Here is a 72,089-nt window from a genome sequence, read left to right on the forward strand (position 1 = left end):
ACATACAGTGTGTTTTACATACAGTGTGTTTTACATATGGTGTGTTTTACATGTAGTGTGTTTTACATACGGTTTGTTTTACATACGGTGTGTTTTACATACGGTGTGTTTTACATATAGTGTGTTTTACATACGGTGTGTTTTACATACGGTGTGTTTTACATACGGTGTGTTTTACATACGGTCTATTTTACATATAGTGTGTTTTACAGCTGCTGTGTTTTACATACAGTGTGTTTTACATACGGTGTGTTTTACATACGGTGTGTTTTCCATACAGTGTGTTTTACATACGGTGTGTTTTCCATACGGTGTGTTTTACAGCTGCTGTGTTTTACATATGGTGTGTTTTCCATACGGTGTGTTTTATAGCTGCTGTGTTTCACATAGTTTGTTTTACATATGGTGTGTTTTACATGTAGTGTGTTTTACATATGGTGTGTTTTACATGTAGTGTGTTTTACATACGGTTTGTTTTACATATGGTGTGTTTTACATACAGTGTGTTTTACATACGGTGTGCTTGACATACGGTGTGTTTTACAGCTGTCGTGTTTTACATATAGTGTGTTTCACATACGGTGTGTTTTACAGCTGCTGTGTTTCACATACAGTGTGTTTTACATGTGGTGTGTTTTACATATAGTGTGTTTTACATATGGTGTGCTTTACATACGGTGTGTTTTACAGCTGCTGTCTTTTACATATAGTGTGTTTTACATACAGTGTGTTTTACATATAGTGTGTTTTACATATGGTGTGTTTTACATACGGTGTGTTTTATAGCTGCTGTGTTTCACATAGTTTGTTTTACATATGGTGTGTTTTACATGTAGTGTGTTTTACATACGGTTTGTTTTACATATGGTGTGTTTTACATACGGTGTGCTTGACATACGGTGTGTTTTACAGCTGCCGTGTTTTACATATGGTGTGTTTCACATACGGTGTGTTTTACAGCTGCTGTGTTTCACATACAGTGTGTTTTACATGTGGTGTGTTTTACATATAGTGTGTTTTACATATGGTGTGCTTTACATACGGTGTGTTTTACAGCTGCTGTCTTTTACATATAGTGTGTTTTACATACAGTGTGTTTTACATATAGTGTGTTTTACATATGGTGTGTTTTACATACGGTGTGTTTTACATATGGTGTGTTTTACATATGGTGTGTTTTACATACGGTGTGTTTTACATACGGTGTGTTTTCCATACAGTGTGTTTTACATACGGTTTGTTTTCCATACGGTGTGTTTTACAGCTGCTGTGTTTTACATACTGTGTGTTTTCCATACGGTGTGTTTTACATACGGTGTGTTTTACATACAGTGTGTTTTCCATACGGTGTGTTTTTCATACGGTGTGTTTTCCATACAGTGTGTTTCACATACAGTGTGTTTTACATACAGTGTGTTTTCCATACAGTGTGTTTTCCATACAGTGTGTTTTACATACGGTGTGTTTTACAGCTGCTGTGTTTCACATACAGTGTGTTTTACATACGGTGTGTTTTCCATACGGTGTGTTTTCCATACAGTGTGTTTTACATACGGTGTGTCTTACATATGGTTTGTTTTCCATACAGTGTGTTTTACATACGGTGTGTTTTACATACACTGTTTTTTACATACGGTGTGTTTTCCATACAGTGTGTTTTACATACAGTGTGTTTTACATACGGTGTGTTTTACATACCGTATGTAAAACATACGGTATGGAAACACTGTGTGTTTTCCATACAGTGTGTTTTACATACGGTGTGTTTTACAGCTGCTGTGTTTTACATACAGTGTGTTTTACATATAGTGTGTTTTACATACGGTGTGTTTTACATACGGTGTGTTTTCCATACAGTGTGTTTTACATACGGTGTGTTTTACAGCTGCTGTGTTTTACATACAGTGTGTTTTACATATAGTGTGTTTTACATACGGTGTGTTTTACATACGGTGTGTTTTCCATACAGTGTGTTTTACATACGGTGTGTTTTACATACGGTGTGTTTTACATACGGTGTGTTTTACAGCTGCTGTGTTTTACATATGGTGTGTTTTTCATACGGTGTGTTTTACAGCTGTTGTGTTTCACATACAGTGTGTTTTACATACGGTGTGTTTTCCATACAGTGTGCTTTACATACGCTGTGTTTTACAGCTGCTGTGTTTTACATATGGTGTGTTTTACAGCTACTGTGTTTTACATATGGTGTGTTTTCCATACGGTGTGTTTTACATACAGTGTGTTTTACATATGGTGTGTTTTACATGTAGTGTGTTTTACATACGGTTTGTTTTACATACGGTGTGTTTTACATACGGTGTGTTTTACATATAGTGTGTTTTACATACGGTGTGTTTTACATACGGTGTGTTTTACATACGGTCTATTTTACATATAGTGTGTTTTACAGCTGCTGTGTTTTACATACAGTGTGTTTTACATACGGTGTGTTTTACATACGGTGTGTTTTCCATACAGTGTGTTTTACATACGGTGTGTTTTCCATACGGTGTGTTTTACAGCTGCTGTGTTTTACATATGGTGTGTTTTCCATACGGTGTGTTTTATAGCTGCTGTGTTTCACATAGTTTGTTTTACATATGGTGTGTTTTACATGTAGTGTGTTTTACATACGGTTTGTTTTACATATGGTGTGTTTTACATACAGTGTGTTTTACATACGGTGTGCTTGACATACGGTGTGTTTTACAGCTGCCGTGTTTTACATATGGTGTGTTTTACATACGGTGTGTTTTACAGCTGCTGTGTTTCACATACAGTGTGTTTTACATGTGGTGTGTTTTACATATAGTGTGTTTTACATATGGTGTGCTTTACATACGGTGTGTTTTACAGCTGCTGTCTTTTACATATAGTGTGTTTTACATACAGTGTGTTTTACATACAGTGTGTTTTACATATGGTGTGTTTTACATGTAGTGTGTTTTACATACGGTTTGTTTTACATACGGTGTGTTTTACATACGGTGTGTTTTACATATAGTGTGTTTTACATACGGTGTGTTTTACATACGGTGTGTTTTACATACGGTCTATTTTACATATAGTGTGTTTTACAGCTGCTGTGTTTTACATACAGTGTGTTTTACATACGGTGTGTTTTCCATACAGTGTGTTTTACATACGGTGTGTTTTCCATACGGTGTGTTTTACAGCTGCTGTGTTTTACATATGGTGTGTTTTCCATACGGTGTGTTTTATAGCTGCTGTGTTTCACATACAGTGTGTTTTACATGTGGTGTGTTTTACATATAGTGTGTTTTACATATGGTGTGCTTTACATACGGTGTGTTTTACAGCTGCTGTCTTTTACATATAGTGTGTTTTACATACAGTGTGTTTTACATATAGTGTGTTTTACATATGGTGTGTTTTACATACGGTGTGTTTTACATATGGTGTGTTTTACATATGGTGTGTTTTACATATGGTGTGTTTTACATACGGTGTGTTTTACAGCTGCTGTGTTTTACATCTGGTGTGTTTTACATATAGTGTGTTTTACATATAGTGTGTTTTACATATGGTGTGTTTTACAGCTGCTGTGTTTTACATCTGGTGTGTTTTACATACTGTGTGTTTTACATACAGTGTGTTTTACATATAGTGTGTTTTACATATGGTGTGTTTTACAGCTGCTGTGTTTTACATCTGGTGTGTTTTACATATAGTGTGTTTTACATATAGTGTGTTTTACATATGGTGTGTTTTACAGCTGCTGTGTTTTACATCTGGTGTGTTTTACATACTGTGTGTTTTTCATACTGTGTGTTTTACATACGATTTGTTTCACACCCGATGTGTTTACACTGTGAGGAGGCGAAGTGTAAAACTCCTTGCGAGATGGTCATTTCATGCAGAATTTCTTTTTAAAGTATTACTGTGTTGCAGATGTTTGGTGTCAGGCTGGACAGATGATGGAAAATTCATCCAAACCGACATTCAGAACCAATAAGCGATATAATCTTGCTTGTGTTGGTTATTTGACATGTTGAACATTTTTCTTAAATGAATGGAAAAATATTAAAAATAGATTTTTTAAAATTCTGTTTAATTTCAACTATTTCACAAATTTCTGTTTTTCCACTTTACAAACATTTGGAACAAAAGTTTCATGAAGCTATGAGGCGAAAAATTTAAAAAAAAATTGAAATAATTGCTGATTAATCGTAGTCGAGGAAACCTGTTCAGTTAATCTTGATATTGGTTTTAGGTCATATCGTCCAGCTGTAGGTCGGCCTTGGCTGAAGCTGGATTAATGCACATGGTGTTACACCAAAACCTGTGACCGCAGGAGGCCATGGCCACTTGGCTTTTCCACACCAAGTTACAGACAAAACCTGCTTATGTCTGTAACCAGTCAGCAAAACAAAGAAAACTGATTTGAAGAACTTTTAGGTTTAAATGTAAAACTTTAAACACATTACCGTTAAAGAAACCCAACAGAACTTTTCCCATTTTCCCGTCAGCGCCCCTCTCCGTGGCTGTCCCAGCCTCCATCCTGCATCCTGCCTGACCTGTTAGCTCTCTCCAGCCAGCAGAAGACAATCCTACCATGACTCTTGTTTTGTCTCTTTTTTGTATTTTAATCCTCTTGTTTCTTTGCTGAATCAGCAACATTGCATGTTCAGAACATCTAGTTCCTTTTTATTACGTGAAGCGAAGCGTTTACGTGTTGCGTCCCGAATGTTAAAGTCGTATAGTGTCAGGTTCTCAGCCTCGGGACGCTGCTGGGCAGCAGTGGCTCTAGAAATACACATGATAGATGTCACTGTATCATCGAACACGTCCGAACGCAGAGCTTTAAGGTTAAAACAGTTACATACTGCACCTTTAAAGTATGAGGAACTCTTTTCTTTATTACTAATAATTATTTTTTTCACCTTTATTATTAATAAACTTCTGATGAGAATTTATTTTCACCAGCAAAACAAAACTCAAGACTTTTCCTGACATCTTTAAATCTTCAGAGCAGCCAGCCTCAATTAAATAGCCAGGTTGTATTTTTTACATTTAATCTTATTTTTTTTACTTTTTTTCTCAGATGCCCAAAATATATGATTCCAAGCACAAAAGAGGGATTTCTTTCTTTCTTTCTTTTTTTTATTTTTTTAAATGACCCCTTTAAATCCAGCCAGAGTTGAATGGAAACCCGGTGTGACATTGATCCGTGACGGTATTACATGCAGTAAAACGCTGACCAGCTGCACGACCTTCCTGAGAAGTCTTTAAATGCCATTTAACTGTAGAAACTCGGCCTCGGCGTGAAATCAATGACTTCATGAGTCATGTCTTCTGATCTCAGTCATACTTAAAAGTTTAATGTTTTTAGTTTTAAATCTGTGGTTTAGTCACATAAATTACATGTAAAAAAAAGTCTTTCTTTTAAAAATCACGTTCTGCAACACTAAACTTGATTTATTATGGCATTTCTGCTGCTTCTGTGTTTATTTACAAACCAAAGTGCTGCTCAGCAGATAAAACATGACAACTATAAACCATGAAAATAGTGAGAAATGAAAATGATCAGTTTAAATCTGGTCCTCTTCAGGTGGAACTGCGTCAGTCGCCTGGATTTATGATGAAGTTTCGATATTGATCAGTTTAATATGAAACCATCCAGTGCAAATGCTGGTTGAGACACCGAGAGGCTTCGTCCCATGAACGTCACACATCTCCTCCGTTAGATGTCCAGTGAGATCACGTCCAGTTAACCAAGCCAATGAACAAATAGATAGTGAAAAATAAATATCAGTTCATTCTCCATCTTGCAGATACTTGGTCTGAAGGAATTTATTAACATTTCCATTGGCTTCCTGATGATGGAGTTCATGTTCCAGACCGCCTGCTGACCCTGAACGATGGGATCAGACCAGATACCTGGTAGCGTCAGCAGCAAATCAAGTTTCTCTCAGTGGAAATGTGATGAAGTTTTTGGATATGTGACAGATTCAACCTTCACCGTGTTGGAAATGCAGAGACGATAATGAAAAGTTACAGACTTTATTTTCCTTCATGGTGTCAATAAACAGCCATAAAATATCAATCTTTCCTCACTGTAACGTTAACTTCTAATAAAACACAACGACGTCCCTCATTTCTACATCACGTTAAGGTTTTCTACGTCTGAACTTTTCAGTTTTCAGTTCTGCTCCTGTTAAACTCACATAGACTGTATATAAAAAGATGGGCGGAGCCTCTGTGACGTCACCTGTAGGTTTCTGAAGAGTTGAATTGAAGTTCGGTGGGCGGTTCCTACCATCACCATCTTGGCAGGGGCATGCGTGTCGTCTCGCCCAGAAAATACAAAGAGGTGGAGCTGAAAGGGGGGCTGTGAGCGTCATAGTGGACGATTGACATCGAGCGAACTCCAACAGAGGTAAGGGGGCTAAAGCTAAGTCACGTTGTTAACCGGCTAAAAGCCGCGGTTGTTCTACATTCTTCTGACTTGAAGCGGGAGATCGGGTACTTGTCAATCAAAAGGACACGCCCCTCAATATGCCGAACTTCAAGATTAAATTACTTTTAAACGGGTGAGTTAGAAAAAAATTCACTCCCCCCACAGTTGTCATGAAGGTAAAGCTGACCTATTAAACCTAAAATGTTTTTGTACCAGGCTGTAAACATGTTTATTTCTGCTGTAAACATGTTTATTTCTGCTGTAAACGTGTTTATTTCTGCTGTAAACATGTTTATTTCTGCTGTAAACATGTTTATTCCTGCTGTAAACATGTTTAATGCTGCTGTGAAGTTGTTGTTTTTTTAACATGGGGGTCTATGGGGATTAACTGGAGCCCCTAGTGGATGAAGGGGGAACTGCAGTTTTTGGTTTTAGTTTTAACCGCTGCAGGTTGAAAACTCCCCAGCTAATTGTAAATGTGCGGGGAAGCTCGACCTGCTTTAAAAGGCAGGATTTTTAGAAAATCATGCAGGTGTTGAGCATCAATAAGAACTTTTTTTTTTTTTTTAATAAAAACCTGTTTGTCTGACCTGAACACATCAGAGCTGAACTGGTTTGGAAAGTGTGAAGTTTGCTGGGACCATGATGATAAACATTTAACATCAAAATAAGCTAGCTTTTAGCCTCCCAACATGGCGGCGTAACAAAGTGACATCACTGAAATGGTCTGTGTTGTTTCTAGATAATAAGAATAGAATTAATTGTCTCTTTATGCATTTGGCGCCTAAACATGCACTCTGCAATATTTAAGGTTGCGTTTCTAAGGCTTTCTTTTCACAAAGTGAAATCAGAATGATTTGTGATTGGCGATGCCAAACAATCCATCTTAAACACTCGTCCAGCTTCCAGCACTTTGGATTGTGCAGTTTTTCTGCAGCACATTGATTTTGAAAGAACAATGGCTCTGAGGTTAAAGCACCACAGACAGAAAAGATCATTATTCCTGCTCAGGTCACGGAAAACGCGTCATGCAAAAGCCAGAGACTCACCGAGCGTCCACAAAGACTGGATTTATCTTCCTGCTTCTGACAAACCTCAGTGTTAGTTACCTGTTTAATATGAAAGTATGCAGGATGAACTGTGTGTGTGTTTTTATTTAAACCTGACTCATTGCATCATCCACACCAGCCTAAACGGAGCTTTTCTGCAAACGGGATGGGACCGCGACTGAAAGATGTGCAGCTAAACGAGTGTGTGTTGGCCGGAGAACATTACTACGGGAAAATCCATCTGCTGCAAATGTCTTCAACAATATGCCCTAAATGCTCCTTGTACTCAAGACAAACCTCGTAACTCTGCCACACAGCTAACTGTGGAAAATATCATGGCGCTTTCATGCCTCGCAAGTGAACAAATGATAATTACAGTGCATGCATTCCTCCCAGCACCTGTAATTTTGCAAACATGCGAACAGCTGCAAGCCGTCAGTCACACTCGCCCACATCCAACCGAGGAAGGATGCATTCAAGATGAAGTAAAAACAAACCAGAAGAGTCTCCACAGCCTCACACTCATCAGTAAAATGGATTCAGTTCACACATATCTGATCAATCAACACAAAACCTCTGTGTTCATTAAACATCCCATCAGTTTAAGTGTTGATCCATAATGTAACTTATCAACTTGCATTGATCCTCTGTGTTGCAGCTGCAGCTCTTCATCAGGTGTGCCGGTCAGGTAACGCCATGAGGCGTCTCGCGTGTGAGAAGTTATTATAAATATACATCTTAAACAATAAACCCTTTACAGAATCTGACTGGTTGGATAACTGGTTTCATGCAGGTCAGCTGGGTTTTTTTCCAGTTCTGCATACAGTTGTGTTCATATTTATTCATACCTTTTCATTAAAGAAGGGAAAAAAACAGCTGCCTGTAAAATAAGCTGAAATTAAATAAAGTAATAATAAATTTTTTTTTTTATGAAAATCATGACATTTTCTAATTCTGGTTCAATAGAAATATTTATTTAAAAAGCAAACAAATAAGATAATTTACATATTCCATCAGTCATAAAGTAATATTTAGTTGAACAATGCTTTAATGTTTCCGCTCCAGTCAGGTGTTTTCTGTTCCTCTCAGTCAGACTTCTGCACCTGTTGGCAGGTATTTTGTCCCACTGTTCAACAGAAAAGTCTCTAATATGTCCAGGACACATTTGTTTGTGTGTTTGTTTGTTTGTTTCTTCAACTCAATTAAATGAAAAAACAGTGTCTTATATTACTAAATTATATTTGTGCAAATTTTTAGTTATTGTTCCTTTTTTAAGTCTCCAGTTATTTGAGTGACTGTTGTAAATTCAGCTTTTCTTTAATGAAAGGTATGAAGACATATGAGCACAACTGCATCTCTGGTGACTCCTGGTCTGGAGTCTCAGTTTAATGTGTGACTAAAAGCAGTGCTGTGAATATTGGTGTATTATCACAGAAAATATCGCGATATATCAGGATATTGATATTTATTAAACCCCTAATTTACATGCAAACAAAAGCTGCCTGACAGTGACTGAAAAACTGGAATTATTTGGTTTTTATTCTTTTTTTTTTGTTTGATGCTCTCATGTCAACCTGTTTATGTGACGTTAGTTTGTCAATAAGCTGATGATGTTTGTTTGACTGTTGCTAAGGTGTTTTTATCGATATTTGACTGTAAATATCACTGTAAATTCAAAAACTGAAGGTGTGTTTGGATCCGTTGGTCTAACAGTGTTTACAGAGTGTTTCAGCAGCGTCCCGTTAAAAAAGGACTGAAATAAGACTAAATAAACAAAAATAAATCTACAAATAAAAAATAAATGAAAATTGTGAATTCAGCAGAAATATTAAAAAAGTCACGATGGGACCTGAAAACTGATATTTAGCTGAAGGTTTGATGCGTTCACTGCCATGAGCTGTTTTCTGTAACTCAGACTTCTGCACCTGTCGGCAGGTGTTCTGCCTCATCGGCAGTTTTCTGGTTCTTAGATTATTCTTTTCAACCCCAGAAGAAAAGCCGCGTCTCTTCACGACGTTTATAATTCAGCTCGTATTAAAATATTTTACTTTGGTCAGTTTCTGGTTCTGTGAGTCGCTGTTGTAAATTCGAGCTCGACCCTTTCCAGTCACATCGGCCATCAAAGCGCTTTAAAACTACGCGTGACTTCACCCGCTGGGGTTCAGCGGCCCAACAACACTTCAGCGTGTAGTCTGGGAATCGAACCGCCGACCTTCTGGTTGGTAAACAACGGCTCTTCCTCCTTTATTTCCGTCATTATTTTATTTTCTGGAAGGAAATATTGAAGCTGTTTTTTTTAAAGCGGCTCTATGATGCTATGTCTAGTTTTCTGAGATGTCTACAGCGTTATAGTGATGAATCCTCATCAGACATGACCGGCGCCGGTTTTTATCACCTAAACGCACATTTGAGTTTTCCAGCACTCTCTACGTTCGGTTTCCATGGCGACGGAAACGATTGGTTTTAGAGAGTTTTTCTACTTGGACATTTTCGTGACGTCCCGGGGAGGGACTCAGTGATTGGTCGTCTTCTCCAGGTTGTGCACGTTCACGAGGAGAAAGCCACGCCCACCTTCACTGCTCAGTATAAGTACTCCTAGCAGGTGACCAATCAGACGCAGCCTTACAGGCAGAGGGCGGAGCTTCCTCTGTTGGCGTGTTTCTGATCTGAGAGGATCAATACAACATGAACGAAGGGGTTTGTGGAAAATGATTGATTATTTCTGGCCCTTCTGGACTTGCATATTAAAATAAATTAGACTGAAATGCGCATCATGGAGACACTTTAATGAACTTTTTCAGTGAAAAACAAAGAAATAGAAATATTGTCAGATGATAACTTAGCAGGAAGCTGCATCATCCTTCCGGATCGTTCCCAGATAGACGCCAGGCTGCCGCCGCAGCTTTAACAACGCATGAAAAGATCTCTTCTGAAATGTTTTTATTAGTCTTATTTGGTATATTTTCTATATTTTCTCCTGACTGAGAGGTTCAGGAGATCCTTTGGAAACCTTCCAACATCCTCACAGCGTTTAACTGCTACTCCTACATCACTTCAATCTTTACTGATAATCTATTCATTTTCAGCCCCATCTTCCTGTCACAGTGTGTAAATATGTAAAGTTTGTATCTGTGGGACATATCCGCCTGTGTTTAGTTGTGATGCCGTCGTGCAGCTCTGTCTGCAGATTGTAGGAAAAAAAGCTTGAATACAGGAAATACCGAAGGCTTCTGATTGGATAAATTACTGATTCAAGGCAAAAGAAATGATTGATGGAAGCTTCTGCAGAAAGAGACTCATGTTTGTCACACAGTCTTAGCGTTTCGCCACGAACGGCGCCGTCCAACGCTGCTTCGTCAATATGTCCACCCTGAAGTAAAAAGCAACAAATTCCCTCCTAATGGAGCTCCTGCATCGGCAACGCGGCGTAAAATCAATCAGCACAAGAGCTGCGGCGGTCATGATGGATTCTGTTGTGCGTTGGTGGGATTTGGTGGAGCTGTGTGTGAAACCGGAGTGGAGTCGGGGCGTTTCAGGTGATGCAGGATGAGGCGCTGCGAGCCTCGTTGGAGCAGACTGACTCACCTGCTTGTGGTGGTGGTCGTAGGAGTTGATGTGGTTTTCGTACTGCTGCTGCCTCACGTACTGCTTATCGCACAGCTCGCAGTAAAACCTGGAGTCGCCTTCCTCCTGCAGAGGGATGAAGGACAGAAGAGGAGTCAGCATCTGACTAAAAGTTGCTTTAGGTCGTCGTCCCGGCAACCGAACTGAAATCTGGAAGCAGAAAACTTCAGATTTCATGTTCGCAGTATTTCAGGGTGCTGGACTGTGATTCTCCGTGTTTTACATCCATTGCTTAGAATTACTCACATTTTTGCATCTGAAATGTAGAAGAAATAAAATTTACTGCTGTATTTTACAGTATCTGGACCACTTTTAACATTTTTACAGACATTTTATTTCTACAGACGTAAAGGAATTTTTTAATATCATATTTAACTTTTTTGTTTTAGCTGCTGCACAAAAATATAATATATATTTCTATACTATAAATGTTTTATAATACAGCTGTATCATTTTCCTTTATCACTGAGGCAAACTTGATGATGAAAATGAATTTTTATATACAAATATATTTATTCATTCAGCTGCAGTGTTTTGAAAACTGATGACATTTTTAATATTCACATATTCTCTGCTTTTATGTTTATCTGTATTAAAAACAAAGCAGTTCGCAGGTTTAACTCCTTAATTAATTTATTATTATATAAAAACAAAGTGGACACAGAAAAATCAAGAAGTAATTAGAAAAAAAGACAAGATTAAAGTAACATGTAATTACATTTTAGATAAATTCATAGTAATTAATAAAGAGGGATAACTAATAAATAATATGAACTTAGGGTTGAAAGAAAGCAAATTATTTCAAAGCTCAAAACATTTTATCAGTAAATTTGCAGAATTTCTGAGCAGAATTTTCCAACCAGTACAAAACGGCTTCTCATAGCTGGTTCTGCTGGTAAAGGACCGACACGAGTTCCCGCTGGTTTCAGAACCCGCTGGTTTCAGGACCTGCAGGCGGGACCGGCTTGGAATGCAGCATCGGTTCTGGTCTGTTTCCAAACAAACATCGTTTTTAATCCTGATTAAATCGTTTCAGTTGCGAAACTTAACAAGGAAATTTTGTCTCAATTTAACTGAAAAGTTGAAACAGTGATGAGATTTCACATCCAGGACCTCAGGACCCGTCGCCACGTATCGCCCAGGATGGCGGACCGGGTCCAAGTCAGGATTCCATGCAATCCGTTGCTTTTCCTTGACTCGGGTATTGATTATGGATTGGCTGGAATGGATGACGTTGTGAAGTAGCGTTGGTTTAGTTTGTAAGCTAGCTGTGTGGTGAAGCCTCCAAAGGGAGATGATGTCTTCAAATACATGTCACCTGTCTGTCTCAAAGTCACACCGGTCCACCCGGATCCGTCCCAACCAGACACCGTCCCAACCAGACACCGTCCAACCCAGACACCGTCCCAACCAGACACCGTCCAACCCAGACACCGTCCCAACCAGACACCGTCCCAACCAGACACCGTCCCAACCAGACACCGTCCCAACCAGACATCGTCCAACCCAGACACCGTCCCAACCAGACACCGTCCAACCCAGACACCGTCCCAACCAGACACCGTCCCAACCAGACACCGTCCCAACCAGACACCGTCCAACCCAGACACCGTCCAACCCAGACACCGTCCCAACCAGACACCGTCCAACCCAGACACCGTCCAACCCAGACACCGTCCCAACCAGACACCGTCCAACCCAGACACCGTCCCAACCAGACACCGTCCAACCCAGACACCGTCCCAACCAGACACCGTCCCACCCAGACACCGTCCCACCCAGACACCGTCCAACCCAGACACCGTCCCAACCAGACACCGTCCAACCCAGACACCGTCCCAACCAGACACCGTCCAACCCAGACACCGTCCAACCAGACACCGTCCCAACCAGACACCGTCCAACCAGACACCATCCCAACCAGACACCGTCCCAACCAGACACCGTCCAACCAGACACCGTCCCAACCAGACACCGTCCCAACCAGACACCATCCCAACCAGACACCATCCCACCCAGACACCGTCCCAACCAGACACCGTCCCAACCAGACACCGTCCCAACCAGACACCATCCCAACCAGACACCAGTCCAACCAGACACCGTCCCAACCAGACACCGTCCAACCCAGACACCGTCCCAACCAGACACCGTCCCAACCAGACACCGTCCCAACCAGACACCGTCCCACCCAGACACCGTCCCAACCAGACACCGTCCCACCCAGACACCGTCCAACCCAGACACCGTCCCAACCAGACACCGTCCCAACCAGACACCGTCCCACCCAGACACCGTCCCACCCAGACACCGTCCCAACCCAGACACCGTCCCAACCAGACACCGTCCCAACCAGACACCGTCCAACCCAGACACCGTCCCAACCAGACACCGTCCCAACCAGACACCGTCCCAACCAGACACCGTCCCAACCAGACACCGTCCCACCCAGACACCGTCCCACCCAGACACCGTCCCAACCCAGACACCGTCCCAACCAGACACCGTCCCAACCAGACACCGTCCAACCCAGACACCATCCCAACCAGACACCGTCCAACCAGACACCGTCCCAACCAGACACCGTCCAACCCAGACACCGTCCAACCCAGACACCGTCCCACCCAGACACCGTCCCACCCAGACACCGTCCCAACCAGACACCGTCCCACCCAGACACCGTCCCAACCAGACACCGTCCCACCCAGACACCGTCCCACCCAGACACCGTCCAACCCAGACACCGTCCCAACCAGACACCGTCCAACCCAGACACCATCCCAACCAGACACCGTCCCAACCAGACACCGTCCAACCCAGACACCGTCCCACCCAGACACCGTCCCAACCAGACACCGTCCCAACCAGACACCGTCCAACCCAGACACCGTCCCAACCAGACACCGTCCCAACCAGACACCATCCAACCCAGACACCGTCCCAACCAGACACCGTCCCAACCAGACACCGTCCAAACCAGACACCGTCCCAACCAGACACCAGTTCACACAGGTCATGTGGACTTGTGTTCTTTCTTTCCATTCATACGCTCCATGATGTCGCTGAAGCACTAAGAACTCGTGTGCTGTAAAACTGCGGTAACGGTCCGTGGGTCATGCGGTACCGGTCCGTGGGTACCGCATGCTCTTTTCATTTGTTTTCAAGGCATATTTTATTTTGAAGGCATGTTTTAATGTCACCATAGCAACCGGAGACTGTTGAGGCGGAGATGATGTCGATGTCCGTCGTTGTCGCGATGTTACGATACTCAAAGTTGCATGTTTGCAACGAGGATCAGTGTTTATGTGTAGAAAATCACAGTTTTTATTTTATTTGTGTGTGTGTGTGTGTGTGTGTGTGTGTGTGTGTGTGTGTGTGTGATGAAACTGTGTCCCGCCACCCTTCATTCAGGAAGGCAACATTAAACCTGCCGTTGGATATTGGAACATTAATCTGAGGCGAGACGTGATCGTCAGGAGCTTCCTGGTGAACGATGCTGATGACAAACAGCCTTGTGGGTAAACAATTACGTCACGCTTAACGCGTCATGTCACGCTTAACGCGTCATGTCACGCTTAACGCGTCACGTCACGCTTAACGTCACGCTTAATGTGTCACGTCACGCTTAACGTCACGCTTAATGTGTCACGTCACGCTTAACGTGTCACGTCACGCTTAACGTCACGCTTAACGTGTCACGTCACGCTTAACGTCACGCTTAATGTGTCACGTCACGCTTAACGTCACGCTTAATGTGTCACGTCACGCTTAACGTGTCACGTCACGCTTAACGTCACGCTTAATGTCACGCTTAATGTGTCACGTCACGCTTAACGTGTCACGTCACGCTTAACGTCACGCTTAACGTGTCACGTCACGCTTAACGTCACGCTTAACGTGTCACGTCACGCTTAACGTCACGCTTAATGTGTCACGTCACGCTTAATGTCACGCTTAATGTGTCACGTCACGCTTAACGTGTCACGTCACGCTTAACGTCACGCTTAATGTCACGCTTAATGTGTCACGTCACGCTTAATGTGTCACGTCACGCTTAACGTGTCACATCACGCTTAATGTGTCACGTGTCACGTCACGTATGATGAGCAGCAGGACAGATGGACAAAATATCCTGTACTACCTCCAGATATGACCTCCTGTTTCCTCTGGAAGCCGGCAGTGGAGACTAAATAAATAATCACGCAGGCATTACAGGTAATGGAAGGTGACGTATGACTTAACAAATAAAGAGCGAAAAGCTCCTCTCATATCTTGTTTGCATAATTATAAATCATGACTTTATCTGGGAGTCGGGCCTGAAAGCGAAATGAAAACTAAACTGCGCAGGTGGGAGCGCTGAAACGCATCCAGAGCCGAACGTGCAGGAAAATGCATTTATGGGGATCTATATTCATCTTACTCAGGTTTTTAATTTGTTGGCTGTCATGCAGAGTGTGTGTCCACGTGCGTATGTGTGTGTGTGTGTCCACGTGTGTGTGTGCGCGCTCGGGCTTATGAAGTGGAGTGATGCTGTCTATTGCTTCCGATGGGTCCTTCAATCACAACTATTGTGTGTCGCACACAGATTTCTGCACAGCTTTCGCTGTGGACGTGTGTTGACGCCACGCAGGGCTGCTTTCTGCTAACGGAAGATCGTCGTGTTCAGTTTGGAGCCTGCAGGGAAGATGCTTCCAAAGACCAGCTGGTTCCCCCGGCGGCCGTTACGTCAGGATGTCCGCCTTCCGTCTGCATTAGCTGCTCAGACAACTGATTACTGCAGATGCCGTAATTTCATTATGTGACAAATTTATGTTGCATTATTCTATTAGAGAACGAAGCTTTACATTTGCATTATTTAATCCCAGACGGAAGTGGTTGCATGATGTCGTTAAAGACGTAGCCGGGCTGCATTATCCTGCTGGAGGGCTTTTCTCAGCAAACATCTTTGTTTCTGTACTTTGTTCCCTTCTGGCTGACGGAGAGATTTATGGAGGAGTTGGGGAAATCGCTTGACCCGTTGTGGGAATGAATTTATCAAAACTCAGAAGACCGACAGCCCGATTCCCTGCTGCGAGGAGGAGAACTGACCTCCTGGAGCCAGACTGCGAGTTGCCAGCTGAGGTTTAGTGTGAGAAACGGCCTCCTGCAGCCGCTCAGCTGTGGGTTCACTCATGTCGGCTTTTTTTAAAGACATTCACCACAAAATGACTAAAATTCCTCAGACGGATGCAGAAATGAAGCTTCGTCAACAGGATTGTTCAATCACAGCATTTAAAAGTGGTTAAAATGAACTTTTTCCACTTTAAACCTCATATTTTGACGAACATGATTTTAGAAAAGATTTTTGTCTAAATGGAGATTTTGACGGTTAGACTAAAAGTTTGTGGAACAGTTTGTTCATCAGAAACATTTTAATATCTGTAAAGTATTAAAAATGACTCGCTTTGTGATGCGGAGGAACACCCTGCTCACATTGTTATTTCATACACGCTCATTTCCAGCTGTGGTTGATGTGAAGTCTGAGATGAGGACAGATGCTGCTTTTCAGTCCCAAATCTAATCACATTTATTGATGAAGCACTTTTCATACGTCAGTAGCACGATGCTTTGCATAACGTAAAGAAATAAAACAATTAAATGTGGTGAAATGAAAACACAGCATCAGATGGTCCAAAACAAACTCCTCATGTCACATTTTGGGACCGATGATGTCAGCAGGGACCGATGATGTCAGCAGGGACCGATGATGTCAGCAGGGACCGATGATGTCAGCAGGGACCGATGATGTCAGCAGGGACCGATGATGTCAGCAGGGACCGATGACGTCAGCAGATGATTGAAGGGAGGTGTGGCTCACGACTCAGTTTGCACGATGCAACGGTTTCACGTTTCGCTTCTTTAATAAAAGACGCCGGTAAGCGACGGCTGCATTCCATTTCTGTGCCTGCTCAGTGTTGAACATGTGCAAAGCTGGAATGCAGCCCTCAGCATTGGCTACGGTTACGTCGTGTTTTAATCCAGAATGAACAAAGTTTATATAAATAGAAATTCTGAAAACACGTTTATTCACCTTTAATTATTCCACTTCAGATCGGCGAGTTGGGGAGGGTTCTGATTGGGCGGGGGGCACGGCGGCGGCGGACGTGACGTATTTAGGTCTGCCAGAGCTAAACTTCCTTCCTGCTTCTCATCTTTACAAACGTAACACGGAAAAACAGACCATAAACACAGGTTTTGCTTTGATTTTTGTTCTGGTTTTAAAGCAGCAGGAGGAAGAGGAGGAGGAGGAAGAATATGTGCACGGGATGAGGTAGCGAGCGTTTACATGATGGAGGAATGACTCCATGGAAAACGAGAAGAAACCAGCCTCTTCCTTTGGTTTAAGTTTAATTCTAAACTGTGGGAATGAGGTGTTTACATGTCGTTTTCCATCCGTTTGAAGCGGATTTAACTTTATTTGGAGTTAAAACTCGTACTTTCTGTGTGTCGCTTGATGAAGCTGCAACAACAGTCAGCTTTCCTGCTACAAACAGCAGAAGAAGAAGCTTCCGTTTCTTCTTCACTGCCTGAAATCGATGCATTTGCTCTGCAGCGTTTCTGTCCTCGTCCACGCCCAGACATCCGTCATGAAACGCGCCGCTCCTTTATTAGACCTGCAGATTTGGGTTTTTACGGCTTGATTGCCACCGCCCAATTACACATTGATCCTTTTTATTTCTTTCTTTTTGTATTTAAACTCTGCTGAAAGAAAAATATGATCTAAGTGGAGGAAAAAAAGCATCAAATAATCTAAATTTCAGGATGTCTCGCTGGGCTCAATATCTTGAAATGTATTACTTTTGCTGAAACAAAGCTGGCGGCTGTAACTAATGTGATTTTGGGTGTCTTGTAACGGGTTTGATAAGTCTGAAATGTGAAGTGAAGCTCCTCTGCAACCTTTTCCCCGAGCTGCTGCTGTAAATGACTTTCTTACTGACAGACCTCTCTTTGTCTGCCTCCTGTTGGGGAAAATTGTTATGAGTTTGGTTTGAATTAAGTATTAGACATATATGCATTGATTTGCTGTGATCCTGCTGTGTTTTGTGTCTATGCACAAAGCTTTCTTTAAGTCATATGATCCTTGTCTGGAATGTGCAGACAAAGTCTGAGACAGGAAGAGTTTCCTGCAGGGCATCGGTTTTTGTCAACTGCTTGGTTGACCAGTTGTCTAAAGGTTAGAGGTTAAAGGTAATAAAGTAATATAGTGAGTGATTGATGCTTAGTGAGTTCAGTTTAGTCTTAAATAAGAGATAATGATTGTTTCATATGGTGTGCTCAGCAACTAGGAGGAGTTAAGCATGGTTTATAATCGGGTGTTACTTCAGCATCTGGAGAGAGAGTTCTCTCTCCAAGCTCCAGCGTGTGCTTGTATTAGTTTATAATAAAATGTTCATTGTAAGAAGACAGTTGACTCATAAATGTATTACAACTTCTCAAGACCAGAGTATTTTCCACCACAGTTTTTGGGGGCTCGTCCGGGATCCTGCGTCAGTCCGCCCAGGTTGGGGATAGACGGGTTGGCCACCTGAATCCACAGATTCATCCTAAGAACCTCAATTAGAGAATTTCAGAGGACAGGACGTCTTTCTCCCACCCGTGGTCGACTACGCCAGGACTCCTTCTGAACCAGTGTGAAAAGACAATGGTGAGAAGTGTTATTCTAAATTTACATTAATTTTCAGACTCAAACTGGAGTCAAACATTACTAGAAATTTATCACAAATTAATAATCAATATTTTAATTAATAATCACAATATTTTTCTGTTTTGTGGTCAATTGTCTTCATTATTCTCATTGTGACAGGGATTCTCCTCCTCACCTCCTCATCGAAAGAATAACTCAAGGGATAAGAGAATAACTTAAGATGAGATCAGGTTGACGTCATAAATAAAATCCTGTGAGTTTAAGTTAAGTTTAAGTTAAAGTTTAAGTTAAAAATCGTGAGTAACAAGACCAAGTCGTAAGTGCTGTGAGCTAGACGTAGCAAGACCAGACCAGTAAATCTTGTGAGTTACAAGACCGAGACCAGTAAATTAGTCAGTAAGTCCTGTGAGCTCGAGAAGCAAGACCAGGCCAACCTTGAGTTAGAAGACGGAGAGGAAAGCCATCTTGAGTGAGGAGGAACAGAGAAGAAACTGTGTGGGCTGGTTTCTGGAGACATTGAGAATTTTGCCTGATAATTCTACAAAGGTGTGGGATTGACCCTCTGTGTACATCCGCTGCAAACAGAACTAGTTCCTTTGCAGTAGGAGGTTGATGTACAGCACCATTAAGAAGTTGAAATCTCTGTCTTCATGTGAGGGGAAACTGGGGTGGTTGTGTAAAATTTCCTGTGTTAAACTTGATTGGACTGATTGTGTGGAGAATTAAAACCACGTCTTGTGAAGCCACACCGGACTCTCGCAGGAGAGCCTAGAAGCTTGTGTGGGGGTAGACAAACGTGGGGGCACGACCCATTCACATGCATTCATCCAACTGTTGAAGTGAATTGTTTGTGTAAAATCTAATTTACTGCAGTAAGAAAAAAAAAAAGAAAAAAGAAAAAAAACAAACAACAAAAAATGTATGAGAGAAGGAAGTGAGGAAAAGAGTGTGTTCATTAAATGCCTTCTGCTCACTGAAGGAGATGATGTCATAGCATGTTAGGCAGAAACAAACATATAAATCCTGTGTAAAATAGCTGCTTGTGCTTTTCTTCCTAAAGCTTTTATAAGAGCATAAAAGCCACTCCCTGTATGAATGTGGAAACCTTTTCCTAAGGAAAAGCAATTCTTTATTATCACCTGAGAACATTTTAAAGAGCAACAACATATTAAGAATGAAAAATCAGAAATGTGAGAGATGTGATTTATAGTATTAGGAACTTATTCTGTTAAATTACTATACATTGTGTAGGCAATAAGCTTAGGTTTCTGTCTGTTCCCTTTCAGACATTCATAAGGTGATTTTTATTCCTTTACTACTGCTATTATAAATTTATGCCTAGCATGTCTAAATAAATTTAGATAAACTGGAAATAAATAATGCAGCTAAAGGATGCTGAAACTAAGCATAATGTTAGGAAAAAGAGAAAATTCTTGACCTTAAAATAGGAATGGTGAACCAACGTGCTAGAGTAAATTTCCCTTGCAATAAGTTCACTTTAGCTAAATGTGAGCTAACGACAAGAAGAGAAGTTCTCAGAACAAGTGTATCTTCTTAGCAAGATCATGTTCAGCTTTCCCAGGAGAGAACTGAGTTATGAATCCACTGATAATATAGTCTCACACACACAATTACAATGTAATGTTCAAGTTACATGATGTTCACAGCACAGAACATGGTCCACATAATATGTTTGCCACAGGATTCAGAAGAAAACTATTATAATTATGAGGCTATGATCTTTATTTTCCCCTTACTGGAGAAGAAAATACACCACATGCCCAAATGGTTCAGTCTCAAAAGCTCGTCTGCTGTATGGTGTTGGACACATTGCAGCGTTCCCTTCTAAACCCTTGTCAGCATGCAGCTTGGTCCACAGGGACCTCAAATGTCTATCCTGCCTGAGGGGATTCAGAGGAGGGGCTGGGGGAGAGTGAGTTCTTGATCCGGGTCACCGTAGAGTTCTGGGTGTCACACGTGGTCAGTCAGGAGACTGGAGCAGAAACGGTCCCTACAACCTAAAGCATCATTCCACCTCCCTTCTGTGTCAGCTCTGAGTCCTGGAGCAGAACCTGATATGCAGATGTGGCTGCATGGACCCGGCCGCTGCTGATGGGGCCCGGGGATCCCAGAACCAGAGGGTCTGGCAGAGCCCTGTTGGTTGTGACTGTGAACAGTGTGGATATGGCTCCTATGGTGGACATGTGAGCTGGATTTTCACCTTTGACCTCTGGAGGTGATGGATCCTCCTTGTCCTCAGACTGTGTTTCAGTTGTGGAATTTTCTGGAAGTAAAAGACTAACGGATGTGGCCGGCAGGCAGCACAAATCCCACCCCGACTACAGAATCAGATGATGTTTTCTGGAATAAGCTGCACCCTGATTCTGTCAGAAAGACTGTTCGGTTCACTCAGTTCTCTGTGGAAAACCTGGATCTCCTTCCTTGAACTTTTGCCTACTTTCTGATCCTTTACATGTTACTCTTAATTAATTACACATATGAATCTGATTTATCTACCAGGAAGCTTTGATGAACATGTGTCGGGCACTTCCTGGCATGAATTTCTGATTGTATGCTGATTGGAGGAGAGCATGGTGGCTGTGGCGCGTCTGACTCCTGAGCAGATCGAGTGATACGAGCTGAATGATTATCCACAAGACCAGGCCAAGGAATGAGGCCCTACAACCAAACATTTACTCACTGTTTCTGCTTAGCTTTATACCACATTTATGAGCATGCATAAAATTTTGCACTCCTGCAGACTTCTGCAAGTGAACAATGACACAGACATCTCTGCTCTGCTGCAGGGAAGCTGAACAGTTTATACAGACAAGTCAACTTCTGGCACGCTGTGCCTTATAAAAAAAAAAAAAAAAGTGATGAATACTAAGTTTTTAATGTTTGAGACAGAATAGATGTCAAAAGAGAAAAAATAAGCCGCTATATGACATTAAATAAGAAGGTAGTTTTGTAATTTCCCGACTTCAGTGAATGCAACACAAGTACAACAATCTCCGTGTTTTATTTGCTGACAGCTGGTGTTTTATCCCTAATCTGAATTCATTATTTTGAATTAAAGCAGATATGCTCAGTGGTTAAAATACACATCAGATGATTTTTGTTTAAAGAGTAGAACCAACTCTTGCGATGGCTGCCAGTAAACAGACCAGTCTCTTAGTTAACACGCTTAATAAGTAAACAAACAAGTCATTTAAGCCCTGTATGTCCTCAAAATTAACATGAATATGAGGCAGATTATTTGAACAGTATTGATACTTCCAAAGTTAAGCTAACTATGCTAAACCGTTAGCCTTGGCCTTTTCTGTTACACACGTTTGCATTAAAATCATTAAGGAAGAAATGCTGCTGTGGGTGTGTGCATGTGCATGTGTGTGTCGTGTTGTTGTGGATGTGGACAGTTTTGCCATCAGTATTAGAAGTTTGTTTCTAAATGCTGCTTAAGTTCAAATGTAGATAGAAAACAAACAGCTTTATTATGACCTGAAGGTCTCTGGCTGTTCAGTACCTGAAGTCCAGCTGTTAAAGATGGGTTTACATCTTGTTGCTTTATGCTTATGCTTATGTTTACAATATATTTGGAATAGAAAGCCAGTCTTATTATGATCTCAGTTTTGTGTGTGTTGCTCCTGAATGGGTCTGTTGGAGTCTGAGAGAGATTAAATCAACAGTTCTGAATGAGCTTTATTTAATATATGCAGAGATTCTTCAGTGTGGTTCTGCTTCTGTCATTTAGCAGACATGACATAAACAACACGAGCAGTAAATCAGAAAGGAAATTCCAGCATGGATAAGTGTTGGTCAGACTGCTGGGAGTCCAGTTTGACACATGTCCTGCTATGCAGTACTAGAGGATTTTTTCTGGTTGTTGGTTAAGATGAGACGACCTGATAGGAACTTTGCAATAAGTAATTAAATGAATTTGGTTACTTTGAATGATTACCTACCAGATAAATGAGTGGCCCTAACTGTTGCTTTGTATTGTTCATGATTTACTCCATGACTGTTTAGCTGAAACTGACTATCCTCTGCACCCCCCAGGCCTGGCCCCTGACCGACCTCTAGTTGACCCTGACTTGATTTTCCTTTTGATGCTGTTTGCTCTGACTGTGACGCGGTGGAGGCTGCAGCTCTCCCGTCTCAGTTCTCGTTACTTGAGCTTACTCTTTAGCTGAAAACAAGTCCATGTTTTGGCGCTCTCTTATGAATGACTTTCTGGATGCCATTTTCCTGAATGTTTTCCTCCCACAGGTTGCAGACGGGGAAATTTCCTTCTGGCTCTCTTTTCAGGTCTTCCTTGGACCAAAAGTACTTTTTCTGGTTCTGATGTACATGCGCATGCGTAACATGGAAACATGGGCTTTTTTGTGATTCTTTTTGCAGGACCCTCACCCAAGTGGGCATGGTTCCTTCCAAGACTGCCTGTTCAGACACAGCTCTGTGTGAAAGTAATGTTTTAACATATTGTCCTAACCTCATAAGAACCCTTTTCAGGCATTTGCACACAGGTGAAAGCTGCCCTTCATGAATCAGCATCTACGCAGCTCTATTCACTTCAGCCTGGAGATTTTGTCCTGATAAGAAGCTTTAAACATCAGCGCTGGAACCAACATCGATGGTTTAGGCCATTTCAGGTTTTCCTGACGACCCAGACAGCGGTAAAGGTCGCAGAGTGAGCTGCTTGGCACTACAGATTGCTTGAACCTCCTGAAGCTCTTCAGTCTGAAATTACAGAAGAATAACGCACCACCCAACAAAGGGCAGAATAATCCCTGTGGTTGCGTGGGTAAGTGAGATAGTCTACTCTCACACCTGAAGACCAGCCTTCGCTCTCAAGCAAGATCAGTGTGAAGCTGAAGTGAATGGCTCCTCACTATTGTAATTTCTGAAAGATTCTTTTAAAACCCGACAGGCATGAGGCTCCTGATGTTTTGAGAATGTTGTCTTCTGTATGTACTTTTGCGTTCTGATAACAATTTCTCTTCTTATTGTTGGTCCTGTAGGACCAAGAGGAGGGAGTGTGTTGGGGAAAATTGTTATGAGTTTGGTTTGAATTAAGTATTAGACATATATGCATTGATTTGCTGTGATCCTGCTGTGTTTTGTGTCTATGCACAAAGCTTTCTTTAAGTCATATGATCCTTGTCTGGAATGTGCAGACAAAGTCTGAGACAGGAAGAGTTTCCTGCAGGGCATCGGTTTTTGTCAACTGCTTGGTTGACCAGTTGTCTAAAGGTTAGAGGTTAAAGGTAATAAAGTAATATAGTGAGTGATTGATGCTTAGTGAGTTCAGTTTAGTCTTAAATAAGAGATAATGATTGTTTCATATGGTGTGCTCAGCAACTAGGAGGAGTTAAGCATGGTTTATAATCGGGTGTTACTTCAGCATCTGGAGAGAGAGTTCTCTCTCCAAGCTCCAGCGTGTGCTTGTATTAGTTTATAATAAAATGTTCATTGTAAGAAGACAGTTGACTCATAAATGTATTACAACTTCTCAAGACCAGAGTATTTTCCACCACACTCCCTCAGGGTTTTCTTCCTCTCCAAGCTTGTACTTTCTTAACACTAATGACGAACCGCAGCTGGCATGAAGACAGACATTTCTACCGAGCTGGAGGGAGAAAAGGAGCAAATGGACACGGCCTTTATGTTGATCGCTTCGTGCTGCTGCTGGTGTGACAAACTCGTCGCGCCGCTGCCCTAAAATTAAAGGACAAGGTCACAGCCCGTCTCTGAAGCTGAACTGTGGGACATTGCGTGCGTGTGTGTGTGTGTGTGTGTTATGAAACTGATTATCGTCATGGCAGTGCCGTGTGAGCTACGTGAGAATGTGGAAAGGAAAGATGATGCTGCTGCGCTGGTCAGCTCCGTCGGGGCCGCTGGATTCCCCTTTTGGGGATGAAAATGTACTTTTATTGCGATTTAACTGCTTTATTTGCAGACAAAACTGCAGCTTTTATCAGCACAAAATGGCACAATTTTCACTGACGATCAATTTTTTATAGCGTATGTGGAGGCGAGATTGTGCATCTTCCTCTTTATATCACACACACATTCTATGTTCTGTTTTATTCTGCTGCTTTAATCAGTTTTAATGTTGGATGTTTTTATCACAAAATCCTTAAAGAAGCAATTCAGGGGACGGGGGGGGGGGGGGGCCTCCCTTCTGGGAAGATAAAAGTTTGAATTTAAAAGGAAATAAAGCACACACACACACACACATACACGTGCATAGATATGTTGTGTGTTTTAGTGCAACCTTCCTGCAATACAGTAATAAAAATAAGTGCATTCTTCCGACTTGAAAGAACCAAAAGGACTGAAATAAAAGGCACTTATATTATATTATATTATATTATATTATATTATATTATATTATATTATATTATGTTCTTCTAGAGGAAAATAGGACCTTATTCATTGGATGTGAGGACATCCAGGCCTCCAGAAGCAACATGATTGTATTCTGCTTTTATTTTAACTCCAAAAAAAGAAAAAGACGAAGTTTCATTTCCTTTAATTCCCTCCATGAGACCTGAACTGATGAGTCCTTTGCAAGGTCTGTTAGCGGAGCAAATATTATACATTTACTGGAAATTGGATATGGGTGAAGAACAGAATGACCCGTCCTCCTCTCTGTGGATTTATCTGGAAAGTGAAGTGGACGGCCCTTGAATATAACGGTGCAAGTTGATGACATGAAAGTGTTTTTAGGGTAAAAAGGCAACCTCTGCACGTGCACGCTGGCCTCCAGAAGGATCCACTTCCAAGGAGGGGGCTTCTCTGAATTTAAACACCAGCGGAACAAAGTAAACAGATTGTGCATATAATTTATTTAAGGAAAACATGCAATTCATCAATAATAAACCCACTCTGAGAAGTTGATGCGGCAGCAGAATGACCAGACGCATCATGTCAGCAGGAAGGCAGATACAACATGCTTCATTTTCCCTCTAATAATAGTTTGACACATGTTCAGACTCCTGCAGTTCAGAAGTTTAATCACTTTTTTCCTTTGACGTGTCGGATATTAAAAATCAGGCACCTCTTTGAACAACTACATCAAAGTAATCAGGATCAAACGTGCAACAAAAACAGGACCTTTCCTGCTTTTCTCCTCTTTTTTCAGTAATCTGAGAGGATAATAATCCTGTCTTTATGAGGATGGGGAAGATGTTTCACCTCCTCCTACTGATGTGTTCAGTGTCAGGAGAGCAACATGAAAATGTTTGGCTGCTTGTCAAGGCTCTGCCTCCGGAGAGTTCGCTTCTGCTGCAGTTGTTGCATCGCGTTTAGCCAAAACAACTTCCCGTTCTGTGCAGGCGAACTGGGAAGCCTTGGGATAACTCCATGTTTTATGGCTTGTTGTCAGAGTCCTGCTGGTGCAGCCAGAGTCTGAAGTCTGAAAGGAACAAGGAGAAGCTGCTGCTACTGCAAAGCTAAATGAAAAAAGAAAACACACATTTAGCTTCTTAGGTTTTAGATATTTATAAGTATTTAACAAATCTTCTCGTCTTTACGAGAATTTGTAATTGGTGCGAGTCCTTTTGGATTGACAGGTATCCTAAATCCAGCAGCAGGAAGGCAAAATGTGGAACAACTGAGTTTTTTAGCAATCTAACAGCACGAGTTAGCTTTAGCTTGCCTTTCTCTGTTAGCTGGTTAGCTCCCGTTAGCTCTGGGTTAGTTCCAGTTAGCTCTGGGTTAGCTCAGTTAGCTCTAGGTTAGCTCCAGGTTAACTCTGGGTTAGTTCCAGTTAGCTCTAGGTTAGCTCCCACTAGCTTTGGGTTAGCTCAGTTAGCTCTGGGTTAGCTCTGGAATAGCTAAGTTAGCTCTGGGTTAGCTCAGTTAGCTCTGGGTTAGCTCAGTTAGCTCCAGGTTAACTCTGGGTTAGTCCCAGTTAGCTCTAGGTTAGCTCCCACTAGCTTTGGGTTAGCTCAGTTAGCTCTGGGTTAGCTCTGGAATAGCTAAGTTAGCTCTGGGTTAGCTCTGGAATAGCTCCCCTTAGCTGCGGGTTAGTTCGGTTAGCTCTAAACTGCAGGCAGGTCAGAGTTTGACAGGTGTCAATCACACCTGCTCTTCAGAAACCTGTGTGTGACATCACGGAGGCTTTTCGACACAGTCTGGGATAAAATCTTAAAGTAATGACACATCTTAAAGCTTCTACAGCTTGTAGAAACTTTGTTTTTCCAACTTGTGTTTGCAGCATCGGTTGTGCACAGCTCCCCCACCGTCCCACCGCAGCATTCAGTCCGGTGGAGGTCTGGACTGGTCTGGATCTTTTCTTTTTCAGCCATGCTGTCGGACGTCGGCTGCTTAGTTTCAGCCAAGCTTCAGCTCATCACATCTGGTTTAGATCAGCGGTTCCCAAGTCTGGTCCCTGAGATCTGCTGCCCTGCAGCTTTGTGATGCATCTCTTCTCCAACACGCCTGTTTTCAGAGTTACTGTTCACACACTGCGTCTGCTTTTTGCCTCATCTTAGTTAAACGCAACAGTTTAATATATTATACGTTAATCTGGGGTTTATTCACCTAAAAGAAGCGGTCAGGTTCTTTCTGTCCAAGTGACTGTAAAAGTACTGGAAGCTCCACAACATCTGATGCATCCTGGTGTCAGCCATCACTAGGAGGCTTTTACTGGTCTTTTTTATGATGTTAGAGTGTCTCACACCAGTGGATTAACATTTACCTCAGGGCAAACTCCTGAAATCTGTGTGCAGATGACTGCAAGACTTTTTTATTAGCAGTAAATAAATATCTAAACTATTTCTGTAAGATGACAGCACCGCTGAAGATTAGTGCGCTGATTTACTGGAGGAGAAAACTGGGTCAAACTGTGTTTTTGAAGTGAAGGTTACATTAATCCCCAACAATTTTTTCCTTTTTTCTGAAATGCTTCAGATGTCTTTTGACTTGCAGATCAACGAAACCACAAGCATGAGTGCATGTTTGTGCATGGCCAGGACTGTGAGAGGATATTAGTTGCTGTTTATTAAGAACGCTGAGGTGGTTATTAGCTCCTGTTGGAGGCAGCACAGATGTGGCACGTACATAATTAGCATGATTGCATGACAACAAGGTAAGATACTTTATAAACCTGCACAGCTGGTGCCTGAAAATGCTAAAAATGACAAGTAATGAAATCTTTCTATGAAGCGGAATTTGTCCCTAAATCAGCCGGAGTCATCAGAGGTGCAAAATAAGCGACTTCTTCACAAACACTCAAAGCAGATGACGGTCTGCGTGTAAAGATGAGAAGATGTTGCCTACCATAGACCAACCATAGACCGTATATGAAAGATGGACGGAGCCTCTGGCAGTTAAAAGTGAAGCCTATGCAAAATGCATAAAACTGCAGTTCCACCTTCATCCACTAGGGGCTGCAGAACAGAGCAAATCCCCATAGACTGTTCAGCTCTTCAGAAACCTACGAGTGATGTCACGGAGGTTCTGTCGACAGTTTTATATTTAGTTGATGGTTTCTCCATGTCTGTGATTGGTCAGAGGCTACAAACTCCGCCCCTTTGATGTGAGCGCGCTCTGATTGTAAAACCTGAGTTGAACTACTGAGTTAATAACTTCAGCAGCTTCACTGTTCTGTTTATCAGGATCCTAAATGTCTGGGTGAGTTAACCAGGTAGCGGATCGATGTCCAGGCATGCTAACCTCGCTTCGTCGTACAAACCTCTGGTAAAATGGTCGTTTTATGGATTATTCTCTTTCTCCAACAGTGTGTTCCTGTAAGGAACATGGTTTGTGTCAGCTCATCTCTTTACAAGGCAGTTATAATCCTGACTGACAGAATCCAAACTTTCCATGTGTGTTTCTGTAACGGCAGACGGAGCTGCTGAATGCTGCCAGAGAAGCAGCGACATCCTCCGTCTCTGTCTTTAGAAAGATAAAAAAGACTTCATGTTTAAAGCCAGAATGTTATTCCTCATTAGAAGTTGCTGGAAGTTTCTCTGTCCTCTGCTTCACTCACTGCGCCTCGTCCCTGTGGTGTCTGGTTAATTAGAGTTAATCTGATCATCCTGATGGGACATTACCTTGTTTAGATCTGATCTCTGCCAGGAACCAGGTCATTCCTGCAACATCAACAGCTCTCTGACATAATCTGTGGGAGCCAATAATGGGCAGCAACAAGCATTCATTCAGTCATTAAGTCATACCGTTTCCTAAATTATAACCTGGATAATTAAATCTCATTCATGTGGATGTCTGATGACTTTCTAACCAGTTTAGTTTGACCTGAACGACCACATCTTCGATCTGATGGATTTTAGCAGAGATGATGCTGTAATTAATCTTTTTAGAATGTTTTTATGTCTTCAACCCGAAACATTTACCGTGCTGAAGTCGCATACGCAGTAGGAGTTACCGCTTTGTTCTGAACATGTTTTACCTCCATCATTTCACACATCAGTGTCTTATTGGCTTGTGAACCTGTTGGTTCCTGATGTCTCGTCTGCAGGACGTCATTTCACCAATAAAAACACCAGTTTCTAAACATCTTTATACACCACTGGGATTTCTGGGATTTGGATGATGGTGACCATTTCAGACAAGAAGCTGTACATTCAGTAAATATTTACCTCAGACTGGTGACAAATGCTGAAGTTAATGCAAACGAACCTTCACAGCACAAAAACCGTCCTGCTGAAAAAAGTCTTTTATGCATAAAAAAAAACCTGTTTTAGATTAAAACGCAGGATTTTAAGAGGTTGACATGTTTATGGGGATTATAGAGGCCAAACCAATTCACTCATCGATTCAACACATGAAACATTCGATGATTCAGTTATGAATCCTTTATGTTCAAAACTGATTTTTTTTCATGTTATATAAATAAGTTCCTACCATCACCATCTTGGCAGGGGCGTGTCGTGTCACCCGGAAAATACAAATAAGGACAAAGAGGTGGAGCTGAGAGGGGGGCTGTGAGCGTCATGGTGGATGATTGACATCGAGTGAACTCCGAGCTTTCTGTAGCTAAGAGCTAACCGAGCTAACCCGGAGATAACAGAAGCTAACCAGCTAATGGAGGTAAGCGGGCTAAAGCTAAGTCACGTTGTTAACCGGCTACGTTCTACATTCTTCTAACTTGAAGCAGAAGATCTGGTACCTGTCAATCAAAAGGACACGCCCCTAAATATGCCGAACTTCAAGGTTTAATTATTTTTAAACGGGCGAGTTAGAAAAAAAATTCACTCCCCCCACAGTTGTCAAGAAGGTAAAGCTGACCTATTAAACCTAAAATGGATTTTTGTACCAGGCTGTAAACATGTTTATTCCTGCTGTAAACATGTTTATTTCTGCTGTAAACATGTTTATTTCTGCTGTAAACATGTTTATTTCTGTTGTAAACATGTTTATTCCTGCTGTAAACATGTTTATTCCTGCTGTGAACATGTTTATTTCTGCTGTAAACATGTTTATTCCTGCTGTAAACATGTTTATTCCTGCTGTGAACATGTTTATTTCTGCTATAAACATGTTTATTCCTGCTGTAAACGTGTTTATTCCTGCTGTAAACATGTTTATTTCTGCTGTAAACATGTTTATTCCTGCTGTAAACATGTTTATTCCTGCTGTAAACATGTTTATTTCTGCTGTAAACATGTTTATTCCTGCTGTAAACGTGTTTATTCCTGCTGTAAACATGTTTATTTCTGCTGTAAACATGTTTATTCCTGCTGTAAACATGTTTATTCCTGCTGTGAACATGTTTATTTCTGCTATAAACATGTTTATTCCTGCTGTAAACGTGTTTATTCCTGCTGTAAACATGTTTATTTCTGCTGTAAACATGTTTATTCCTGCTGTAAACATGTTTATTCCTGCTGTAAACATGTTTATTCCTGCTGTAAACATGTTTATTTCTGCTGTAAACATGTTTATTCCTGCTGTAAACGTGTTTATTCCTGCTGTAAACATGTTTATTCCTGCTGTAAACATGTTTATTCCTGCTGTGAACATGTTTATTTCTGCTATAAACATGTTTATTCCTGCTGTAAACGTGTTTATTCCTGCTGTAAACATGTTTATTTCTGCTGTAAACATGTTTATTCCTGCTGTAAACATGTTTATTTCTGCTGTAAACATGTTTATTCCTGCTGTAAACGTGTTTATTCCTGCTGTAAACATGTTTATTTCTGCTGTAAACATGTTTATTTCTGCTGTGAAGTTGGTCTTTTTAACATGGGAGTCTATGGGGATTTGCTCTGTTTTGCAGCCTCTAGTGGACGAAGGGGGAACTGCAGTTTTATGCATTTCCGCATCGGCTTCACTTTTAACCGCTGTAGGCTCCGTCCATCTTTCATATACGGTCTATGGTGGCAAACAGTAAACAGCAGAGCTAGCAGGAAGCTAGCTGCTAGCCTTGCAGCTACTGTTACGGAGCAGGAGATTTCCTCGTCGGGTCTGAAGGCGCCGTTTGGAAACATTTTGGTTTTTATGGACATGAGAACAGACGAGACTTCCTACATATGGAAGCATGTTTAAAGCCAACTTAAAATCTCATAGTAAAACTACGTTACAACCCAGTTAGAGGAGCTGGTTGTTCCCAACTGTTGCTGACACAGTTTTCCTGCAGATTCAGTGGAGCTGAATATGAAGGAAAAGGTTTGATATGTGTTGGATTTATTTTTGGTTCCACATAAATAAAAGATGGAGATAAATTTGTTTGGTTACCTGAGTGAATAGATACCATGTGGAGTATGAAGTTGTATGAAGGAGCCACAGAGTGAGAAAAACCTCAAAGGGGAAATGAGATGATTGTTATTTAATAATCAAATCATAGCACCATTAATCATAATCGAACTGTGATTTGCACCAAAAATCAATCCAACAGTTGCTGGTATTAAACCTCCAGCAGCCACATCAGCTAACGAAAGTCGGGATGTTCTTCATCTCAGCAGATAAATTAAATAAGCAGCAGCATAAAAAATAAACATGAGTAAATGATAACATCTGCCTACAGCTGGATTTCTGGACTTGTAAGTGCAGCTCTCCATACAACTTCTGCCTGTTTCCAGCTGTAATCAACAATCCTCCAGCAAACAAGCCGCACGTCTCAGAATGCTGCGATGCTTTTAGATGGACAGGAGCTGCTCTGGCCGCCTCATGTCGGGCCTTCCTGGCATGTTCCTGGTTATACACCGTAAGACCAACAAGCAACAGCAGCGAGAACACTTTAACTACACCGTGATCTTTGTGTTTGATGCAACGTGTGATCTCTTCTGTCGTAACAGATATTTTATGTCTAGTTTCGAGCTCCACATGTTCATGGATGCTATCTGTTGTTTTTAGCGGGGATCTCTTTGTTGTTCAGCGTATCATAAATTCTTACGGTGACGGCTGAGCAGCTTGGAGGATTGCAGCCTGAATCCCAGAAATCTCTGCTCATCTTTTTTTGCTACAATCTTCTTCTCATTAGTCTGTACGCAACAAAAAAGCTGTTTTTTCACTCCATCCTCAAAACAACACGAAGTTTTCATCATGATGATTAATCTGTTGTCTTAAAACTGGTTCATCCTGGTAATTCCAGCAGACGACACTTTAAACATTTTAATTCTCTCCTTTCATTTAATCTTTGGCTGCATTTGTCCTCCAACCAAAGAATTCCTTCCAGATGTCTGGAGAAGATCAGCATCAAACAGACACGAGGATCTCCTGCAGGACCCGGAGTGTCGCCTGGAGCGTCAGTCACGTGGCGTCGTCGTTGGCTTGTGAACCTGTTGGTTCCTGATGTCTCGTCTGCAGGACGTCATTTCACCAATAAAAACACCAGTTTCTAAACATCTTTATACACCACTGGGATTTCTGTGATTTGGATGATGGTGACCATTTCAGACAAGAAGCTGTACATTCAGTAAATATTTACTTCAGACTGGTGACAAATGCTGAAGTTAATGCAAACGAACCTTCACATCACAAAAACCGTCCTGCTGAAAAAAGTCTTTTATGCATAAAAAAAAACCTGTTTTAGATTAAAACGCAGGATTTTAAGAGGTTGACATGTTTATGGGGATTATAGAGGCCAAACCAATTCACTCATCGATTCAACACATGAAACATTCGATGATTCAGTCGGTCGCGTGGCGTCGTTGGTCACAGGGTTGCATCGGTCTTCGCTCGCTGCATTCGCTGGACGTGCAAAGCGAACGCGGTGATTCCACACAGCTGCTTGCTGTCCAACATGTCTGATCTGAGCTAGCAGCTTCGCTTTGCTGCTACAATCACAACACGATGATGTTTATTTGCAACTCAGGATGAGGAAAGCTGAGAGGTAAAATGTTACTTTGGGTTTTCCAGACAAGATATCTGATGATTCAGAAACTCGTACAGTTTATTTTTTATGAGTCGGTATTTTCTATCATCTCTGCATGAACTCGAGTCGAGTTCAGGTATCGCTCCCGTTTATGGAAAATAAAAAGTATCTGCATGTTTTCATGGTTGTGCTTGAATGAGAGAGATTGTGATGCTTCCGGCAGACGCCCGCGATGCAACGTCTCTCCTCAGCCAATCAGCTGTTCAGCAGCCGTAAATACACTTTTTTTTTCTGATTCCTTTTCAGCCGAATAAGTTCTGGGATCCTAGAAGTTGGTGGACTACCTTCCAGAACCACCAGTAGACCTGGCAGACCCCAAGCCAGAGGCAAAATGTGCACGTGCATGCGCACAGCCGCCCCACACACACACCTCACACACACCGACACTGTCTTTGTGTCCTGATGGCGAATATTTCATGGCTCATTTGTCTGAGTGCCTGAACAACAGAAAGCGAGAGAGACTGAAAGATAAAAACTAATGATAGAGACATGAAGAAGGAGGATGAATAATAGAAAGAAAGATGAGAGGGAGAGCGAATAATAAAGAGAAGATGAGACGGTGGAGGGAAAATGGGCGTTGAAGTAATGATGCAGGAATAACAACCTTCTTATTGTCTCTGTGTCTCTGTCTCCTATCTATGTCTTGTTCTTCTGTCTCCTCTCTCTGGTCGCTCGTCTTTCAAGTCATTTCATCATCATCACCACGAAGCAGACAAGGCCGAGTCAAATTCACTCTGAGACTGTTTTTTCCACTTGAACCAAGACTGCAGAGGACTTCTTTGTGGTTCACATCAAGGGAGGACAGAGGAGGCCTCCTGCAGATGATCAGCGAACGTAACCCAAAACAGCCACAGTGATGCAAAAACAAGACAAACACGAAAACAAGTCTGACCAAAGAGAGGCTAAATGTCTGCAGCGAGACACAAAACATCACAACTCAGAAGTTTATGAGACAAAACTGGCAACAAAAAGGCACAAAACTGACATTAAAGATTCACCGGGCCAAAAGAAACTCTGCGTGTGAACCCAAAGACACATAAAGCAACTTCAAAATACACAAAATACCAGCGAAGATGCTGGAGTGAAACACAAACAAGAGAAAAAAGACTCGAGGTGACTCCAAAGTGATGTGCAGTGGACATGATGTGTGGAAAAACCCACTACAAAGGCAAAACCAGCCATGAAGGGGCACAAAAGCGCAACAAAAAGTTTGAAAATAACCTAAATAACCCTCCTAAAGAGATGCAAAATATCCAAAAAGAATCGAAAACTGACTCCAGACACAAACTGCTGGTAAACAGAGTGACAGTGACCTGATGGAGGTGCAAGGAACGTCTTCACAAGATGCAAAAGAACTGAAAAAAAAGATAAATATTATTATGAAGACCATAAAAGGTCTGATAATGACAAAATACTAAAAAACAATGCCACAACAAAAGTATAAAAGCTGCTAATAAAGGGACAGACGGGCATAACGAGACGTCAGATTGATGCAGAGAAGTAAAATCACCAGAAGATGAAAACCTGAAACTAAATTCATGCAAAAAATGACTGAACTGCAAACAAAGTCTGAAAATGACTGCAAAAAAGTGCTAAAAGAAAGCCATGAAACTACATCAAACATTTTAAAAAAATCAGCGACCTGCCAAACTACCACGAAATGCCATTTGTGGAATGGTTCTGGAATGATGCAGAGTAAACCGAAAATGGTTGTAAAGTGGCATCAAAGCGGCTATAAAGAGACACAAAAGAGCCACAAAGAGCTGGAGCAGCTTTCTGTCTCTTCAGTTTAGTCATTTTAATCCAGTCCTGGAAAAACTCCTTTTCCTCCTGTTTCCATGACTCTCTCCAGCCAGCATGTCCACGCGGTCCACAGCGGCTCTTTCTGCTCGCTTACGCACGTAAACACGGTCATCGGTTTCAAACATGGCCATACATCTCCGTCCTCACACTTCCACGCGTCTTTTATGCTGTTATGGATGTTAGGTCAGTTCATCCACTAATGGGCAGAGCCAAATTCAGACTTCTCGTACATGCTTAGGTCTAGGGGTTAGGGTTAGGTTACCGGTTAGGTTACCGGTCGGTAGCTGTAACACACCGCTATATAGTTGTTTACAACTGTTCAAAAACGCCAATAGAATAAAAAAAAAGTTTTTTTTTCTTTTGTTTGCTGTTCTCAACTTTTTCTTCTCTTGTTTGTTCCTTTCTGTGGTTGCGTATCAGTGATACCGCACAACACTGCCTCCCGGTGGTTTCTGGTGGTATTGCTACATTTTCCTTCAAAAACGGACCAAATTACGGACGTAACCAACGCAGTAGACAGACGAAACTGTCCACCCATCTGAGTATCCGTCTTCTGCATCCAGTATAAATGGACCTTAAGGGTTCAACACAACTTGGGGCCCATTTAGCCAGCCCACCTGGGCCCCCCATGCCAATTTAGCCCACCCACATCCCTTATGGCGGCCTAAATAACTGGAATCACATCAGACATGCAAAGTTTTCCCATCGGAAACCCACGCCCACTCAGGACCCTCATGGCCCATAGTGAACCCTTATGGGCCCCATCAAGGCCTGAAATTCATTTTTCCATTATTTGCTTCTCATTTGGGGGGATTTTCAGACGTCGTCTCTTTTTCCTTTCTTAGTCGTCACGTCAGGCGGCTCCCTGTCTTATCTTCACGCTCTACCTGCTCACATATCAGTCTTTGTTGTTTTGGTATAAAAACTATATTCCCTGCAGTAATTTGTGGACTCTGAGCTGCGTCAGTGTAACAAGGTGGCTCTTCTGTCCATGGTCTATTCGGTCTTCTGCCTCCTCTACTTCATCTCTATCCCTTTGATAAGAGTTCTGTTGAAATGCGGCTGGGTTTGGGGGGCAAAGCTCTGAAATTGTTCTTTTAGCCCTCGTTTGCATGCTGAATCCAAGTTCACATAATTTCAGAGTTTTTAACAGTTTGGTTTTGATCTGGTTTTCATCTATGTATCTGAATGAGTTAGTCGCTGCGACTTATGATGGAATCATCCATTATTTATGAAATCAGGACTGTCAGCAGGTTCGTTAATATCTCTCACAAGTCTACCTGTAACTGCTCGGTGGGTTTCCTGCAGACCTTTTCCATTCATGTGGCTGCCACAGAAAAATTTCATGAATTTAACCAGATTAGCAGAATTCACATGAGCCCATTCTTTCAGTGCTAAAATCGTTTGGTTTCAATAGAAAACAATAGGACTCGGGGCCCTGCATCCTTATAGACATAGATTACTGATGCATCAACAATCCAGTAAACCCAGTTCTAGAATCCCACCATTAAAATACAGTCACATAAAAGTAGAACTGCCCAGACAGATGAGCTAAACTAGCATTTGGCCACAACCTAACGATGCTGCTCCACGTGTCCTAATCTGTTGCCAGGTCTTAATAATGTGGGACAACGGATAACGTCTTTTGTTCTGTCAACATCAGACGGTTAGCTGGCTTTGTGCTTCAAAGCTATAAAGTTTAATAAAGCCTGATGACGACACAACGATTCTGTACTGGCAGAAGAACATCAGAGAGGACAGAACGAGCTAAATGTGTAGCAGAAGTCTGCGTCTTTTTAGATTCATGGCTCCGATACGAACCTGCCCTGCATATTGTTACCCACCGCTGTAATTGTCTGCTGGAATATCCTGAATTCTAAGAGCCCTACGTGGACAGGCTGGATGGGATACGGCCCCTACGTGGACATGGAGGATGGGATACGGTCCCTGTGTGGACATGGAGGATGGGATATGGTCCCTACGTGGACATGGAGGAGGGGATATGGTCCCTACGTGGACATGGAGGAGGGGATACGGTCCCTACGTGGACATGGAGGAGGGGATATGGTCCCTACGTGGACATGGAGGAGGGGATACGGTCCCTGTGTGGACATGGAGGATGGGATATGGTCCCTACGTGGACATGGAGGAGGGGATATGGTCCCTACGTGGACATGGAGGAGGGGATACGGTCCCTGTGTGGACATGGAGGATGGGATACGGTCCCTGTGTGGACATGGAGGATGGGATACGGTCCCTACGTGGACATGGAGGAGGGGATACGGTCCCTACGTGGACATGGAGGATGGGATACGGTCCCTGTGTGGACATGGAGGATGGGATACGGTCCCTGTGTGGACATGGAGGATGGGATACGGTCCCTGTGTGGACATGGAGGATGGGATATGGTCCCTGTGTGGACATGGAGGATGGGATACGGTCCCTGTGTGGACATGGAGGATGGGATACGGTCCCTGTGTGGACATGGAGGATGGGATACGGTCCCTGTGTGGACATGGAGGATGGGATATGGTCCCTGTGTGGACATGGAGGATGGGATACGGTCCCTACGTGGACATGGAGGAGGGGATACGGTCCCTACGTGGACATGGAGGAGGGGATACGGTCCCTACGTGGACATGGAGGAGGGGATACGGTCCCTACGTGGACATGGAGGAGGGGATATGGTCCCTACGTGGACATGGAGGAGGGGATATGGTCCCTACGTGGACATGGAGGAGGGGATATGGTCCCTACGTGGACATGGAGGAGGGGATATGGTCCCTACGTGGACATGGAGGAGGGGATATGGTCCCTACGTGGACATGGAGGAGGGGATACGGTCCCTACGTGGACATGGAGGACGGGATACGGTCCCTACGTGGACATGGAGGAGGGGATACGGTCCCTACGTGGACATGGAGGAGGGGATACGGTCCCTACGTGGACATGGAGGAGGGGATACGGTCCCTACGTGGACATGGAGGAGGGGATATGGTCCCTACGTGGACATGGAGGAGGGGATATGGTCCCTACGTGGACATGGAGGAGGGGATATGGTCCCTACGTGGACATGGAGGAGGGGATATGGTCCCTACGTGGACATGGAGGATGGGATATGGTCCCTGTGTGGACATGGAGGATGGGATATGGTCCCTACGTGGACATGGAGGAGGGGATATGGTCCCTACGTGGACATGGAGGAGGGGATATGGTCCCTGCGTGGACATGGAGGAGGGGATATGGTCCCTACGTGGACATGGAGGATGGGATATGGTCCCTACGTGGACATGGAGGAGGGGATATGGTCCCTACGTGGACATGGAGGAGGGGATATGGTCCCTACGTGGACATGGAGGATGGGATATGGTCCCCGTGTGGACATGGAGGAGGGGATATGGTCCCTGTGTGGACATGGAGGAGGGGATATGGTCCCTGTGTGGACATGGAGGAGGGGATATGGTCCCTACGTGGACATGGAGGAGGGGATATGGTCCCTACGTGGACATGGAGGATGGGATACGGTCCCTACGTGGACATGGAGGAGGGGATATGGTCCCTACGTGGACATGGAGGAGGGGATATGGTCCCTACGTGGACATGGAGGATGGGATATGGTCCCTACGTGGACATGGAGGAGGGGATATGGTCCCTGTGTGGACATGGAGGAGGGGATATGGTCCCTGTGTGGACATGGAGGAGGGGATATGGTCCCTACGTGGACATGGAGGAGGGGATATGGTCCCAATGTGGACATGGAGGAGGGGATATGGTCCCTACGTGGACATGGAGGAGGGGATATGGTCCCTACGTGGACATGGAGGATGGGATACGGTCCCTGTGTGGACATGGAGGATGGGATACGGTCCCTGTGTGGACATGGAGGATGGGATACGGTCCCTACGTGGACATGGAGGATGGGATATGGTCCCTACGTGGACATGGAGGATGGGACATGGTCCCTACGTGGACATGGAGGATGGGATACGGTCCCTGTGTGGACATGGAGGATGGGATACGGTCCCTACGTGGACATGGAGGATGGGATACGGTCCCTACGTGGACATGGAGGACACGTGCAGCTCATTTCCAGGTGGATCCCAGATGGGATTTGTTTCTTCTTTTATTTGCAGCTTCTATTTAATAAAGATTTTCAATTTCATCACAGGAAGAGACTAACATAGGTGTGCCCCCTCCCTTCCACTAGCTCTCCTCCCTTTAGACACCTTCTTCTTACAGCTAATTTAAAATGACTGAACTCGTGTATAAAGCATTGACTCGCCGTCTCGGGGGAGGTCCTTAGTCTGCGCGTTACTTTACTCCAACTTTAATGTTAGTCTTAATTAACACTCCACTGGCATCATCCGTCTCTGTGCATTAGAGCACTTCTATTGAGACACCAAATGTCTGAATTTCATAATTCTGTATTTTATAATTCTCTTCCATGAAGTTTGAATTATTTAATTAAAAAAAGGGAACAAAAGATGAAGAATATCTGGTGTTACAGCCAAGTTCAGTGGAAGGGAAATGAGTTGCGTGCCTGAAGAGCGAGTTCCTTTGATAGCGATGGAACATCCCCGAATCATGACTCCTTTTTTTTTGTCTCCGACCCTCCCTCCTTTCCTCCTCCTTGTTCTCCGCCTCCTCCTCTTCCTCGCCTATACTCCCCTCATTACACGCTGCTTTAATTAGCCTGTCTGATATGGCAACTGGACTTCAGAGAGACAGCAAGACGGGAAGATAGAGAGATAGAGACAGGACGGAGGAAGGAATGAGTAAAGAGGCTTTTTGAAGTCGACAGTGTACTTTGTGGGTTAATTACGAAGACTTTCTCCTCTAAATCTTCATCATGATATCAGAAACTACATGCAGACGTCGGACCAAAGCTGTCAGTGAGTTAATGGACGTGTCTGTAAAACAAATTAATTTACCAGAAAAACAGATATTTGTTGATAATTTCTTCTTTAATGACAACAACTGGTGTTTTTCATCAGTGGAAAAGCTGACTCGTCACTTTTACAATGAGGTATGAAGATGGCGCAACACAGCTAAACGCGTTGGTAGCTAAACGCATATCGATACTCTGGAGTCGATACTTTGACATCAGCCAGTCAAAATATCGGAATTGATCCTTTTTGAGTATGAAGATACCACTCTGCTGATACAAAACATGGTGCCGCTTAACTCCATTAGCTAGTTAGCTCCTGTTATCTCGGGGTTAGCTCGGTTAGCTCGTAGCTACAGAAAGCTCGTAGTTCACTCAATGTCAATCATCCACCATGACGCTCACAGCCCATTGACGTCGAGCGAACTCTAAGCTTTCTGTAGCTAAGAGCTAACCGAGCTAACCTGGAGATAACAGGAGCTAACCAGCTAACGGAGGTAAGCGGGCTAAAGCTAAATCACGTTTTTAACCGGCTTTTCTTGTTTTGTTTTTTTACCTGTCCTGTCAAGCATCTCGGCATACAGAACAGCAATCTGCGTGCCACATTTTTGCCAGACAGATTTGCTCCATCAAGGGAGACATCTCATGTATATGGCTGCCCTTGATAATCTGAATATTCTTATTCTTATTAAAGACGCAGGAATTAAAACCGCGGTTGTTCTGCATTCTTTTTACTTGAAACGAGAAATCGAGTACCTGTCAATCAAAAGGACACGCCCCTAAATATGCAGAATTTCAAGATTAAATTACTTTTAAACAGGCAAGTTAGAAAAACATTCACTCCCCCCACAGTTGGCATAAAGGTAAACCTGACCTATTAAACCTAAAATGTTTTAATGTTTCAGGCTGTAAACTTGTTTATTTCTGCTGTAAACATGTTTATTTCTGCTGTAAACATGTTTATTCCTGCTGTAAACATGTTTATTTCTGCTGTGAAGTTGGTCTTTTTAACATGGGAGTCTATGGGGATTTGCTCTGTTTTGCAACCCCTAGTGGACGAAGGGGGAACTGCAGTTTTATGCACTTCCGCATCGGCTTCACTTTTTTTTTTTTTTTTTTTTTTTTTTTTTTTTTTTTTTTAAATTGGCTTCACTTTTAACCTCCGGAGGCTCCGTCCATCTTTTATATACTGTCTGTGCATCGAACACATCCGAGCTTTAAGTTAAAGAAGTTATGCGTCTTAAATCCAGGTCATTTCTACAACTCAGGTGTTTGTATCGGCTCCAGTTCAGGTCATCAAAACACGTCTGATGTGCATTTTTTACATAGAAAAATCAAATTTGCATAGAAATGTTTATTTTACACTAAAATGTTTTCTGAAGGTGCTGACTGATTGCCTCCTCTCCATGTTCTGCAGGGTTTATTCAGATGTGACGCGACGTCATGCATTACACGATGACACAGTCTGCTTGTGCTGCATCCATACCTGCAACTTTTCACCAAACTTCTGTCCTTAAAAGTCTCATCAGTTTGATTTTAAGTGTCAAATTTACATGAATTTGCATTAAATTAGCGAGTCTCACCAAATTTGCAACTGCGAGATGAAAATCAGGCGGGCATATTGACATTAATATTGCATCACTTTCCAGAGTGTTTGCCATGTTGTCTCACGAACGCGACCCACATTCTAGCCAAACAGTCTAATCCTATGAATAAACATGGTTCAAATTAAGCGAGACACACACTCGCGCTCAGCATTGTCCAGAGCGGTTAGAGAGAAGCCCTCATCACCACGGCTTCGGCGTCGGACTCATCTCACACAATCGCAGCAGTATTTCATATTACAGGCTGTAGACTTTATTACTCAGCGGATTAAAGAAAGAGACAATTGTGCTGCGTTTTAATGGAGAGGCTGAGCATCACCTTTCCATCTCTAAATAAATGAGAAGTGAGGCTGCTGCAAAATGAGCCGGTGGGCCTGCTGCACGCCCTCCACCTCCACTCTGCAATCAATATTAGAGGCTTTCATGCAGGCGAGTGCAGAAATATGAAGCAGAGTACCAAATTTGATTTAAGATGTAGATTAAAATGCATTTGAGTGGCAGCTTTGATGAGATTTATTGTCCGTATTGTCTTGACAGCGTTTCAAGTGCAGCGAATGAGAGTGTTGGCGAGCTGCAGAAACACGAGTGCATGCGAGGAAACGAGATTGTGTGTCTGAGGTATCTGCAGCCAGAGGGCCAGATGGAGACAAATGGATGATCTTTCTAGACAACAGCTCTCCAATTAACGCATACACACACTCACAAATCTCGCTGGCGTAAGCTGCATCTACACACTCACGGAGAGTCCTGCATGTGAGCTGCAGCGCGTCTGCGATGGGTTCTGACACATCTTTTCTAAGTTGGCTGGTGCAGAGCGTCGGCGTGCGTCAGGCGCTAACATGCCGACGTTTTCATGGCCGACTTTGCTGCAAAAACACAGAAAGTCCATAAAAACTGGCGTTCGTCTCCAAAGGGAGTTCAGCGGGATTTAACTACGAGTCCGATTGTAATCATGTTGTCGTCGATCGGTTTGCAAGTTGAGTCAATCACAGAAGAACCGGAGCAGTGACGGGTTAGTTCTGGTTCTGGTTGTCATGGTTACAGTAACAACAGAGTTTATCATTAAATATGCAGCAATAAGGATCAATGGATTTCAGGCTTGACTGGTTCTGAACGTCGATCGGGTCGTTTTGTGGATTTTCTTTCTCCAGTCAGTAAACGCAGCATTGATGCAGACAGGGTTTGTTAACATAGGATTACCTCTCTCCTTGCTACCTGGTTAACTGCTGGTTAACAGTTGGTTAACTGCTGGTTAGCTGCTGGTTAACTGTTGGTTAGCTGCTCATTAACTGTTGGTTATAGGCTAGTTGGCTGCTTGTTAACTGATGGTTATCTGTTAGTTAACTGCGGGTTATCTGCTGGTTAACTGCTGGTTAGCTGCTGGTCAACTACTGGTTATCTGCTGTTAACTGTTGGTTAGCTGCTCATTAACTGTTGGTTATATGCTAGTTGGCTGCTTGTTAACTGATGGTTGTCTGCTGGTTAACTGATGGTTACCTGCTGGTGAACAGTTGCTTAGCTGCTGGTTAACTGTTGGTTAACTGCTGGTTAGCTTAACTGTTACAAAACTTTATTTCAAGTTGTTGGTTGATTTTATTTCTTTTGCAGTGGTTAAACGGATCCATGATTGAATCAGAGATGTTATCCTTCTCTACAATGGACCTTTATCGTTTGAGAAAAGAGAGAAAAATGCTAAACTTTATGAAAACATATCTGGTGTATAAAATTAGATATTAATTAGGTTGTTTTTCTGTTTTTTAGATGCAAATGCATCTGTAGAAACCTGGAGTCTGGTGCAGTTATGAGACATTTTTTTGTGGTTAAATGTAGTTTTTACAGCAAACTGTGTAATTAAACTTGTCCATCTCCGACCACCTCAGTTTGCTTGTTTGCAGCTAAAACTTTAAAATTAGTTGGACCAACCCATCTCAGTTGGTTTAATTACATTTAAAAGTTTAGCCCTGTATGTATCATATTTCTTATGTCCAGTTTCTGAGACCTTTTGCATCACTTTGTGTAAAAAACTTAGCTTTAAAACCACCATTAACAAGCTGGTGCTTGTTTCTCCTTTTTGCACTGCAATGATTTGGTTCTAAAATCTACATAAATGCAAACTTTATTTTAAGCATTTTAATAAAGAAATTTCTTGGCCCAGGCTTAAACAGCTGAGGGAGAGTTGACATTTTCTGTTTACATTTTTATGTTTATAATTTTTTACTTTCTATGTGCACACAGCTGTACAGTTTGCAAATAAACAGTTTCAGGGAAATTATTAATTTAATAACTTAATAGAGAGGTGGGTAAATGATAAGGAAGGTACGGTTGCCCTGAAGTTCAAACCACAACTACAAATAATAAAAAAAAAATCTAAATTACAGCAACAGATTAAAAAAGAAAAACTTTATTAAACTGTCGGAAGAGACTGGATGCAACGTTTTTGGATTTGTCACATTTATTTCATTTCTATTTTATTTTTCATTGGGGTTTTTTTCTATAAATTATTGTAATTTTCAATTTGTTGTGTTTCTTAGTTTTAGTTTTTGATTATTTATCATTGTGCTTTTTACTTTTTTTCTGTTATTTAATTGTTTGTTTTTCATGTTTTCATTTATTTTTCATTGTGTTTTTTCTTTTTGTACTTTTGGTTTGAACTTCAGGGCCACCGTGAGAAGAAGCTCCAGTCTTGTTGAATCAAGGAGTTTCCTTTTGTTGCACAAACTAAAGCAGGTGCATCATTAATAAATGCTTGTATTATATATTAAATATTGATCCTCCATCTGTTTTAATCTAAAGGGAATTTAATTCACTCATCGCTGAAATTCACACACAACCTGCTCTGATAAAAAAAAAAAACGGCCTGGTTAACGTACAGAATAGTAAATATGATTCACATTCAGCACCTTGATGCTGCGACATCTGTGTCTTCCTGCAGTAATCTGAGGAACAGATCGCTGATGAACTGCCCGACATGTCTGGAATCTGCCGTTCCATTATGGATTCCTGCGAATCTGCAGCGTGGCTGAGAATAACGATTTTTTTGGACATTGGCTTCAGGCGTGTGTGTGTGTGTGTGTGTGTGTGTGATCTGAAAGGGTTAGTGTGGCTTGTAGTTACACGGCCCTGCCTTTAACCTCCAGCCATCCCCGCTCCCCCGTCCGCCTCACCTCCTCGCCGCTTCCCTAGCGACTGTTTCCATCTCCTCCGGCTGGCTGAGCAGACGTCGGCCTCGAGTGGAGGAGCAAAGATGGCGTGACCAGGAGGAGGCTTAGTTTCACTTACTACCCCTGCCCTTTCCCCGCACATTTAATAAAGTGACTTTTTGTTGAACCTGAACTTTCCCTCGCTGGGTTTACCTCCAGGAGGCTGCAACACAAACACACACACACACACACACACACACACACTGCAGATATCCACTCACATCCACACAAAGATGCTCTCTTCATGCGCGCACACACACACACACACACACACACTGCAGATATCCACTCACATCCACACAAACAGATGCTCTCTTCATGCGCACACACACACACACACACACACACACACACACACACACACACACACACACACACTGTTTCTCATTACCATGCATAGTGGTCGTGGTTGCATTGATTTCCACTCTGTCTTTAACTTAGCCCACACAGAGTGTGTGTGTGTGTGTGTGTGTGTGTGTGTGTGTGTGTGTGTGTGTGTGTGTGTGCGCGTGTGTGTGTGTGTGTGTGTGTGTGTGTGCGTGCGTGTGTGTGTGTGTGTGGTCAGCTTGGCAGAGCTTCTCCAGGCTGAGTGAAGATTATGGCTCAGAGATTTTTCACTTGCCTCCCTCCCTCCCTGTTCTTTCACTCTTCCTCTCTATTATCCACACTCTCTCCCTTTCTCCCATTCTGTCTCTTTATTGCTGTTCACTCCATCAATCTCTGTCTTTCCTCTTGGAGAGAGAAAAAAAGTGCCGTTAAGGAATTTGTAAGAGGCAACAAGAGGGAGCAGGAGGAGGAGATAGAAATGAAACGATGGAAGGAGATGGAGATGAATAGATATGGAGGCCAGGGAGGAGCATTAAGTAGAAAACAGATCAGGAGGGGGATGGAGGAGGACAGCGGAGTGAAAGACAGGTGAATAACCGACCGGATGAAGGAAAGAGGGAGAGACACAGGAGATTTTAGCTCAGACTGGAAGTTGTTTTAAAAGAAGCTTGATGTATAAAACCGCTGTGTCTGGTTCAGAATCCCACGTCCAGCTTGTCGGACGTCACACACTGCAGCCGGAAGCCGGAGTGGCTCTGAGGATGTTCAGCTGAGATCTCTCAGGCATTATAGCTTTATTACAGGACGTCTTAAGCGCTGGCGCGCCTCCATTCTAATTAACTACCTCGCAGCGTATATCTGGCTCCTCAGACATTTAGTTAATGGTTTGCAGCAAGGCATGAGCAATCCAATACTGCAATTAGAAAGGTTTACTAACTTCCGAGCAGGAGATACCTGCAACATGATTACTTAAAGCTTAGAACCACAACAGCGAGACCCTTTTTCCCCCTCCCATATTTAGGTAATGAATTTCAGAGTGGAATCAGTGCAGTTAATCCAATAAATCACTGTCAGCTAAGCCGACGTGTGATTTACGCACTTGTGTAGCAAGTGATGAATACATTACAGACGATGTAGAGAATCTTTCTCTTTTACAGTCACACTGGAATTACTGGAAGAGCTACTGGACGAGTTACTGGAAGAGCTACTGGAAGAGTAACTGGAAGAGCTACTGGAAGAGTAACTGGAAGAGTTACTGGAAGAGTAACTGGAAGAGTAACTGGAAGAGTTACTGGAAGAGCTACTGGACGAGTTACTGGAAGAGCTACTGGAAGAGCAACTGGAAGAGCTACTGGAAGAGTAACTGGAAGAGCTACTGGAAGAGTAACTGGAAGAGTAACTGGAAGAGTTACTGGAAGAGCTACTGGACGAGTTACTGGAAGAGCTACTGGAAGAGCAACTGGAAGAGCTACTGGAAGAGTTACTGGAAGAGTTACTGGAAGAGTTACTGAAAGAGTAACTGGAAGAGTAACTGGAAGAGTAACTGGAAGAGCTACTGGAAGAGTAACTGGAAGAGCTACTGGAAGAGCTACTGGAAGAGTAACTGGAAGAGCTACTGGAAGAGTTACTGGAAGAGCTACTGGAAGAGTAACTGGAAGAGCTACTGGAAGAGTAACTGGAAGAGTTACTGGAAGAGTAACTGGAAGAGTTACTGGAAGAGTTACTGGAAGAGTAACTGGAAGAGTTACTGGAAGAGCTACTGGAAGAGCTACTGGAAAAGTAACTGGAAGAGTTACTGGAAGAGTAACTGGAAGAGTTACTGGAAGAGTAACAGGAAGAGTTACTGGAAAAGTAACTGGAAGAGTAACTGGAAGAGCTACTGGAAGAGCTGCTGGAAGAGTAACTGGAAGAGCTACTGGAAGAGTAACTGGAAGAGCTACTGGTAGAGTTACTGGAAGAGTTACTGGAAGAGTAACTGGAAGAGCTACTGGACGAGTTACTGGAAGGGTAACTGGAAGAGCTACTGGAAGAGCTACTGGTAGAGTTACTGGAAGAGTTACTGGAAGAGTAACTGGAAGAGCTACTGGACGAGTTACTGGAAGGGTAACTGGAAGAGCTACTGGAAGAGTAACTGGAAGAGCTACTGGAAGAGTTACTGGAAGAGCTACTGGAAGAGTAACTGGAAGAGCTACTGGAAGAGTAACTGGAAGAGCTACTGGAAGAGTAACTGGAAGAGTTACTGGAAGAGTAACAGGAAGAGTTACTGGAAAAGTAACTGGAAGAACTACTGGAAGAGCTACTGGAAGAGTAACTGGAAGAGCTACTGGAAGAGCTACTGGAAGAGTAACTGGAAGAGCTACTGGTAGAGTTACTGGAAGAGTTACTGGAAGAGTAACTGGAAGAGCTACTGGACGAGTTACTGGAAGGGTAACTGGAAGAGCTACTGGAAGAGTAACTGGACGAGCTACTGGAAGAGTAACTGGAAGAGTTACTGGAAGAGTAACTGGAAGAGCTACTGGAAGAGTTACTGGAAGAATAACTGGAAGAGTTACTGCAAGCGCTACTGGAAGAGTAACTGGAAGAGTTACTGGAAGAGCTACTGGAAGAGTTACTGGAAGAGTAACTGGAAGAGTTACTGGAAGAGTAACTGGAAGAGTTACTGGACGAGTTACTGGACGAGTTACTGGAAGAGCTACTGGAAGAGTACCTGGAAGAGTACCTGGAAGAGTAACTGGAAGAGCTACTGGAAGAGTTACTGGAAGAGCTACTGGAAGAGTTACTGGAAGAGTAACTGGAAGAGTTACTGGAGGAGCTACTGGAAGAGTAACTGGAAGAGCTACTGGAAGAGTTACTGGAAGAGTACCTGGAAGAGCTACTGGAAGAGTTACTGGAAGAGTAACTGGAAGAGCTACTGGAAGAGTTACTGGAAGAGTAACTGGAAGAGTTACTGGAAGAGTAACTGGAAGAGTTACTGGAAGAGTACCTGGAAGAGTTACTGGAAGAGTACCTGGAAGAGTTACTGGAGGAGCTACTGGAAGAGTAACTGTAAGAGCTACTGGAAGAGTTACTGGAAGAGCTACTGGAAGAGCTACTGGAAGAGTTACTGGAAGAGTACCTGGAAGAGCTACTGGAAGAGTTACTGGAAGAGTACCTGGAAGAACTACTGGAAGAGTTACTGGAAGAGCTACTGGAAGAGTAACTGGAAGAGTTACTGGAAGAGTAACAGGAAGAGTTACTGGAAAAGTAACTGGAAGAACTACTGGAAGAGCTACTGGAAGAGTAACTGGAAGAGTAACTGGAAGAGCTACTGGAAGAGCTACTGGAAGAGTAACTGGAAGAGCTACTGGTAGAGTTACTGGAAGAGTTACTGGAAGAGTAACTGGAAGAGCTACTGGACGAGTTACTGGAAGGGTAACTGGAAGAGCTACTGGAAGAGTAACTGGACGAGCTACTGGAAGAGTAACTGGAAGAGTTACTGGAAGAGTAACTGGAAGAGTTACTGGAAGAGCTACTGGAAGAGCTACTGGAAGAGTTACTGGAAGAATAACTGGAAGAGTTACTGCAAGCGCTACTGGAAGAGTAACTGGAAGAGTTACTGGAAGAGCTACTGGAAGAGTTACTGGAAGAGCTACTGGAAGAGTAACTGGAAGAGTTACTGGAAGAGTAACTGGAAGAGTTACTGGAAGCGCTACTGGAAGAGCTACTGGACGAGTTACTGGAAGAGCTACTGGAAGAGTACCTGGAAGAGTAACTGGAAGAGCTACTGGAAGAGTTACTGGAAGAGCTACTGGAAGAGTTACTGGAAGAGTAACTGGAAGAGTTACTGGAAGAGTACCTGGAAGAGTTACTGGAAGAGTACCTGGAAGAGTTACTGGAGGAGCTACTGGAAGAGTAACTGGAAGAGCTACTGGAAGAGTACCTGGAAGAGTTACTGGAAGAGCTACTGGAAGAGTTACTGGAAGAGTAACTGGAAGAGTTACTGGAAGAGTACCTGGAAGAGTTACTGGAAGAGTACCTGGAAGAGTTACTGGAAGAGTAACTGGAAGAGCTACTGGAAGAGTTACTGGAAGAGTTACTGGAAGAGTACCTGGAAGAACTACTGGAAGAGTTACTGGAAGAGTTACTGGAGGAGTTACTGGAAAAGTAACTGGAAGAACTACTGGAAGAGCTACTGGAAGAGCTGCTGGAAGAGTAACTGGAAGAGCTACTGGAAGAGCTACTGGAAGAGTAACTGGAAGAGTAACTGGAAGAGCTACTGGAAGAGTAACTGGAAGAGCTACTGGAAGAGTAACTGGAAGAGCTACTGGAAGAGCTACTGGAAGAGTGACTGGAAGAGTAACTGGAAGAGCTACTGGTAGAGTTACTGGAAGAGTTACTGGAAGAGTAACTGGAAGAGCTACTGGACGAGTTACTGGAAGGGTAACTGGAAGAGCTACTGGAAGAGTAACTGGACGAGCTACTGGAAGAGTAACTGGAAGAGTTACTGGAAGAGCTACTGGAAGAGTAACTGGAAGAGTTACTGGAAGAGCTACTGGAAGAGTAACTGGAAGAGCTACTGGAAGAGTAACTGGAAGAGCTACTGGAAGAGCTACTGGAAGAGTTACTGGAAGAATAACTGGAAGAGTTACTGCAAGCGCTACTGGAAGAGTAACTGGAAGAGTTACTGGAAGAGCTACTGGAAGAGTTACTGGAAGAGTAACTGGAAGAGTTACTGGAAGCGCTACTGGAAGAGCTACTGGACGAGTTACTGGAAGAGCAACTGGAAGAGTACCTGGAAGAGTAACTGGAAGAGCTACTGGAAGAGTTACTGGAAGAGCTACTGGAAGAGTTACTGGAAGAGTAACTGGAAGAGCTACTGGAAGAGTTACTGGAAGAGCTACTGGAAGAGTTACTGGAAGAGTAACTGGAAGAGCTACTGGTAGAGTTACTGGAAGAGTTACTGGAAGAGTAACTGGAAGAGCTACTGGACGAGTTACTGGAAGGGTAACTGGAAGAGCTACTGGAAGAGTAACTGGACGAGCTACTGGAAGAGTAACTGGAAGAGTTACTGGAAGAGCTACTGGAAGAGTTACTGGAAGAGTAACTGGAAGAGCTACTGGAAGAGCTACTGGAAGAGTTACTGGAAGAATAACTGGAAGAGTAACTGGAAGAGTTACTGGAAGAGTAACTGGAAGAGTTACTGGAAGCGCTACTGGAAGAGCTACTGGACGAGTTACTGGAAGAGCAACTGGAAGAGCTACTGGAAGAGTACCTGGAAGAGTAACTGGAAGAGCTACTGGAAGAGTTACTGGAAGAGCTACTGGAAGAGTTACTGGAAGAGTAACTGGAAGAGTTACTGGAAGAGTACCTGGAAGAGTTACTGGAAGAGTACCTGGAAGAGTTACTGGAGGAGCTACTGGAAGAGTAACTGGAAGAGCTACTGGAAGAGTTACTGGAAGAGTACCTGGAAGAGCTACTGGAAGAGTTACTGGAAGAGTAACTGGAAGAGCTACTGGAAGAGTTACTGGAAGAGCTACTGGAAGAGTTACTGGAAGAGTAACTGGAAGAGTTACTGGAAGAGTACCTGGAAGAGTTACTGGAAGAGTACCTGGAAGAGTTACTGGAGGAGCTACTGGAAGAGTAACTGGAAGAGCTACTGGAAGAGTTACTGGAAGAGTACCTGGAAGAGCTACTGGAAGAGTTACTGGAAGAGTACCTGGAAGAACTACTGGAAGAGTTACTGGAAGAGTTACTGGAGGAGTTACTGGAAAAGTAACTGGAAGAACTACTGGAAGAGCTACTGGAAGAGCTGCTGGAAGAGTAACTGGAAGAGCTACTGGAAGAGCTACTGGAAGAGTAACTGGAAGAGTAACTGGAAGAGCTACTGGAAGAGTAACTGGAAGAGTAACTGGAAGAGCTACTGGAAGAGTAACTGGAAGAGCTACTGGAAGAGCTACTGGAAGAGTAACTGGAAGAGTAACTGGAAGAGCTACTGGTAGAGTTACTGGAAGAGTTACTGGAAGAGTAACTGGAAGAGCTACTGGACGAGTTACTGGAAGGGTAACTGGAAGAGCTACTGGAAGAGTAACTGGACGAGCTACTGGAAGAGTAACTGGAAGAGTTACTGGAAGAGCTACTGGAAGAGTTACTGGAAGAGCTACTGGAAGAGTAACTGGAAGAGCTACTGGAAGAGTAACTGGAAGAGCTACTGGAAGAGCTACTGGAAGAGCTACTGGAAGAGTTACTGGAAGAATAACTGGAAGAGTTACTGCAAGCGCTACTGGAAGAGTAACTGGAAGAGTTACTGGAAGAGCTACTGGAAGAGTAACTGGAAGAGTTACTGGAAGAGTTACTGGAAGCGCCACTGGAAGAGCTACTGGACGAGTTACTGGAAGAGCAACTGGAAGAGTACCTGGAAGAGTAACTGGAAGAGCTACTGGAAGAGTTACTGGAAGAGTAACTGGAAGAGTTACTGGAAGAGTACCTGGAAGAACTACTGGAAGAGTTACTGGAAGAGTTACTGGAGGAGTTACTGGAAAAGTAACTGGAAGAACTACTGGAAGAGCTACTGGAAGAGCTGCTGGAAGAGTAACTGGAAGAGCTACTGGAAGAGCTACTGGAAGAGTAACTGGAAGAGTAACTGGAAGAGTAACTGGAAGAGCTACTGGAAGAGTAACTGGAAGAGTAACTGGAAGAGCTACTGGAAGAGTAACTGGAAGAGCTACTGGAAGAGCTACTGGAAGAGTAACTGGACGAGCTACTGGAAGAGTAACTGGAAGAGTTACTGGAAGAGCTACTGGAAGAGTAACTGGAAGAGTTACTGGAAGAGCTACTAGAAGAGTAACTGGAAGAGCTACTGGAAGAGTAACTGGAAGAGTTACTGGAAGAGCTACTGGAAGAGTAACTGGAAGAGTTACTGGAAGAGTAACTGGAAGAGCTACTGGAAGAGTTACTGGAAGAGCTACTGGAAGAGTTACTGGAAGAGTAACTGGAAGAGCTACTGGTAGAGTTACTGGAAGAGTTACTGGAAGAGTAACTGGAAGAGCTACTGGACGAGTTACTGGAAGGGTAACTGGAAGAGCTACTGGAAGAGTAACTGGACGAGCTACTGGAAGAGTAACTGGAAGAGTTACTGGAAGAGCTACTGGAAGAGTTACTGGAAGAGTAACTGGAAGAGCTACTGGAAGAGCTACTGGAAGAGTTACTGGAAGAATAACTGGAAGAGTTACTGCAAGCGCTACTGGAAGAGTAACTGGAAGAGTTACTGGAAGAGCTACTGGAAGAGTTACTGGAAGAGCTACTGGAAGAGTTACTGGAAGAGTAACTGGAAGAGTTACTGGAAGCGCTACTGGAAGAGCTACTGGACGAGTTACTGGAAGAGCAACTGGAAGAGCTACTGGAAGAGTACCTGGAAGAGTAACTGGAAGAGCTACTGGAAGAGTTACTGGAAGAGCTACTGGAAGAGTTACTGGAAGAGTAACTGGAAGAGTTACTGGAAGAGTACCTGGAAGAGTTACTGGAAGAGTACCTGGAAGAGTTACTGGAGGAGCTACTGGAAGAGTACCTGGAAGAGCTACTGGAAGAGTTACTGGAAGAGTACCTGGAAGAGCTACTGGAAGAGTTACTGGAAGAGTAACTGGAAGAGCTACTGGAAGAGTTACTGGAAGAGCTACTGGAAGAGTAACTGGAAGAGTTACTGGAAGAGTAACTGGAAGAGCTACTGGACGAGTTACTGGAAGGGTAACTGGAAGAGCTACTGGAAGAGTAACTGGACGAGCTACTGGAAGAGTAACTGGAAGAGTTACTGGAAGAGCTACTGGAAGAGTTACTGGAAGAGTAACTGGAAGAGCTACTGGAAGAGCTACTGGAAGAGTTACTGGAAGAATAACTGGAAGAGTAACTGGAAGAGTTACTGGAAGAGTAACTGGAAGAGTTACTGGAAGCGCTACTGGAAGAGCTACTGGACGAGTTACTGGAAGAGCAACTGGAAGAGCTACTGGAAGAGTACCTGGAAGAGTAACTGGAAGAGCTACTGGAAGAGTTACTGGAAGAGCTACTGGAAGAGTTACTGGAAGAGTAACTGGAAGAGTTACTGGAAGAGTACCTGGAAGAGTTACTGGAAGAGTACCTGGAAGAGTTACTGGAGGAGCTACTGGAAGAGTAACTGGAAGAGCTACTGGAAGAGTTACTGGAAGAGTACCTGGAAGGGCTACTGGAAGAGTTACTGGAAGAGTAACTGGAAGAGCTACTGGAAGAGTTACTGGAAGAGCTACTGGAAGAGTTACTGGAAGAGTAACTGGAAGAGTTACTGGAAGAGTACCTGGAAGAGTACCTGGAAGAGTTACTGGAGGAGCTACTGGAAGAGTAACTGGAAGAGCTACTGGAAGAGTTACTGGAAGAGTACCTGGAAGAGCTACTGGAAGAGTTACTGGAAGAGTACCTGGAAGAACTACTGGAAGAGTTACTGGAAGAGTTACTGGAGGAGTTACTGGAAAAGTAACTGGAAGAACTACTGGAAGAGCTACTGGAAGAGCTGCTGGAAGAGTAACTGGAAGAGCTACTGGAAGAGCTACTGGAAGAGTAACTGGAAGAGTAACTGGAAGAGCTACTGGAAGAGTAACTGGAAGAGTAACTGGAAGAGCTACTGGAAGAGTAACTGGAAGAGCTACTGGAAGAGCTACTGGAAGAGTAACTGGAAGAGCTACTGGTAGAGTTACTGGAAGAGTTACTGGAAGAGCTACTGGACGAGTTACTGGAAGGGTAACTGGAAGAGCTACTGGAAGAGTAACTGGACGAGCTACTGGAAGAGTAACTGGAAGAGTTACTGGAAGAGCTACTGGAAGAGTTACTGGAAGAGCTACTGGAAGAGTAACTGGAAGAGCTACTGGAAGAGTAACTGGAAGAGCTACTGGAAGAGCTACTGGAAGAGCTACTGGAAGAGTTACTGGAAGAATAACTGGAAGAGTTACTGCAAGCGCTACTGGAAGAGTAACTGGAAGAGTTACTGGAAGAGCTACTGGAAGAGTTACTGGAAGAGCTACTGGAAGAGTAACTGGAAGAGTTACTGGAAGAGTTACTGGAAGCGCCACTGGAAGAGCTACTGGACGAGTTACTGGAAGAGCAACTGGAAGAGTACCTGGAAGAGTAATTGGAAGAGCTACTGGAAGAGTTACTGGAAGAGTAACTGGAAGAGTTACTGGAAGAGTACCTGGAAGAACTACTGGAAGAGTTACTGGAAGAGTTACTGGAGGAGTTACTGGAAAAGTAACTGGAAGAACTACTGGAAGAGCTACTGGAAGAGCTGCTGGAAGAGTAACTGGAAGAGCTACTGGAAGAGCTACTGGAAGAGTAACTGGAAGAGTAACTGGAAGAGCTACTGGAAGAGCAACTGGAAGAGTAACTGGAAGAGCTACTGGAAGAGTAACTGGAAGAGCTACTGGAAGAGCTACTGGAAGAGTGACTGGAAGAGTAACTGGACGAGCTACTGGAAGAGTAACTGGAAGAGTTACTGGAAGAGCTACTGGAAGAGTAACTGGAAGAGTTACTGGAAGAGCTACTGGAAGAGTAACTGGAAGAGCTACTGGAAGAGTAACTGGAAGAGTTACTGGAAGAGCTACTGGAAGAGTAACTGGAAGAGTTACTGGAAGAGTAACTGGAAGAGCTACTGGAAGAGTTACTGGAAGAGCTACTGGAAGAGTTACTGGAAGAGTAACTGGAAGAGCTACTGGTAGAGTTACTGGAAGAGTTACTGGAAGAGTAACTGGAAGAGCTACTGGACGAGTTACTGGAAGGGTAACTGGAAGAGCTACTGGAAGAGTAACTGGACGAGCTACTGGAAGAGTAACTGGAAGAGTTACTGGAAGAGCTACTGGAAGAGTTACTGGAAGAGTAACTGGAAGAGCTACTGGAAGAGTTACTGGAAGAATAACTGGAAGAGTTACTGCAAGCGCTACTGGAAGAGTAACTGGAAGAGTTACTGGAAGAGCTACTGGAAGAGTTACTGGAAGAGCTACTGGAAGAGTTACTGGAAGAGTAACTGGAAGAGTTACTGGAAGCGCTACTGGAAGAGCTACTGGACGAGTTACTGGAAGAGCAACTGGAAGAGCTACTGGAAGAGTACCTGGAAGAGTAACTGGAAGAGCTACTGGAAGAGTTACTGGAAGAGCTACTGGAAGAGTTACTGGAAGAGTAACTGGAAGAGTTACTGGAAGAGTACCTGGAAGAGTTACTGGAAGAGTACCTGGAAGAGTTACTGGAGGAGCTACTGGAAGAGTACCTGGAAGAGCTACTGGAAGAGTTACTGGAAGAGTACCTGGAAGAGCTACTGGAAGAGTTACTGGAAGAGTAACTGGAAGAGCTACTGGAAGAGCTACTGGAAGAGTAACTGGAAGAGTTACTGGAAGAGTACCTGGAAGAGTTACTGGAAGAGTACCTGGAAGAGTACCTGGAAGAGTTACTGGAAGAGTACCTGGAAGAGTTACTGGAGGAGCTACTGGAAGAGTAACTGGAAGAGCTACTGGAAGAGTTACTGGAAGAGTACCTGGAAGAGCTACTGGAAGAGTTACTGGAAGAGTACCTGGAAGAGCTACTGGAAGAGTTACTGGAAGAGTACCTGGAAGAACTACTGGAAGAGTTACTGGAAGAGTTACTGGAGGAGTTACTGGAAAAGTAACTGGAAGAACTACTGGAAGAGCTACTGGAAGAGCTGCTGGAAGAGCTACTGGAAGAGCTACTGGAAGAGTAACTGGAAGAGTAACTGGAAGAGCTACTGGAAGAGTAACTGGAAGAGTAACTGGATGAGCTACTGGAAGAGTAACTGGAAGAGCTACTGGAAGAGCTACTGGAAGAGTAACTGGAAGAGTAACTGGAAGAGCTACTGGTAGAGTAACTGGAAGAGCTACTGGACGAGTTACTGGAAGGGTAACTGCAAGCGCTACTGGAAGAGTAACTGGACGAGTTACTGGAAGAGCAACTGGAAGAGCAACTGGAAGAGTACCTGGAAGAGTAACTGGAAGAGCTACTGGAAGAGTTACTGGAAGAGCTACTGGAAGAGTTACTGGAAGAGTAACTGGAAGAGTACCTGGAAGAGTTACTGGAAGAGTACCTGGAAGAGTTACTGGAGGAGCTACTGGAAGAGTAACTGGAAGAGCTACTGGAAGAGTTACTGGAAGAGTACCTGGAAGAGCTACTGGAAGAGTTACTGGAAGAGCTACTGGAAGAGTTACTGGAAGAGTACCTGGAAGAACTACTGGAAGAGTTACTGGAAGAGTTACTGGAGGAGCTACTCAGCTCCGCAGCCATTTTCCCTCGTTTAGCTCCCTGTTTTGGTACTACGGCTCTTTTATCCTGATATCAGCAGAGAGAAACACTCTTCACGCGGTCTGAAGTTAACTTTCACAAGCAGCTGTAACTTTAAAAGTCCAGTCAGAGAACGATTCGTTTTTCCTTCTGTGTAGAGCTGCTCAATTATGGCAGAAATTATAATCACGATTATTTTGACTGAAATTGTGATCTCGATTATTTAACACGATTATCCTTTTATCTTTAACATGAATTTTTTTTTAACATTAAACTGTGACTTAAAAAAAAAAAAGTCTTCAGGATTCCACATATTTTAGAAAACAAACAACATGAAGCTTTGTCTTGACAGTGCAAATACTGATGAAAACTGAATAGATAAATATAAGTAACGATTAAACAACGCTGCGCGCCGTGGTGTTCTAGACTCCGTGTCGTGCATTATAACAGTCTAATGGACGGTTCCGAGTTGTTTAAGACGGGAAGACAGAGAGATAGAGACAGGAGCAAGGCCGGATTATCCAATGGGCATTATGGGCCCAAGCCCCACAACAAAGAAGTTTCAATAGAAGTTACACCATTTTCTCTCTTCCTGGAATGGAGCGGCAACGAAAGCTTCTGGATTTGCTCCTTTACCATCAGCCGGGCGACGACCTGTCAAGCTACAAAGTCACAAGGAGCTTCAACAAGAGTCAACAATACGAAAACAAACAAAAAATCTGCAGATTTAAAAAGGTAACAGAAAGCTTTGGCTCCTTGAGGTTTTAACTTTGTACTTCAGGACCTGAGATGGCTTCAGAAGCCATCGGATACGAGCCGGCGCCGTCTGCGAAGAGATCTCCGGGTCAGGAAAACTTCTTCTGGACTTTAGATCAGAAGCGGTGTGAGAAACTTGGAGGATTTTGTCCGATGCCTGGAATGAAATGGAGGGCAGAGCGTTTCCTGGTGGAAGTTTTGGTAAAACGACAGAAGAAAGTGGGATTGTTTGTAAAAATAATTGTTTATTAAAACCGGACGTGATCACGGTCAACGTGCGCGGCAGAGCGGCAGACTTTCATCTTTTCAGGACACTTTCCAAAGTTTTATCCCTGTTACAGAAACATTTTAGTTTTACCAGGGATTTCTACAGGCGCTCCTTGGATTAAACCGTTCCAGACTTACGTTGTTTTGACTTAACGACACTCAATAAATACATGTGAATAAAAAATAGAACAAGTTTCAAAGTTATGAGGTTCTTTATGAGGTCTTGCGACTCGTATCATGGAAGCCGAGACGACACTTCAGTGCATGTATATTTATTTCATATTAATTGAAATGTCTATTTTAATTGCCTGTACTGTTTTTTTCCCAGCAGACCCTCACAACACGTTTGGGTCTGCCAGATCTGACCGGCCTCCTCCCCCACCACCTGAGCCAACTCACCACCAGGTGGTGATCAGTTGAAGCTCCGCCCCCCTCTTCACCCGAGTGTCCAAGGCATGTGGCCGCAGGTCCGACGATACGACTACAAAATCGATCATCGAACTGCGGCCCAGGGAATCCTGATGCCAGGTGTACATATGGACACTCTTATGTTGGAACATGGTGTTCGTTATGGACAATCCATGACGAGCACAGAAGTCCAATAACAAAACACCATTTGGGTTCAGAGGAGGGGACCATGCCTCCCAATCACTCCCCTCCAGATCTCACTGTTATTGCCCACGTGAGCATTGAAGTCCCCCAGCAGAACAATGGAGTCCCCAGAAGGAGCACCCTCCAGCACTCCCTCCAAGGACTCCAGAAAGGGTGGGTACTCTGAACTGCTGTTCGGTGCATAAGCACAGACAACAGTCAGGACCCGTCCCCCCACCCGGAGGCGGAGGGAAGCTACCCTTTCATCCACCGGGGTAAACCCCAACGTGCAGGCACCAAGCTGGGGACTGATGAGAATGCCCACACCTGCTCGGCGCCTCTCACCATGAGCAACTCCAGAGTGGAAGAAAGTCCAGCCCCTCTCGAGGGTTCTGGTTCCAGAGCCCAAGCCATGCGTCGAGGTGAGTCCAACTATATCTAGCCGGAACCGCTCAACCTCGCGCACAAGCTCAGGCTCCTTCCCCACCAGAGAGGTGACGTTCCACGTCCCTAGAGCCAGCTTCTGCAGCCGGGGATCGGACCGCCAGGGTCCCCGCCCCTTGCTGCCGCCCAGCTCACATTGCACCCGACCCCTACGGCTCCTCCCGCAGATGGTGAGCCCACGGGAGGTGGGGCCCATGTAACCCTTTCGGGCTGAGCCCGACCGGGCCCCATGGGCGAAGGCCCGGCCACCAGACGCTCGCTCTCGTACCCCGCCTCCAGGCCTGGCTCCAGAGGGGGGTCCCGGTAACCCGCGTCCGGGCAAGGGAACATTCATGCCCAGGTTGGTCGTCATCGTAGAGGTCGATGAGCCATGCTTGGTCTGGTCCCTCCCCTAGACACCTGTTTGCCATGGGTCACCCTACCAGGGGCATAAAGCCCCCGACAACATAGCTGCTAGGATCTTCGGGACGCACAAACCCCTCCACCACGATAAGGTGACGGCTCAGGGAGGGGTGAGGGTCTGCTGGGAACGCCTGGCTGAGTCCCCCGTCAGAGCGAGCTTCAACTCCCACCTTCAGCAGAGCTTCAACCATGTCCCGAGTGAGGCGGGGGACATTGAGTCCGAATAGGCTGTGTTCCGTGCCTCTATTGCTGAGGCGGCCGGCCGGAGCTGTGGCTGTAAGGTCGTTGGTGCCTGTCGTGGCGGTAATCCCAGGACTCGTTGGTGGACACCAACAGTGAGGGATGCCGTCAAGCTGAAGAAGGAGTCCTATCGGGCCTTCTTGGCCTGTGGGACTCTGGAGGCAGCTGATGGGTACCGGCGGGCTAAGCGGCATGCGGCTTCGGCTGTTGCCGAGGCAAAAACTCGGGCATGGGAGGAGTTCGGCGAGGCCATGGAGAAAGACTTCCGGACGGCTTCGAGGAGATTCTGGTCCACCATCCGGCGGCTCAGGAGGGGGAAGCAGTGCTCTGTCAATACTGTGTACAGTGGAGATGGGGAGCTGCTGACCTCAACTCGGGACGTAGTGGGTCGGTGGAAGGAATACTTCGAAGACCTCCTCAATCCTACCAACACGTCTTCCGATGAGGAAGCAGAGCTGGCGGACTCAGGGGTGGACTCTCCTATCTCTGGGGCTGAAGTCACTGAGGTGGTCAAAAAGCTCCTTGGCGGCAAGGCCCCGGGGGTGGATGAGATCCGCCCGGAGTTCCTTAAGGCTCTGGATGCTGTGGGGCTGTCCTGGCTGACACGCCTCTGCAGCATTGCGTGGACATCAGGGGCAGTACCGCTGGATTGGCAGACTGGGGTGGTGGTCCCCCTTTTTAAGAAGGGGGACCGGAGGGTGTGTTCCAATTACAGGGGAATCACACTCCTCAGCCTCCCTGGTAAGGTCTATTCAGGGGTCCTGGAGAGGAGGGTCCGCCGGATAGTTGAATCCCGGATTGAGGAGGAGCAGTGTGGTTTGCGTCCTGGTCGCGAAACAGTGGACCAGCTCTATACCCTCTTTGGGGTCCTGGAGGGGGCATGGGAGTTTGCCCAACCAGTCTACATGTGCTTTGTGGACTTGGAGAAGGCATTCGACCGTGTCCCCCAGGGGCTCCTGTGGGGGGTACTCCGGGAGTATGGGGTACCGGACCCCCTTGTAAGGGTTGTCCGGTCCCTGTACGACAGGTGTCAGAGCTTGGTCCGCATTGCCGGTAGTAAGTCGGATTCGTTTCCGGTGAGGGTTGGACTCCGCCAAGGCTGCCCTTTATCACCGATTCTGTTCATAACTTATATGGACAGAATTTCTAGGCGCAGCCGAGGTGTTGAGGGGATCCGACTTGGTGGCCTCAGGACTGGGTCCCTGCTTTTTGCGGATGACGTGGTCCTGTTGGCTTCATCTGGTCGTGATCTCCAGCTCTCGCTTGAGCGATTCGCGGCCGAGTGTGAAGCGGCTGGGATGAGAATCAGCGCCTCCAAATCTGAGACCATGGTCCTAAGCCGGAATAGGGTGGATTGCCCTCTCCGGGTCGGGAGTGAGGTCCTGCCTCAAGTGGAGGAGTTTAAATATCTCGGGGTCTTGTTCACGAGTGAGGGAAAGATGGAGCGCGAGATCGACAGATGGATCGGTGCGGCGTCTGCAGTAATGCGGGCTCTGCGCCGGTCTGTCGTGGTGAAGAAGGAGCTGAGCCAGAAGGCGAAGCTCTCGATTTACCAGTCGATCTACGTTCCTACCCTCACCTATGGTCATGAGCTGTGGGTCGTGACCGAAAGAACGAGATCTCGTATACAGACGGCTGAAATGGGTTTCCTCCGCAGGGTGGCCGGGCTCTCCCTTAGAGATAGGGTGAGGAGCTCGGTCATCCGGGAGGGGCTCAGAGTAGAGCCGCTGCTCCTTCGCATCGAGAGGAACCAGTTGAGGTGGCTCGGACATCTGGTCAGGATGCCTCCTGGACGCCTCCCTGGTGAGGTGTTCCAGGCATGTCCCTCTGGGAGGAGACCCCGGGGAAGACCCAGGACACGCTGGAGGGATTATATCTCTCGGCTGGCCTGGGAACGCCTCGGAATCCCCCCCGCAGAGTTGGCAAATGTGGCTGGGGAGAGGGAAGTCTGGGCTTCTCTGCTTAGGCTGCTGCCCCCGCGACCCGACTCCGGATAAGCGGCAGAAGATGGACGGATGGATGGATGGTACTGTTTTTTTCATTAATATGATGTATAATATTTAGTATTTAGATAGTCATTTAGTGATTAAGGGGGTATTTAGTGAGTATTTAAAGGTAATAATCCAAATCTGCCCCCCGACAGACACCAGAAGGCAGGAAGATTACACTTTAGGATGTTTAAACACACCTCATGCTAATGGATGGCAAATATCCCAAAAAATGCTTATTTTTTTTCTTTACATTTTTATTTAAAGGCTAAATAAATATTTGAACTTTTCTTATCTTTTCTTGGTTGGACCTTAAAGGGTTAAATTTTGGGAGCCTCTTTTGAAAGACTTTATACATGTAATGAAATTAATTCATCTTGGCAAACAAGGACATTTGAGTCATATTAAGGGGGACGTCCAACTATCAGGGACGTTGGATGAGTAATTGATAAAGGATAAATGAAAATGGCAGAAATGAAAAAGTTTCCTGATAATAATCGTTCAGGATGAAGATCAGTTTAAAGCGACGCAGCTGAAGCTCTAAGTCGCTGTAAAATCACAGTAAAATATGTGAACATGACGTGTGGAGCTGATGGCTAAATGTGGGCCAGACTTGGGCCGGATGAGGGCTAAATGTGGGCCATACTTGGGCCAGACTTGGGCTAAAAATGGGCCAGACTTGGGCCAGATGAGGGCTAAACATGGGCCAGACTTGGGCCAGATGAGGGCTAAATGTGGGCCAGACTTGGGCCAGATGAGGGCTAAATGTGGGCCAGACTTGGGCCAGATGACGGCTAAATGTGGGCCAGACTTGGGCCAGATGAGGGCTAAATGTGGGCCATACTTGGGCCAGACTTGGGCTAAACATGGGCCAGACTTGGGCCAGATGAGGGCTAAACATGGGCCAGACTTGGGCCAGATGAGGGCTAAATGTGGGCTAGACTTGGGCCAGATGAGGGCTAAATGTGGGCCAGACTTGGGCCAGATGAGGGCTAAATGTGGGCCAGACTTGGGCCGGATGAGGGCTAAATGTGGGCCAGACTTGGGCCGGATGAGGGCTAAATGTGGGCCAGACTTGGGCCAGGCGAGGGCTAAATGTAGGCCAGACTTTGGCCAGATGAGCGCTAAATGTGGACCTGGTGTGGACCTGGTGTGGACCTGGTGTGGACCTGATGTGGACCTGGTGTGGGACTGGTGTGGACCTGGTGTGGACCTGATGTGGGCCTGATGTGGACCTGGTGTGGGACTGGTGTGGACCTGGTGTGGACCTGATGTGGACCTGGTGTGGGCCTGGTGTGGACCTGGTGTGGGCCTGGTGTGGACCTGGTGTGGGCCTGGTGTGGACCTGGTGTGGGACTGGTGTGGACCTGGTGTGGACCTGGTGTGGGCCTGGTGTGGGCCTGGTGTGGAGCTGGTGTGGACCTGGTGTGGGCCTGGTGTGGAGCTGATGTGGACCTGGTGTGGACCTGGTGTGGAGCTGGTGTGGACCTGGTGTGGAGCTGGTGTGGACCTGATGTGGACCTGGTGTGGAGCTGGTGTGGGCCTGATGTGGACCTGGTGTGGACCTGGTGTGGGCCTGATGTGGACCTGGTGTGGGCCTGGTGTGGACCTGGTGTGGACCTGGTGTGGACCTGGTGTGGGCCTGATGTGGACCTGGTGTGGAGCTGATGTGGACCTGGTGTGGGCCTGATGTGGGCCTGATGTGGACCTGGTGTGGACCTGGTGTGGGCCTGATGTGGACCTGGTGTGGACCTGGTGTGGGCCTGATGTGGACCTGGTGTGGGCCTGATGTGGACCTGGTGTGGACCTGGTGTGGGCCTGATGTGGACCTGGTGTGGACCTGGTGTGGACCTGGTGTGGACCTGGTGTGGGCCTGATGTGGACCTGGTGTGGACCTGGTGTGGGCCTGGTGTGGACCTGGTGTGGGCCTGGTGTGGACCTGGTGTGGACCTGGTGTGGGCCTGGTGTGGACCTGGTGTGGACCTGGTGTGGGCCTGATGTGGACCTGGTGTGGAGCTGATGTGGACCTGGTGTGGACCTGGTGTGGACCTGGTGTGGAGCTGATGTGGACCTGGTGTGGGCCTGGTGTGGACCTGGTGTGGACCTGGTGTGGGCCTGGTGTGGACCTGGTGTGGACCTGGTGTGGGCCTGGTGTGGACCTGGTGTGGAGCTGGTGTGGGCCTGGTGTGGACCTGGTGTGGGCCTGGTGTGGGCCTGATGTGGACCTGGTGTGGGCCTGGTGTGGACCTGGTGTGGGCCTGGTGTGGGCCTGGTGTGGGCCTGGTGTGGACCTGGTGTGGGCCTGGTGTGGGCCTGATGTGGACCTGGTGTGGGCCTGATGTGGACCTGGTGTGGGCCTGATGTGGACCTGGTGTGGGCCTGATGTGGACCTGGTGTGGAGCTGGTGTGGAGCTGGTGTGGGCCTGGTGTGGGCCTGATGTGGACCTGGTGTGGAGCTGGTGTGGGCCTGGTGTGGGCCTGGTGTGGGCCTGATGTGGACCTGGTGTGGACCTGGTGTGGGCCTGGTGTGGGCCTGGTGTGGGCCTGGTGTGGACCTGGTGTGGGCCTGGTGTGGGCCTGATGTGGACCTGGTGTGGGCCTGATGTGGACCTGGTGTGGGCCTGATGTGGACCTGGTGTGGGCCTGGTGTGGGCCTGATGTGGACCTGGTGTGGGCCTGATGTGGACCTGGTGTGGAGCTGGTGTGGACCTGGTGTGGACCTGGTGTGGGCCTGGTGTGGGCCGGGTGTGGACCTGGTGTGGACCTGGTGTGGGCCTGGTGTGGGCCTGGTGTGGACCTGGTGTGGACCTGGTGTGGAGCTGGTGTGGGCCTGGTGTGGACCTGGTGTGGAGCTGGTGTGGACCTGGTGTGGACCTGGTGTGGGCCTGGTGTGGACCTGGTGTGGACCTGGTGTGGGCCTGGTGTGGACCTGGTGTGGGCCTGGTGTGGACCTGGTGTGGAGCTGGTGTGGACCTGGTGTGGGCCTGGTGTGGGCCTGGTGTGGACCTGGTGTGCAGCTGGTGTGGACCTGGTGTGGACCTGGTGTGGAGCTGGTGTGGACCTGGTGTGGAGCTGGTGTGGGCCTGGTGTGGGCCTGGTGTGGACCTGGTGTGGGCCTGGTGTGGGCCTGGTGTGGACCTGGTGTGGACCTGGTGTGGACCTGGTGTGGAGCTGGTGTGGGCCTGGTGTGGGCCTGGTGTGGACCTGGTGTGGAGCTGGTGTGGGCCTGGTGTGGAGCTGGTGTGGGCCTGGTGTGGACCTGGTGTGGACCTGGTGTGGGCCTGGTGTGGACCTGGTGTGGGCCTGGTGTGGACCTGGTGTGGGCCTGATGTGGACCTGGTGTGGAGCTGATGTGGAGCTGGTGTGGACCTGGTGTGGACCTGGTGTGGACCTGGTGTGGACCTGGTGTGGGCCTGGTGTGGACCTGGTGTGGACCTGGTGTGGACCTGGTGTGGGCCTGGTGTGGACCTGGTGTGGGCCTGGTGTGGACCTGGTGTGGGCCTGATGTGGACCTGGTGTGGACCTGGTGTGGAGCTGGTGTGGACCTGGTGTGGACCTGGTGTGGGCCTGGTGTGGACCTGGTGTGGACCTGGTGTGGACCTGGTGTGGGCCTGGTGTGGAGCTGGTGTGGGCCTGGTGTGGACCTGGTGTGGAGCTGGTGTGGACCTGGTGTGGACCTGGTGTGGGCCTGGTGTGGACCTGGTGTGGGCCTGGTGTGGACCTGGTGTGGAGCTGGTGTGGACCTGGTGTGGGCCTGGTGTGGACCTGGTGTGGAGCTGGTGTGGACCTGGTGTGGGCCTGGTGTGGGCCTGGTGTGGACCTGGTGTGCAGCTGGTGTGGACCTGGTGTGGACCTGGTGTGGACCTGGTGTGGAGCTGGTGTGGACCTGGTGTGGAGCTGGTGTGGGCCTGGTGTGGGCCTGGTGTGGACCTGGTGTGGGCCTGGTGTGGGCCTGGTGTGGACCTGGTGTGGACCTGGTGTGGACCTGGTGTGGAGCTGGTGTGGGCCTGGTGTGGGCCTGGTGTGGACCTGGTGTGGACCTGGTGTGGGCCTGGTGTGGAGCTGGTGTGGGCCTGGTGTGGACCTGGTGTGGAGCTGGTGTGGACCTGGTGTGGACCTGGTGTGGGCCTGGTGTGGACCTGGTGTGGACCTGGTGTGGGCCTGGTGTGGACCTGGTGTGGAGCTGGTGTGGGCCTGGTGTGGACCTGGTGTGGACCTGGTGTGGACCTGGTGTGGGCCTGGTGTGGACCTGGTGTGGGCCTGGTGTGGACCTGGTGTGGACCTGGTGTGGACCTGGTGTGGGCCTGGTGTGGACCTGGTGTGGGCCTGGTGTGGACCTGGTGTGGGCCTGATGTGGACCTGGTGTGGACCTGGTGTGGGCCTGGTGTGGAGCTGATGTGGACCTGGTGTGGGCCTGGTGTGGGCCTGGTGTGGACCTGGTGTGGACCTGGTGTGGGCCTGGTGTGGGCCTGGTGTGGGCCTGGTGTGGACCTGGTGTGGGCCTGATGTGGACCTGGTGTGGACCTGGTGTGGGCCTGGTGTGGACCTGGTGTGGACCTGGTGTGGGCCTGGTGTGGAGCTGATGTGGACCTGGTGTGGGCCTGGTGTGGACCTGGTGTGGACCTGGTGTGGGCCTGGTGTGGACCTGGTGTGGACCTGGTGTGGGCCTGGTGTGGACCTGGTGTGGGCCTGGTGTGGACCTGGTGTGGACCTGGTGTGTACCTGGTGTGTACCTGGTGTGGGCCTGGTGTGGACCTGGTGTGGGCCTGGTGTGGACCTGGTGTGGACCTGGTGTGTACCTGGTGTGGACCTGGTGTGGACCTGGTGTGGAGCTGATGTGGACCTGGTGTGGGCCTGGTGTGGAGCTGATGTGGACCTGGTGTGGACCTGGTGTGGACCTGGTGTGGGCCTGATGTGGACCTGGTGTGGACCTGGTGTGGACCTGGTGTGGGCCTGATGTGGGCCTGATGTGGGCCTGATGTGGACCTGGTGTGGACCTGGTGTGGACCTGATGTGGGCCTGATGTGGACCTGGTGTGGACCTGGTGTGGGCCTGATGTGGACCTGGTGTGGACCTGATGTGGGCCTGATGTGGGCCTGATGTGGACCTGGTGTGGACCTGGTGTGGACCTGATGTGGGCCTGATGTGGACCTGGTGTGGACCTGGTGTGGGCCTGATGTGGACCTGGTGTGGACCTGGTGTGGACCTGGTGTGGACCTGGTGTGGAGCTGATGTGGACCTGGTGTGGAGCTGATGTGGACCTGGTGTGGGCCTGATGTGGACCTGATGTGGACCTGGTGTGGACCTGGTGTGGACCTGGTGTGGGCCTGATGTGGACCTGGTGTGGACCTGGTGTGGGCCTGATGTGGACCTGGTGTGGACCTGATGTGGACCTGGTGTGGACCTGGTGTGGACCTGGTGTGGACCTGGTGTGGACCTGGTGTGGGCCTGATGTGGACCTGGTGTGGACCTGATGTGGACCTGGTGTGGACCTGGTGTGGACCTGATGTGGAGCTGGTGTGGACCTGGTGTGGAGCTGGTGTGGACCTGGTGTGGAGCTGGTGTGGACCTGGTGTGGAGCTGGTGTGGACCTGGTGTGGAGCTGGTGTGGGCCTGGTGTGGAGCTGGTGTGGACCTGATGTGGAGCTGGTGTGGACCTGGTGTGGAGCTGGTGTGGACCTGATGTGGACCTGGTGTGGACCTGATGTGGACCTGGTGTGGGCCTGATGTGGACCTGGTGTGGACCTGATGTGGAGCTGGTGTGGACCTGATGTGGACCTGGTGTGGACCTGATGTGGAGCTGGTGTGGACCTGATGTGGACCTGATGTGGACCTGGTGTGGGCCTGGTGTGGACCTGGTGTGGACCTGGTGTGGACCTGATGTGGACCTGGTGTGGGCCTGATGTGGGCCTGATGTGGACCTGGTGTGGACCTGGTGTGGACCTGATGTGGGCCTGATGTGGACCTGGTGTGGACCTGATGTGGGCCTGATGTGGACCTGGTGTGGGCCTGGTGTGGACCTGGTGTGGACCTGATGTGGGCCTGATGTGGACCTGGTGTGGACCTGATGTGGGCCTGATGTGGACCTGATGTGGGCCTGATGTGGACCTGGTGTGGGCCTGGTGTGGACCTGGTGTGGACCTGGTGTGGGCCTGATGTGGACCTGGTGTGGGCCTGGTGTGGACCTGGTGTGGAGCTGATGTGGACCTGGTGTGGGCCTGATATGGACCTGGTGTGGACCTGGTGTGGGCCTGGTGTGGACCTGATGTGGACCTGGTGTGGACCTGGTGTGGACCTGGTGTGGGCCTGGTGTGGACCTGATGTGGACCTGGTGTGGACCTGGTGTGGGCCTGGTGTGGGCCTGATGTGGACCTGGTGTGGGCCTGATGTGGACCTGGTGTGGGCCTGATGTGGACCTGGTGTGGACCTGATGTGGACCTGGTGTGGACCTGGTGTGGGCCTGATGTGGACCTGGTGTGGGCCTGATGTGGACCTGGTGTGGACCTGATGTGGACCTGGTGTGGACCTGGTGTGGGCCTGATGTGGACCTGGTGTGGGCCTGATGTGGACCTGGTGTGGACCTGGTGTGGGCCTGGTGTGGACCTGGTGTGGGCCTGATGTGGGCCTGGTGTGGACCTGGTGTGGGCCTGATGTGGACCTGGTGTGGGCCTGATGTGGACCTGGTGTGGACCTGGTGTGGAGCTGATGTGGACCTGGTGTGGGCCTGATATGGACCTGGTGTGGACCTGGTGTGGGCCTGGTGTGGACCTGATGTGGACCTGGTGTGGACCTGGTGTGGGCCTGGTGTGGGCCTGATGTGGACCTGGTGTGGGCCTGATGTGGACCTGGTGTGGGCCTGATGTGGACCTGGTGTGGGCCTGATGTGGACCTGGTGTGGACCTGATGTGGACCTGGTGTGGACCTGGTGTGGGCCTGATGTGGACCTGGTGTGGAGCTGGTGTGGGCCTGATGTGGACCTGGTGTGGAGCTGGTGTGGACCTGGTGTGGACCTGGTGTGGGCCTGGTGTGGGCCTGATGTGGACCTGGTGTGGACCTGATGTGGACCTGGTGTGGGACTGGTGTGGACCTGGTGTGGGCCTGGTGTGGACCTGGTGTGGACCTGGTGTGGGCCTGATGTGGACCTGGTGTGGGACTGGTGTGGACCTGATGTGGACCTGATGTGGACCTGGTGTGGACCTGGTGTGGACCTGGTGTGGGCCTGATGTGGACCTGGTGTGGACCTGGTGTGGACCTGATGTGGACCTGGTGTGGGCCTGATGTGGACCTGATGTGGACCTGGTGTGGACCTGGTGTGGACCTGGTGTGGGCCTGGTGTGGACCTGGTGTGGACCTGGTGTGGACCTGGTGTGGGCCTGGTGTGGACCTGGTGTGGACCTGATGTGGACCTGGTGTGGAGCTGATGTGGACCTGGTGTGGACCTGATGTGGACCTGGTGTGGAGCTGATGTGGACCTGGTGTGGGCCTGGTGTGGAGCTGGTGTGGACCTGGTGTGGGCCTGGTGTGGACCTGGTGTGGGCCTGATGTGGAGCTGGTGTGGACCTGGTGTGGGCCTGGTGTGGACCTGGTGTGGACCTGGTGTGGACCTGGTGTGGACCTGGTGTGGGCCTGGTGTGGACCTGGTGTGGACCTGGTGTGGACCTGGTGTGGGCCTGGTGTGGACCTGGTGTGGACCTGATGTGGACCTGGTGTGGAGCTGATGTGGACCTGGTGTGGACCTGATGTGGACCTGGTGTGGAGCTGATGTGGACCTGGTGTGGGCCTGGTGTGGACCTGGTGTGGACCTGGTGTGGACCTGGTGTGGGCCTGGTGTGGACCTGGTGTGGACCTGGTGTGGGCCTGGTGTGGGCCTGGTGTGGACCTGGTGTGGACCTGGTGTGGGCCTGGTGTGGACCTGGTGTGGACCTGGTGTGGGCCTGGTGTGGACCTGGTGTGGGCCTGGTGTGGACCTGGTGTGGAGCTGGTGTGTACCTGGTGTGGGCCTGGTGTGGGCCTGATGTGGACCTGGTGTGGGCCTGATGTGGACCTGGTGTGGGCCTGATGTGGACCTGGTGTGGACCTGATGTGGACCTGGTGTGGGCCTGATGTGGAGCTGGTGTGGGCCTGATGTGGACCTGGTGTGGACCTGGTGTGGGCCTGATGTGGACCTGGTGTGGGCCTGATGTGGACCTGGTGTGGGCCTGATGTGGACCTGGTGTGGGCCTGATGTGGACCTGGTGTGGACCTGGTGTGGGCCTGATGTGGACCTGGTGTGGGCCTGATGTGGACCTGGTGTGGAGCTGATGTGGACCTGGTGTGGGCCTGATGTGGACCTGGTGTGGAGCTGATGTGGACCTGGTGTGGAGCTGATGTGGGCCTGATGTGGACCTGGTGTGGAGCTGATGTGGACCTGGTGTGGACCTGGTGTGGAGCTGATGTGGACCTGGTGTGGAGCTGATGTGGACCTGGTGTGGAGCTGATGTGGGCCTGATGTGGACCTGATGTGGACCTGATGTGGACCTGGTGTGGACCTGGTGTGGACCTGGTGTGGGCCTGGTGTGGGCCTGGTGTGGACCTGGTGTGGACCTGGTGTGGACCTGGTGTGGGCCTGATGTGGACCTGATGTGGACCTGGTGTGGACCTGGTGTGGGCCTGGTGTGGACCTGGTGTGGACCTGATGTGGACCTGGTGTGGACCTGGTGTGGACCTGATGTGGACCTGATGTGGACCTGGTGTGGACCTGGTGTGGGCCTGATGTGGACCTGGTGTGGACCTGGTGTGGACCTGATGTGGACCTGATGTGGACCTGGTGTGGACCTGATGTGGACCTGGTGTGGACCTGGTGTGGGCCTGATGTGGACCTGATGTGGACCTGGTGTGGACCTGGTGTGGGCCTGATGTGGACCTGGTGTGGACCTGGTGTGGACCTGGTGTGGGCCTGATGTGGACCTGGTGTGGGCCTGATGTGGACCTGGTGTGGACCTGATGTGGACCTGGTGTGGACCTGGTGTGGGCCTGATGTGGACCTGATGTGGACCTGGTGTGGACCTGGTGTGGGCCTGATGTGGACCTGGTGTGGGCCTGATGTGGGCCTGATGTGGACCTGGTGTGGACCTGGTGTGGGCCTGATGTGGACCTGGTGTGGACCTGGTGTGGACCTGATGTGGACCTGATGTGGACCTGGTGTGGGCCTGATGTGGACCTGATGTGGACCTGGTGTGGACCTGGTGTGGGCCTGATGTGGACCTGGTGTGGGCCTGATGTGGGCCTGATGTGGACCTGGTGTGGACCTGGTGTGGGCCTGATGTGGACCTGGTGTGGACCTGGTGTGGGCCTGATGTGGACCTGGTGTGGACCTGGTGTGGGCCTGGTGTGGGCCTGATGTGGACCTGGTGTGGGCCTGATGTGGGCCTGATGTGGACCTGGTGTGGACCTGGTGTGGGCCTGATGTGGACCTGATGTGGACCTGGTGTGGACCTGGTGTGGGCCTGATGTGGACCTGGTGTGGACCTGGTGTGGGCCTGGTGTGGGCCTGATGTGGACCTGGTGTGGGCCTGATGTGGACCTGGTGTGGACCTGGTGTGGACCTGGTGTGGACCTGGTGTGGGCCTGATGTGGGCCTGGTGTGGACCTGGTGTGGGCCTGATGTGGACCTGGTGTGGGCCTGATGTGGGCCTGATGTGGACCTGGTGTGGGCCTGATGTGGGCCTGGTGTGGGCCTGATGTGGACCTGGTGTGGACCTGGTGTGGGCCTGGTGTGGGCCTGGTGTGGGCCTGATGTGGACCTGGTGTGGGCCTGATGTGGACCTGGTGTGGACCTGGTGTGGGCCTGGTGTGGGCCTGGTGTGGGCCTGATGTGGACCTGGTGTGGGCCTGGTGTGGACCTGGTGTGGGCCTGATGTGGGCCTGGTGTGGACCTGGTGTGGACCTGGTGTGGGCCTGATGTGGGCCTGGTGTGGGCCTGGTGTGGGCCTGATGTGGACCTGGTGTGGGCCTGGTGTGGACCTGGTGTGGGCCTGATGTGGGCCTGGTGTGGGCCTGATGTGGACCTGGTGTGGACCTGGTGTGGGCCTGGTGTGGGCCTGATGTGGACCTGGTGTGGGCCTGATGTGGACCTGGTGTGGGCCTGATGTGGACCTGGTGTGGGCCTGATGTGGACCTGGTGTGGACCTGGTGTGGGCCTGATGTGGGCCTGGTGTGGGCCTGATGTGGACCTGGTGTGGACCTGGTGTGGGCCTGGTGTGGGCCTGGTGTGGGCCTGATGTGGACCTGGTGTGGGCCTGATGTGGACCTGGTGTGGACCTGGTGTGGGCCTGATGTGGGCCTGATGTGGACCTGGTGTGGGCCTGATGTGGACCTGGTGTGGGCCTGGTGTGGGCCTGATGTGGACCTGGTGTGGGCCTGATGTGGACCTGGTGTGGGCCTGGTGTGGGCCTGATGTGGACCTGATGTGGACCTGGTGTGGACCTGATGTGGACCTGGTGTGGGCCTGGTGTGGGCCTGATGTGGACCTGGTGTGGGCCTGATGTGGACCTGGTGTGGGCCTGATGTGGACCTGGTGTGGACCTGGTGTGGGCCTGATGTGGACCTGATGTGGACCTGGTGTGGACCTGATGTGGACCTGGTGTGGACCTGGTGTGGGCCTGGTGTGGAGCTGATGTGGACCTGGTGTGGACCTGGTGTGGACCTGGTGTGGACCTGGTGTGGACCTGGTGTGGGCCTGATGTGGACCTGGTGTGGACCTGGTGTGGGCCTGGTGTGGGCCTGGTGTGGAGCTGATGTGGACCTGGTGTGGACCTGGTGTGGACCTGGTGTGGGCCTGGTGTGGGCCTGGTGTGGAGCTGATGTGGACCTGGTGTGGACCTGGTGTGGACCTGGTGTGGACCTGATGTGGACCTGGTGTGGACCTGATGTGGACCTGGTGTGGGCCTGGTGTGGGCCTGATGTGGACCTGGTGTGGGCCTGATGTGGACCTGATGTGGACCTGGTGTGGACCTGGTGTGGGCCTGATGTGGACCTGATGTGGACCTGGTGTGGACCTGGTGTGGACCTGGTGTGGACCTGGTGTGGGCCTGATGTGGACCTGATGTGGACCTGGTGTGGACCTGGTGTGGGCCTGATGTGGACCTGGTGTGGACCTGGTGTGGACCTGGTGTGGGCCTGATGTGGACCTGGTGTGG

The sequence above is a fragment of the Telmatherina bonti genome, assembly GCF_933228915.1.
Source record: "Telmatherina bonti genome assembly, chromosome: 11".
Classification (NCBI taxonomy): Eukaryota; Metazoa; Chordata; class Actinopteri; order Atheriniformes; family Telmatherinidae; genus Telmatherina; species Telmatherina bonti.